The following is a 72,089-nucleotide window of genomic DNA, read 5'->3' on the forward strand; positions in this document are numbered from 1 at the left end:
CCAGTTCTCTCAATAAATCTTTATGAGCCATGGTTTCCAATCCATCCCTCCCCCATCCCTACCATTTATCCACCTGTAGACACACACCAGTTTGTCAAGGTCCTTCCTAAACTATGAACTGAATGCAATACTACAAGTATAGTTGGGCCAGATCAGTGTATAGTGAAATGATCATTTCTATCATTCTGGACATTTTACCTTTTCAATAAATCTTAAGATCATACTAGGAATTTTTTAAAAACTTGCATGTAATACTATGAAGTGCATAGTCCACTAAAACCTTCAGTTCTCTTTCACATGAAATGTTGTCTAGTTTATATCCTAATGGGGAAGATAAAAAATACAAAGAAGTTTAAAAGCGGAGGTAAGGGTGGAAGGAAGGTACTAGGAGCACGAAGTCCAGAGGAGTGCAGTCTAGTGGGAAATGAAGAGATGGTTGACGAGGCAGCTAGGTGGTGCAGTGGATAGAGCACCAGCCCTGGATTCAGGAGGACCTGAGTTCAAATCCGACCTCAGACACTTAACACTTACTAGCTGTGTGACCCTAGGCAAGTCACTTAACCCCAATTGCCTCACCAAAAAAAACAAAAAACAAAAAAAGAGAGAGAGATGGTTGGGCTACCTGAGCACCTGCCTTCAAATGGAAGTTTCAGAAGAAGCCCTTCCAATAGGAGAGAGGGGTCCTAGGGACAGAGGATGCTAGCCTGACACCCATTCAAAGCTGGAGGGTTGAGATTCCAATCAAAGAATTAGTGAGGACATCAAGGGTGTTATAATCAGGGCTCAAGTGGCACCAGGAGAGGCTATGCTGGAGATGGCCAGGGCAGAGATACATGACATACCAATCAATCAATAAGCAAACAACTATTAGGCACTTGTTTGTTTGTTTGTTTTTTGTGGGGCAATGGGGGTTAAGTGACTTGCCCAGGGTCACACAGCTAGTAAATGTCAAGTGTCTGAGACCAGATTTGAACTCAGGTCCTCCTGAATCCAGGGCAGTGCTTTATCCACTGTGCCACCTAGCTGCCCTTATTAGGCACTTTTAATGTGCCTGGCACTGTGCTAAGTGCTAAGCAGGCAATGGGGGAAGCAGATAAAGTAGAAGAAAGCCAGGTAAAGTGAACCATCCCTCAGGGAAAGGTCCAATAACAAGCAAAAGGCAGCAGGAACAAAACCTCAAAGATTATGTGGGGATGGAGAATATACAAGATAGACCCAACACTCAGAGGAGTTTAAGAAACCAAATCAGAGACTCAGGCATAAGGAACAGGCCACTAGGACAAGGGGACAAGCTATAGACTTGGTCACAGGGGCATAAGATGAGACCCTCATTACATTTCCCTGTACCTGGTCCCTGTCCCCAATTCTATCCAGCCATGCTTCCCACCCACCTTTAAGACATTTCTAACAAACTTAGAAAACTCAATTCATATTCTACCTCATCTAAGAAGCTTTCCATTGGTTGTTCCAGCTGGCAATGACCTATTCTTACACATTTCTTAATATTATGGCCATTGATGCATGTGTCACACCACCCTATAGTGAGATAATAAACTCGGTGGAGGGCAGGGACAGAGCTTTAATTAAGCCCTGTAAAATACCCAGTGCCTAGCATGGTGCTCTGAACTTTAAGTACTTGATATATGATTATTGAATTGAATATGTACTATAGAACTAAAGGAAAAGGTCAGAGTAGAACTGGTGAGAGATCTTAGAATGATGGGATTTTATAGAATTGGAAGGGATTTTGGAGATCAATGAGTCTCCTTTTTTTTTCACAGATAAAGAAACAGACCCAGAAGGCGAATCAAGGTTGGTTCCTTGCGAGGTAGCTAGTGTCCAGAGCTAAGACTACAACCCGGTACTTCTTTTTTTTTTAATGTTTCATTAATGCTTTTTGTTTTTATAACTGTCATGCCTCGCTTGTGAAAATGAAGTATAGCAGGGCAGCTAAGTGGTGCAATGGATAAAACACCAGCCCTGGATTCAGGAGGACCTGATTTCAAATCTGGCCTCAGACACTTGACACTTACTAGCTGTGTGACCCTGGGCAAGTCACTTAGCCCTCATTGCCCTGCAAAAACAAAACAAAACAAAAAACAAAAATGAAAGTCCAGTACATTGTCCATATCCACATTTACAATCCACACCAGTTAAAAGGAGATCAGTCTCTTGGAGTCAAGATTGGTCCAATGGCTTCCAATATTGTTTTCCTTTATATTATTGTGGTAATTATGTAAATTGTTCTCCTAATTCTGTTTACTTGCACTACATCTGTTTATAAAAATCTTCCCCTGGGGGCAGCTAGGTGGTGCAGTGGATAAAGCACAGGCCCTGCATTCAGAAGGATCTGAGTTCAAATTTAGCCTTAGACACTTGATACTTACTAGCTGTGTGACCCTGGGTAAGTCACTTAACCCTCATTGCCCTGCCCCCCCCAATTCTTCCCCAGTTTCTCTGGATTGTTCATATTTGTCATTTTTGAAGGAGCAATAATTTCCCAGTAAGACCATCATAAACATTTATTAAGTACCTACTATGTGCCAGATATTGTGTGATGCACTGGTGATATTAAAAAAAAAAAAGGCAAGAGATAGTTCCTGCTCTCAAGGAGCTCACAGTCTAATGGAGAGAAAACTTGCAGCCAACAATGTACAAACATGCTCTCTACAGGATAGATTGGAGAAAATTAACTGAGGGAAAGCTCTAGAATTAAGAAGAATTGGAGAGGGCTTCTTGTAGAATCTGGTCCTTGAAGGAAACCAGGGGCAGCTCGATCTTTCAGTGGATTGAGTGCCAAGCCTAGAGTCAGGAAGACTCCTGTTCCTGAGTTCAAATCTGGCCTCAGATACTTACTAGCCGTGTGACCCTGGGCAAGTCACTTTACTCCATTCGCCTCAGTTTCCTCATCTGTAAAACAAGCTGGAGAAGGGAATGGTAAACCACTCCAGTACCTTTGTCAAGAAAACCCCCAATGGGGTGTAAGGGGCTAAAATCCTAGCTATACTGTCTAAAATATCTAATGAGTGGTCACCAATAAATTATAAGCTTTAGCAAGAGTATTTAAGTGTTTAAGTATTTATTAAAGAACATTAGGATCTAATGAGAAAGGTAAAAATCTAACTATTTCTAAGAGACCCCATCATCTAACCTGCCATGGCAAGGTCAGGAACCAAAAAGACGCAACGTTTCCTTCTTCCTCCCAGAAGCCTCCTGTGAAACTGGGAACATCCCGTACACACACACACACACACACGCGTGCGCACACACACAGCTCCAAGTTAATTGGCTGGTAGCTTTGATAGATAGTACCCATGAGCAAAAGTCACTTCCTGACGCCAAGGAAAAGCCGCATGGCTTGCCCTCAGACGCCTTCTCCTCATGGTGGAGCTCTAGGTGGTGTCACTCCAATCGTTACAGGGGTCATAAAGAGTTGGACAACAATTGAAAGATGGCTCAACAACAACAACAACAACTGAAGGAAACCAGGGAAGCCAGGAGGCAGAGATGATGAGGGAGAAAATTCCAAATACAGGGATCAGCCAGAGGAAATGCCTTGAGTTAGGGGATGATGGAGAATCTTGTACCAGGAACATCATATTCTATTCAATAGCATGATTTCTCTAACCATTCTCCAACTAGTGTATATCCCCCATATTTTTTATTGCCACAAAAGATATTTTTGGATATATGAGACCTTCTCTTCACTTTCCCTTTCCTTATTATATGCAACTATCTGTGGTATTTATTTTATTATACCATATGCTATATAATTCTAGTGTCTTTGATCTCTACTCCTAGATCCACTTGAGTTTCCTTATATCCCATTAGACTATGAGCTACTTGAAGGCAAGGCCTGGTTTTTGTTGTTTTGTCTATTTTGCCTTCCTTTGTATTCCCCATATTTAACAGGATGCTTAGAACACAGGGGGTGCTTGATAACTGCTTTTTGCTGATTTATATTCCCCTTGCTAGGATCTGTCCTGGAGTCTGGGAACAGAGCCAAGGCTACCAGGAGGGGTCAATTTGTGCCAGTTATGAAAGTTAAAAGGACTTGAGGATGGTGTGTCCCACAGATCAAGAAAGGTATTTCTGGATTCAGCATCATCACCACTCTTCATCACCAAGCTGCTCATTTGACTGCAAGGCCCAGTAAGCCACACCAGTAAAAGGCAACTGAGAATCAGGCCCCAGGCCAAGGCTCAGGCTGAAGCCAGAGCCAAAGCCCTTTGAATTCTAAGAAACCCTGAACAAGGACACCTTGCCAAACTAACCTCCTGGTCAGCCAATCTGAAACCAGGCCAAATTGGGCCTGGGCCCAGGCCGGAGAGGCATCCTGTCTCAGCAGAGCAGGCAGCACTAGCCCATGAGTTGTGAGAACAGAAGACAAATGAGAGTTCAACATTTAAGTGATCCCAACTACAACTTATATAAGCAAGAGAAGCAGAATTCCAACAACCGCCAAGGAAGGAAAAGACTAAGAGTGACTTAAAATCTGCTTTAAAAATACATCCAGATGTTTCATCCTATGCCCTGAGAAGATATGACCTTTGACCCCACAGAAGAAGAAAAGACGACTGTCTGGCTAATCGACTGTGCTGATACTTAATACTGTAGTATCCATGACCTCAAACTTCTCAGAAGAGTTCGTATAAAATAGTGAGACTCTAGCCCAAGCAAAGGGAAATTGGAATAGGACTGAAAAATATGGAAGGTTTGGATAATCGTTGTTTTTTGTTTGTTTGTTTTTAGTGAGGCAATTGGGGTTGTGACTTGCCCAGGGTCACACAGCTAGTAAGTGTTAAGTGTCTGAGGCTGGATTTGAACTCAGGTACTCCTGACTCCAGGGCCAGTGCTCTATCCACTTTGCCACCTAGCTGCCCCTGGATAATCGTTGTTAAGGGTGAATGTGATGTGGTTAGCTGAAAAGGTACTGGACTGGAAGTCCAGGAGATGTGGGTTCCAATTCAGGATTTACCACTTACATCCTATGTGACTATGGCCCAAATCTTTTCCTCTGTCTGGGGTTCAGTTTCTCCCTCTATAAATCAAAGGGACTTCCAGCTCTAACCATCTTTGTTCTGAGACTCCTATCAGCTCTAACATTCTCATATCCACACAGGTTAGTTGATTGTCCCAAGGCTCATAGATCTAGAAGTGGAAGTGACCTCAAAGGTGATCTATTCCAGTTCCCTCATTTTAGTGGTGAGGAAACTGGGGTTTGGGGAGATTAAGCTTCTCTAAGATCACACAAAGAGAATCAAAGGTGAGAGTTTTAACGGAGTCCTCTGACTCCAGAACTCTTTTCATTATCCTACACTGCCATCTTTAAGACTGTGTGCTGGGGCAGCACCGGCCCTGGGTTCAGGAGTTCCTGAGTTCAAATCTGGCCTCAGACACTTGACACTTACTAGCTGTGTGACCTTGGGCAAGTCACTTAACCCCCATTGCCCCACAAAAACCAAACAAAAAAACCCCCACAAACAACAAGACTATGTACTGAAGAGGAATTCTCAGAAAAATGAATGTTTGTGTTCACACAGCTAGAGGCTAGGGTAGCACAAAGTGAAAAATCCCTCCTTGACTGCCATGGTTTTATGATAAATTGTTTTATGGGTTGTTAGGTCAAGAAATGTCTCCCTTCCAATTAAGTAAATCTTTTTGCAAAAGTGCAACCCTGATGGCTGGGACTCTTCCCCATGAGAAATCACATCAATCCTACCACTCACCCATCTACAGATTCTGTGTCCTACAGACTTTCCTTTTTTTTTTTTTTTTTTTTTGCAGGGCAATGGGGGTTAAGTGACTTGCCCAGGGTCACACATCTAGTAAGTGTCAAGTTCCTGAGGCTGGATTTGAACTCAGGTCCTCCTGAATCCATGACCAGTGTTTTTTTCACTGTGCCACCTAGTTGCCCCCACCTACAGACTTTCCTTAACCAGCTATACCCACTTTTCCTATTTCCTCATACCGATAGGCCTTCATTTTAAGACTGTTCCCTACCCAGGCAAGGCAATAGAATAAGAATCAAGGAGTTTCAAGATTGGAGGTGATTTCTACGGTCCTCTCATCCAGCCCATGCCTGAAAAGTAACCTCTGCAAGAAGCCTACAAAGGATCCATCCACCAGTTGCTTGACGTCCTCTTATGAGAGAGAACAACTACTTGCCTCCCAATATCAACCGTTCCACTTTGGGATAGTGCCGAATCTCAAGAAATGTTCCCTTAAATCAAAGCTGAATTTGTTTTCTTTGCAACTTTGACCCATCACTGTCTCCTGAAACCGAACAGAACAAGACTCAACCTTCTTTCAGGTAAGTCTTTCCAGTGCTTAGAAAGAGCTCTTACATCCCTGCCTTGTGGCCTCTTAGGCAAACAGCCTCTGCCCAATGATTAGCCACACTTAGGCTCATTATTCATGGACTCAAAGCTTTTAGAGGGACCTCAGAGACCACTGCATCCAACCATCCAACCCCCTTCATTTTATAGATAAGCTAAGTAAGGCCTAGGGAGATGAAGTGATCTGCCCAGGGCCACATAGCTAGTAATCACAAAAGGCAGAGTTTGATTCCAGGTCCTCTGAGACAGTGTTCATTCCACTGTACCATGCAAACCTGTGTGGCTCACCAGTGCCTAGCATTACCAAAATCTAAGGGAAAAAAACTACTAAAGAAAAAAATAAAACCCCATGACCCCAATGTAATAATGCTGAGGCATTATTACTGGCACCACCAGTCCCCATGCCATTAGGCCTCTTCTTTAGATGATAGCATGGTGTACTATGAAGGTAGCAAAATTCACACCCTGATACTCCAAGTAGTGTCTACATTACAGTGATGGCCCACTCTGGAAAAAAAAATAACAAAAGGAGTCTGATGTGTAGCACCTCCCAAGCCTGTGGGGGTCCCTGGTTAAGAAAATAAGTGGTAGAATCTGATTTGCACCATTATACACAAGGTAGTAGTGGTATGCCACCACAAATATTTTGTTTTTTTGGCGGGGCAATGGGGGTTAAGTGACTTGCCCAGGGTCACACAGCTAGTAATTGTCAAGTGTTTGAGGCCGGATTTGAACTCAGGTACTCCTGAATCCAGGGCCGGTGCTTATCCACTGCGCCACCTAGCCGCCCCCCACCACAAATATTTTAATACACTTAGGCAACTAGGTGTTGAAGTGCTTGAAGTCAGGAAGACAGGAGTTCAAATTCTTAGGTACTTACTAGCTGTAGTAGTGAAAAGGGAGAAGAATGGAAAACAAATGAGAATTGAACATTTAAGTGAATTGAACTACAACTTATGTAAGCAAGAAAAGCAGAATTCTGACAGTTGCCAAGGAAGGAAAAGACTAACTTAAACTTTGCTTTAAAAATACATCCAGATGTTTCATCCTACGCCCTGAGAAGATATGACTTTTGACCCCACGGAAAAAGAAAAGACTGGCTAATCCACTGTGCTGATGCTTAATACTGTGATATTCATAGGCTCAGACTTCTCTGAAGAGTTCATATAAAATAGTGAGATTCTGGTCCAAGAAAATGGAAACTGGAATGAGTGAAAAAACTTGGAAGGTTTGGTTAGTCTTTTTTAAGGGGGAAGCAATGTGATCACTTTACCTCTGCCTCAGTTTTCTTATCTGTAAAATGGGGATAATAATAACACCCTCTCCCAGGGTTATTGTGAGGATCAAATGAGATAATATTTGTTAAGTGCTTAGCATAGTGCCCGGCACATAGCTATTGTTGTTGTTGTTGTTATTTGTCCTTCATTCTAGAAGAGGACCATGATATCAGGGCAATGTCATGACTCACAGGAATTGGATTTCATTGAGGGAGGGCTGTGCAAAGTTACCAACCTCACCCTCTCCTCCAGAGTCATCTAGGTCCAGTGACAAGATATACATCAGGACAACTGGAGATGGCCCTGGATATTTTTGAGGCAACTGGGGTTAAGTGACTTGCCCAGGGTAACACAGCTAATAAGTGTCTGAGATGAGATTTGAACTCAGGTCCTCCCAACTCCAGGGACGATGCTTTCTCCACTGTGCCACCTAGCTGCCCCACATGGCACATAGTAGGTGCTATATAAATAAATGCTAGTTATCATCAGTATTATTATTAAATACAGAAAGTCCACCAAAGTAAAATTGTTTTGTATTATATTTCCTAATAATGTTATCCAATTACGTGTTTATTAATTTAAAAATAAAAACACAAGCTCAGTATAGGGTCTGTCATAAATCCCAACCAGCAACAGGTTTCTGTGACAAAAACCAGTCAAACCAATGGTAGACTAGAAATCCTGCAAGTCCCATAGTTTTAAATAACCTGACCTTCAAACCTCCTGACCCTGTGCTTCCTTGACTTCTGAGACTTGGTTGCTTAATTGTAGAATAGTAAAGTTTTTAGAGCTAGAAGGGCCTTTAGATATTGCAGAATTTCAGAGTGAGAAGGGATTTCAAAGGCCATCTAATCAAATCCATATCCGAATAAGACTGTCTCCTACTACACTACTATTCAGGAAGCTTTTTCTTTTCTTTTAAAATTTTTTTTTTTTTGGTGAGGCATTTGGAGTTAAGTGACTTGCCCAGGGTCACACAGCTAGTAAGTGTCAAGTGTCTGAGGCCAGATTTGAACTTAGGTCCTCCTGAATCCAGGGCCGGTCCTTTATCCACTGCACCACCTAGCTGCCCTAGGAAGCTTTTTCTTAAAGACTTCAAATGTGGACTCCTGAGGCAGCCCATTTCTCTTTGGGATAGGTAATTGTTAGGAAAAATTTCCCTTGTATAAAGTTTATATTGGCTTTTTTTTTGCAGTATCAACCTATTATTCCCGGTTCTGTCCTATGGTATGGAACAAAAACAAGTCTGATCCCTCTTCTGATGGACAGCCTTTGAAATACTTGAGAAATATTAGATATTCTCTTTTCTGGGATAGCCCCTCACACTCACACACACACTCACACACACACACACACACACACTCACACACACACACATTCATTTTCAACTAACATGTAAACAACGGCAATGTGGTATAGAGGAAAGAATGCTAGGCTAAGAATCAGGAAGGCTTGGGTTCAGATCCTACCTCAGACACTCATTAGCTGTATGTCATTAGACCAGTAACAACTTCTATGTCTCAGGTAATGGCTTAGGACTTAGCTACAAAATAATAGTAGGTGGAAAGAGGTTTCCAAGTCCCACACATTGCCAAAACCACAGATCTTTCAAGATTGGAAGACATTGTACTGTGGCTGTTGAGAATGCAAAGGACAAAATTCTGCTGGGGTTTGGGGTGGGGGAGATATTCATATAATATGAATTCATCATTCTGATGGTCTTCCCTCTGAAAATTCTCTAGATCATCAATGTATTTTACTCAAATGTGGTACCCAGAATAGAAAACAATATTTCAGGTGTGATTTATTCAGAGAAGAGGACAGGAGCACTATGGCATCCTTATTCCTGGATGCTGTGGGTCTTAACGTAGCCAAAATTGTATTAACTTTCTTGGCTGCCAGAGTCAAACCCCTTCATCTTACAAGTGAGGAAACTAAGATTGAGAGAAAGGAAAAGAGAAACTCAAGGACTCACAGTGTTAGTGGCAAAGATGAGACCAACATCTCTCCCTGCCTTCCAGCATCTATTCTTTGGCATTTTGCCCATCATCTCACTTGAACTGTTCTAAGTAGTATAGTCTGGTGAAAAGAACACCGAACTCAGAGTCATCAAATCATAACCTCTTATATGGAGAGTTGGAAGAGAGCTCAGAGATGATCTCGTCCAACCTTACCATAAAAAAGTCCACAGCCCACGTCCCCAGCACAGTCACGTGGTCTAACATCAGAAACACATAGGATCTGAGAGGTTCAAAGGACATTAAAGATGATGCATTGCCGTCTTCTCTGCCACAGTACCCCAGGGACCAAGAGATCTTTCCATCTGACTTACAACTGAAAACTGTATTTGCTGTTTTTCCCATTAGAAAGGGAACTTTGAGACCAAAGACGTTCTTACCTTTCTGTTTGTATCTCCAGTGCTTGGCAAAGAACTTTGCACACGGTAAGCACTTAATAAATATTTTCTTATATTCATTCAATCATTCATTTGTAACCAAATCATAAATTTTCTAGATGGCGCAGTGGATAGAGCACTGGCCCTGGATTCAGGAGTACCTGAGTTCAAATCCGGCCTCAGACATTTAATACTTACTAGCTGTGTGACCCTGGGCAAGTCACTTAACCCCAATTGCCCCCCCCACACACAAAAAAGAGATAGACATAACTGAAACAACTAAACAATAACAAAAATCGGCTCTAAGAACAAAGTCCTTCAGCAGAAAGAGAAGGTATAATCTAAATTATAATCCAGAATAGTAAACTGTCAACTCTCATGAGGTAATCCAATCCAAGAGAGTCAGAAAGACTTCATAGTGGCAGTTAACAGCTAGTGTTAATAGAGAGTATTTCAGGGGCAGCTAGGTGGCGCAGTGGATGGAGCACCGGCCCTGGATTCAGGAGTACCTGAGTTCAAATCCAGCTTCATACACTTGACACTTACTGGCTGTGTGACCCTGGTCAAGTCACTTAACCCCCATTGCCCCGCAAAAAAAAAAAAAAGAGAGAGAGAGTATTTCAGAGAAATACACTACAAAGAATCAGCAAGATGGCAGCTTGTGATATTCTGGAAAGGATACTATATTTGGAGTCAGGTTCAACTCCTGATTTGTCACTGACTGACTATATGACCATAGGCCAATCACTTCTCTTCTATTGGCCTCAGTTTCCTCATTTGTAAAATGAGAAAATTGACCTCAGAGATCCCTATCAGTTCTAAATCTATGATTGTGGCATTTCCCCAACCAAGAAACTGTTCTTTTGTGGTAGCAGTATATTAATCACCACTTTCTTCTCACTCTGTTGCATCAGCATTGCTGTAAGCCCACGTAATTCAGTCCCAGGCTCTTCTTCCCCTCTTCCAGTAGAGGTGGAGGTCTCAGATCCATGTATATAAGGCAACAGCCTGTAAACTTAGCTTTATCACTGAGCACTTGGCTAGTTGATTCCACTAATAAAAATAATAATATCACATGATTATATAGTGCTTTTTTTTTTTTGGTGAGGCAATTGGGGTTAAGTGACTTGCCCAGGGCCACACAGCTAGTAAATGTCAACTGTCTAAGACTGGATTTGAACTCAGGTCCTCCTGACTCCAGGGCCGGTGCTCTATCCACGGTGCCACCTAGCTGCCCACTATATAGTGCTTTTAACATTGGAAAAGAGCTTTACATAAATTATCTCATTTCATATTCACAACTATAATATGAAGTAGATGCTATTGTCATTCCAATTTCATAGAAGCAGCTAGGTATATAATAATAATAATAATAATAATGATAATAGCTTACAATGTGCCAAGCATTGGGATAAGGACTTTACGATATTTACATATCTTATTTATGTTCACAACAAATATGAGAGATGGATACTATCTTTATATACATTTTAAATGACTCGCCCAAAGTTACATAGCTATTAAATGTCTGAGGCTAGATTTGAACTTAGGTCTTCTTAATTCCAGGCCTAGAGCTCTATCCACCACATCACCTAATTATTTAAATAGGGCACTGGACCTGTAGTTAGAAAGACACGATGTCAAATCCAACCTGAGACATTTAATAGCTATGTGGCCCTGGGTAAGTAATTTAATTTCTTTCTGCCTTGGTTTCCTCGTCTGTAAAATGGGGATAATAACAGAACCTATTTTCTTTGGTTGTTATAAAGATGAGAATATTTATAAAATTCTTTGCAAACCATGAAGCATCATATAAATGCCATCATCATCATCAGATAAGGAGATTGAGCCTCAGAAAGTTTTCTTGGGGTCACATGGTAAGAGTCTGAAGCAGGATGCACATCTAAAGCCAACATTATATCCACTCTACCCTGCTGACCCACTCAAGGTCAATACAAGTTGACCTTTCAACCTTAGTAGTTCTCCATACCAGCCATAATAAACCCCACTCACTACCTTGGAAAAAACAGTGAGACAACTGTCCCAGGCCAGTGACTGAAGGTTGTGATGCTGGACAAAGAAGATGAATTCACCAAGGGCAATGATACAGAGTGGACAACAGATAGCTTTAAGAATAGAGTAGGTTGGCCACAAAAGTCTTATAAGAGTATTAACCAGAAAATCCTAGAACCCTAGAGCTGGGAAGTTTATTAAGAGTCCATCACTGACTGTAGGGCTCCTACTACCTCTAAGCCAGACATACCCAAGAGAATAAGGTTCAGGAGATGCTGTCCAGGATGAGGCGCCATTGTTGTTGTTGCTAAGTTGTGTCTGACTCTTCGTGACCCCATTTGGAGTTTTCTTAGCAAAGATACTGGAGTGGTTTGGCCATTTCCTTTTCCAGCTCATTTTATAGATGAGGAAACTGAGGCAAATAAGGTACAGTGATTTACCCAGGGTCACAGAGCTAGTATGTGTCTGAGGCTGGATTTGAACTCATGAAAATGAGTTCTAAATCTAGAGCTGGCGCTTTATCTATTGTGCCTGCCCCCCCCCCTCCCCGTGACCTTGTGATAAAGTCTTACCACTTCCCCACCCTTTGGTGTAGTCCAGGCTTTAATACCTCAAGCATCTTACAGAAAAACGCAAAGCACCAGAATTTCCCCCAAGAACTCATATAATATAGGGAACACAAAGATATCTAAGGAAAGCTGCTCTGGCAAACCAAGCTTTTCAAAATTGATCTTATCTGCTCCTAAGGTCTTACATGTCCCTCTTCCTCTCTCCTAAAACACATAGCCTACCACCCCATTATAATGGACCAGCCTAGATACAAACCTAATGCTTTAGGGATCTCCCTATTGTTACAGGGCAGGGCTGTTGTGAGGCTCAAAGTGGATAATGGATGTAAAGCACTTTGCCAACCTTAAAGCTCTATATAAATGCCAGTTATTATTATTATAATTAGCCTGCAGTCACCAGTCCTCCAGGCTGGTGATGACTTCATTCTCTGAATCTTCTACTGTACTCCTACTGATCTAAAAAATGTTTATAGAGCAATACAAGAGCATGCTCATAAGTCTTTAACAACTGGGCTGGGGGGTGGGGGGGAGAAAAGGGGGAGTGTATGCAACATGCATTTTTAAGTCAAATCTACATTATTACTGGCTCTAGCAGAGTAGATGGAGTTCCAAGCCTAGAGTCTGAAAGACCTCAGTTCAAACACAGTCTCAGACACTTAAAAGCTGCGTAATCCTTGGAGAGTCACTTAAACCTCAGTTTCCCCATCTATAAAATGGGATTGTAATAGCACCAACCTCCTAGGTTGTTGTGAGGATCAAATGAGATAATAATTGTAAAGCACTTGGCACAGTGTCTGGTCCTATAGACATGTTAGCTCTTATTAAAGTAAAAAGAGGTTCATTCTTTCATTAAAGATATTGGCAAGTAGTTCCAAAGGACTCATGGTGGGAAATGCTCTCCAAATCCAGAAAAAAAAAGAACTGTGGAATATGGATGCAGATTGAACCATACTATTTCTTTTGGTTTTGGTGCTGTTTTTTCTTTTTTTGAGGTTTTTTTCCTTTTTGCTCTGATTCTTCTCTTATAACATGACTAATGCAGAAATATGTTTAATGTGATTGTACATATATAACCTATATTAGATTGCTTGCTGTCTTGAGGAGGGGGGGAAGGGAGAAAAATTTGAAACTAGAAATCTTATAAAAACAAATGTTGAAAACTAAAAATAAAAGACATTGGTATCTGCTTCCATCTTCTACCCAACAGATCAACTGACCTGCCCTCCTCATATGGAAGGAAGGAAGTTTAGGGGTCATCTTGTTCAACTCTGGTTCCTCTGGTTTTCAATGTTTTGTCCCCTTTAAGACTCAAGGGTAGGCTCTGGGCCAGCAATGCCACTACTTGGCATATGCTACCAAGAGGTCAAAAGCAGAGGGGAAGGTCTCATAGATACAAAAATATTTATAGTAGCACTTTTTGTGTATGTGGTCACAAAGAACTGGGAATAAAGTGAGCATCCATCGATTGAGAAATAACTGAGCAAATTGTGGTATGTGAGCAAAATGGAATATTATTACACCACTAGAGATGATGAATATGAAGAATTCAGGGAAATTTTGGAGAACTTGTTTGAAATGATGCAAAGCAAACACAGGGAGAACAATGCCCATAATAATATAAAAGGAAATAATATTGACAGATGACAGTCCTATGAACCATGGCAACAGATCCCTAAAGTCAACAGATAGTCGGTAAAACATGTCACTTCTCCCTCAGTAGAGAGATAGTGGTTTATTGGCATACATTTTCAGTCATGGACAAAATATTGATTTGTTTTCACTTAATTGTACTTTGTTGTGAACTATGATTCTATTATGGGGTAGAGAAGTCATTGCTAGGTAATACAGATGCGTACACCTCCCAGCCAAGTGAACCACAGGAACACAGGCAGACAGCTCAATTCCCACATTCCTACTTTGGGAAAAACAACCACCACCACCAAAAAATTAAGATGAATAATGATAAAAAAAATCCAATGAGCAACCATCATAAATGACTTCTACCACTAGACTACACAAAAGTCATCCGTAAGTCCACATAAAATAAGAAAAGATACTCACTAGAAAAGTCAGTGCCCTCCCAGGCAAATAAGCTACTGGCTTCCCAGAGCACCAGTGACTGGTCAGAGATTCATGTAGTCTGCAAGGCTCTGTACCTAGAGGCAAGGAACAGCAGAAGGTTCCCCAGAGAAGGCCCCAGGGTGTTTAGAAGCCCATATTGTGGACCCTGGAAGCAACCAAGAGAGGTATTGACCAATGTAACATGTCTAAAATCACACAAGTCCTCAGACAGGGACACCATAGTCCCTTGAACTTTGAGGTACTTTGTACTCTATCCTGAGATGTCATAAAGGGCCAGAAATATTAATTGTTCTGAACCTCAAGATTTGTGGGAAAGGGCCAAATCCCAGGAAATAGAGGTCAGCACAGGCAGCCAGGTAACCCAAGTCAATATCAAGCAGAGCTAACTACTCAATCCCCCAAATGCAGTAGAGGTTGTGGTCTGACCCTGGCAAAAGTTCCAATTTAGAAACTAAGGCTGGAGAGATGACTAAACTGAAGAAACACCAACCACTATAAATAACTGTTGTAGAACAAAAGCTACTAAAAAAATTCAGTCTAGATGGAGAGGGCATTTCGCTAACAAGTGTAAGCAGAGACAAAGAAAAAAAATGGATTTTCTACAAGGACTATATGAATTCCTGAAAAGAAAAATGAGAAAAATGAAAATAAAAAATAAAAAAAAGAGAAAATGAAAATAAAATGAAAGCTCTGGAGGAAAGAAGGAGAATGGATAGGAGAAAAAAGACTAAATAGCTCAGAATAGGAAGTGATAAACTTTACCCAAGTAATGTGTTCCCTGAAAATTAAAACAGACCAAAAAATGAGTCATTTCATGAGACCACAAGAAATATTAGAATAATATCAGAGGATTAAAAAATAGAAGAAAATAAAAAGGATCTGCCATCAAAAACAACTGACCTGGAAAATAGGTCAAGGAGAGAGAATTTAAGAATCATTGGTCTCCCTGAAAACATGATTTTTTTTTTAAAAAGAGGGTATACTATTGTTCAATAAATCATAAATGAAAACTACTCAAGTCCATTAGAACCAGAGGACATAGTAAAGATAAAATCCACCAGTCACCTTTCTTGAACTCCAAAAGGAAAAGTCCCAGGAATGTTATAATCAAAACCCAGCACTTCCATGGCAAAGAAAAAATACTACAAGTAGCTAGAAAGAACATGGAGGAAGGGATGAGGGATTGGGGATCAAGTGAATTTCACTTTGAACCAGAAAAAGGAAAATTGAACACATATACACTTACATACAGACACATTCACACCTACTCTCCTAGAATTAGTTATAGAAATACACCTAAGTGAACAGGTGAACAGGGAAATAAAGGTGTTTGGGGAAGGCGTGAAATGGGATTAACAGGGATGATAAAATGAAGAAGGGAATAGTCACAAGCAAAACAAACTTCCTAACCCTGAAAGGTACATAGTTGGTGCTGTGGATAGAGCACCAGACCTGGAGTCAGGAAGACCTGAGTTCAAATCCAACCTCAAACATTTACTAGTTGTATGACCCTGGGCAAATCATTTAATCTTTTTGCCTCAGTTTCCTCACCTGTAAAATGAACTGGAGAAGGAAATGGCAAATCACTCCAGTATCTTTGCCAAGAAAACCCCAAATGGGGTCACGAAGAGTCAGACACTACTGAAATGACTTAACAGCAACAATCCTGAAAGGGGGAATAAAAGGAATTAAAAAGAAGAAAAAGGAAAAGATCTGTAACCTAAGGGACCCCATAAATGACTGAAAAAGACTTGTGATATATGTATTGTATCATAAGAGATGATTATCTGAAAATAGTTTTGGACAATCCTAGAAAGCATGAACTGATGTAGAGTGAAAGGAGCAGAATTAGTGGAATGATATCTGCAATGACAATATCATTGTAAGGAAAAATCATTTTAGAAGATGTAAAAACTCTAGTCAAAGCAGTGACAAACCAGAGGATCTGTGATGAAGCATGTTGCCTACTTCCTGACAAAGAGGGTGGACTCAATCTGCAAAGGGAGACAAACACTGTTGGACATGGCCACAGTATAAATTTGTTTTTGTTTTATCTGCTTGTTTGTTACAAGGCTTTTTTTCCTGTTTTATTTGTGGGTAAAGTTGTGGGAGAGGGGTTAGTAAGGGAGAGAAAAAAAAGAGAGAATGACCATTAAAATATCTAGAAACACTCACAGAGAATAACAGAAAGAAGGAAGAAGGGACAAGCAGAACAGTTTTGAAATTTAACAAGTTAAAAAATATATAAATATATTTGTATATATTTAAAAGTTAGTGGTATGAAAAAAGACTCAGGGTTTCATATTTGATCTCATCTATGCATCCTACTTTGTTATCGAAATATTCATTGTGGGGGCATTGGGGTTAAGTCCAGAGTTTTAAAAATTAAGTTAAAAAACAATACCCATGTAGAAAGAGCATCAATAAGAGCATCAGTAATAAATAAATAAGCATAAATAAATAAATGAACAAACAAATAAATAAATGAAGAGCATCAATAATAAATCAATTAATTTTTGAAACCTCAAGGGAAGATGCATCAGAAAGAAGCTAGGGATGGCCATCTCTTCTCAGTCAGTAGTATTTCTCTATTATGATTAAGCTTTGGGTACTGCTTTAAACTCTTGGCTTTCTATCCTAACTTTCTCATTCCCTGTCCCGTCCAGTTTTATTTGGCTCACTTGCTTTCTCATCTAGAATAATAGAATATTAGGTTTCCCAAAAGTCAGTGCAGTTTTCTTTTATTAAAAGTTTAGGAACACCCTGTATTCGAGCTGGAAGGGACTTCATTCCTTCGACAGACTTCATCTTGTTCAATCCATTCATTTTATAGATTAGGAAATCAAGGCCCAAAACAACACAGGGATATAGATTTGGACCTGGAAGGGACTTCAGAGTCCATTGAGTTCATTTTTTCATTTTACAGTTGAGGAAACTGAGGCCAAGAGAAGCTAAATGACTTGCCCCAGGTCACCTAGCTGGTATCTGATGGCAGATTTGCACCCCAGGGGAAGGAATTCAGCAAGGTCACTCAACTGCTTCATGAAGTCAGCAAGCATTTATTAAGTGCCTATGATGTTCCAGGCACTGTGCCTAAGTACTGGGGATGCAAAAAGAAAAAAAAAAAGCCACAACAAGGGTTAGTTAGTGACAGTTAGAATTATAACCAAGGTCTCCTAACTCCCAGTTCTATACCACAGCAGCCTCCTCCAAGCCACAAACAGTACAGCAACAATCCAATGCAATAAAATAATTTAGACAATTCTTTGGGTGGAATGCCAAGTTTGAGGAACAGAAAGGAAGCCAATTTGGCTGGAACATAGAGTGCATGACGGGGAGGAATGTGAAGTAAGTCTGGAAAGGTAAGCCAGTGTCTAACTGTGAAGGACTTTAAATGCCAAAATGAAGCGTCTGTGTTTTACTCTAGAGGCAATAGGGAGCGATTGAAGATTTTCAAGCTGGGAAGTAACTGGTCAGACCTGTGCCCCAGGGAGATGATTTTGGCAGTTATATAGAGCTGCCAAAGCAACATAGAATGAATGGGAGAGGGGCAAGACTGGAGGCAAGGAAAACAATTAGGATGCAAAGGCTATAGGCTGTAGGAGTAAAAATTAGCAAGTACTCAGTGTTGGCTAGAATAGTCAGGGTAGGTTTCCAGGAGGAGGTAAGACTTGAGCGGGCCCTTGAAGAAAGATTCTTAGAGAAAGAAGAAAAGGGCGAAAGAAACAAAGAAGCTTAGAGTTGGTAAGAACCTCAGAGAAGGAATTTGGTATAGTAATTAGGGCACTAGAATTGTAGTGAAGAAGACTTTGGTTCAAATCTCACTTCAGCACTATCTATGTGGCTTTGGACAAGTCACTTCACTTCTATATACCTCAGTTTCCCCTTCTGTAAAATGGGAATAATAATAATAATAATACTTAACCACACACAGATGTTGTGAAGATCAAATGAGATAACATATGTAAAGCACTCTGTCAACCCTAAAGCTATAAAAGTTAACTATCTGGTTAAGTTTTTTCAAGTGTGAAATGAGATGGTTGTACTTTGACCTTTAAGGTCTCTTCCAGCTTTAAATCTACAATCCTATGATCTTATCCTCCCGCCCCATTAATGACAACAATTAATGTCAACAAGGACAACAACAACAATGACAACCACAACGATGGTGATGATGATGACGACTACCATTTATACAGCACTGTGAGCACATTTCATAAAGCTCTTACTTATGTTACTTCATTTGATCTTCAACCCAACCCTGTGAAGTAGGTGCTATTATTATCCCTCTTTTACAGATAAGGAAATTGAAGCACAAAGAGGATAATTGACTTGTCTTAGGCCATGTAGTCAATGTCTGATAAAGAACTTAAACCTTGGTCTTCCTGACTACAAGTCCAGTGTTCTATTCACTGCTACAAAATCCCCCCATGAATAACTGTACAATTTCCTTTTTAGAACCTCCAGTGATAGGGAACTCATCACTCCCTAAGACAGACCATTCCATTGTTGAACAACTCAGATCTTTAGCAAGTTCTTACTCTCAACCTAAATTTGCCCTTCTCTAACTTTCTTCTTTAGAAGAGATGAATACTTCCTTTCTCACCAGGCTATACTCAGGACTTCTCTACCATACCTACCATGACTCCTTCTCTGTTTCTGTTTATATATTGTCTTCCTCCATTAGAATGTAATCTCCTTGAGGGCAAAGACTGTCTTTCTTTTTGCTTGGATATTCTCAGCTCTTAGCACAGTCCCTGGCACATAGTAAGCCCTTAATAAATGCTTATTGACTGAATGAATGAATGAATGAATGAATGAATGAATAGGTTTGGGATCTATGGGGAATAGAGAGGACTAATTCAATCATGAGATGAATTATGCTACTTTTTCTGTATCATCATTTTCACCTAGAAACTAGAAAGTTGTATGGCCCTTTCATGGTTAACACACTTTCTGTTTCCACTTGCTTGGCCTAGGTGTATTGTAAATGTCTTGACTCACCTTTATAGAGCCATTTATGTGTATAGAGTAGTTCTCCAGAACAACCTTATGAGGTAGAGAGTAGAATGTGATACAAGGCTAGAGTGCTGATCTTGGAGTCAGCTGGATAACAAATCTGACCTCTGATACTCACTAGCTGTGTGACCACAGATAAATAACTTAACCTCTATGAGTTTCAGTTTCCTTCTCTGTGAAACAGGCACAATAATACCATTCCTAGTTCCCTTCACCCAAAATGTCACCAACAGAGATTGTTAACTTCTAAGCAGGTGAATTTGAGTATCTAAATGCCCCACCATGAACAAGAAACTTTTCTTGGAATCAATCTGACATCCAGCAATCTTAGAGTGGAAATAATCTCAGTGGAAAATCTGTCTGTGGTTAGTGAAGTGGTTAGTGGTTAGTGAAGGGAGGAAGTGGTTAATGCTACAGCTACTAAGTTTCCCCCGTGCCTCACTCCCTCTATACCTATTCTTTGTTAACTCTAGTCCTAACCTTCAGGGTTCTTCCAGGCCAGCCCCCCTGCTCTGGCTTAATTTTCCTCCTTTCCCAATATAGACCTTAGATTTAACTAGTTCAATTTTATACTGTCCTCTATTCTTGAATACCTTGTCCTCATGTCCTGTTCTCACTCACATCTCCCTAAACCGCAGCCCTAGATTATTTCTATCATCGGCCTCTTTCACTTCTGCCCACATGTTGCTGGATGATCTTGGAGAAAGTCAAATAACCGTGATGAATCAGGTTACCTACAAATGTATGCTATCTAATCTCAGCCTGACTTTCACTGCCAACAGGCAATCCTTTAACCCACTACTAAGTGACAGAGGATATATTCTTCATAATTGTCATGCCAAGCCTTTTGTTCTCTCCTCAAGCCCCCCTAACTTATGCCTCCCTCTTTCTTCCTTTTTAGCAGAAAACTTCTCATTCTTCTTGGAAAATAGAAGCCAAGGGGCAGCTAGGTGGCACAGTAGATAAAACACTGGCCCTGGATTCAGGAGGATCTGAGTTCAAATCCAGCCTCAGACACTTGACACTTACTAGCTGTGTGACCCTTGGCAAGTCACTTAACCCTCATTGCCCCACCAAAAAAACCAAAGAAAACAGAAGCCAAAAAATTGAGTCTGAGCATGTTCCAAAGGGCAATAGATGGACACATGGTAAGTTTGAGCAGGAGGTATCATATTACACATGAGAAATTATAAAGAAATGGTACAAAGGATATCATCAAAGAAATGTTTGGTCACAAAATAAGATGAGCCAGTTATATTGCAAGAGAAAGGATCTAACTGATGTGCTCCATTGATATCTTCTGGATGCCAAGAAAATACAAGGAAGAACACCAGGACATTCGATGGTCCCCATTCACCAAACTTATTGGAGAACATGGAGAACATGGATGAGAGATACACAAGTTGGACAGGAATAGATGGCTGCAATATGCAGTTTTGGACAGAATCCCCACATCAACACACTCATAGATCCATTGGAGGTATTCCTACTTTGCAAAATTGTTGTAAAGAGCAACCAAGATGGTATGTTAAAAGGGCTATATACTCTCTTATATAAATATAAGTTATAGGCAGTTAGGTAGGGAAATGAGAAGGATACTGGATCTGGAGTTAGAAACACATGAGTTCAAATTCAGCCTCAAACCCTTACTGATTGTGCGAACCTGAGCAAGTCACTTACCTGCTCTCTGCCTCAGTTTCCTCATCTGAAAATGTGGATAATAATAGCATCTACTTCCTAGGGTTGTTTGTGGGGATCAAATGAGATGGTATTTGTAAAGTGCCTTGTAAATGCTAGCTATCATTATTATTTCCATAGGCTATATGATCACTTGTCAATGCCATTGAGGGAATTCATGCTTTAGATAGGGTTTAAACTAGATGATCTCTAAGTTCTGTCTTTCTATGATTACTCTTTGAGTCTTTCTTGGTTTTCTTCCCATTTACCCATTTATTAGGTGCTCTGATCTTGCCTCTTCAGATTGTTTACTTAAGTTTCTTTAGTAGGGGGTCTTAAGTAGAAACCTATAACTCAGACCTAGCCCATTATGAACAAAGACCCCCAAAGAAATCTAGCTAGAACTCTAAAGTCCTGAGCATAGAAAGAATCATGAGCCCATAAAAGTGAAGCACATAAAATAAAGCTTCTGGAAAGCTATTGTCGTTCATGTGTTTCTTCCAAATGCTTGTCGGGCCTCTATGATGTCATCAGTATAATTACTCTAAACACATGATCATAGCTCATTTGCTTCCTCTTGTATGTAACGTTTGACTATTCTCCATTAATCAACAAGCATTTATTAAGTGCCTATTTTGTTCTGGGCACTGTGCTCAGCACTGGGGAGAGTCTCAAGGAATTTACATTCTATCTGGGAGACAATTAGGTTTAGAAGTATATACAGAATAAATATAAAGAGAATATATACAAAATCAACACAAAGGAATTAGGGAGGTAGGACACTAGCAGTTAAGAAGATCAGGAAAGACTTTGTGTTCAAGGTAATATTTGAGCCGAGCTGTGACATGAGGAAAAGAGGAATTTTTTATGAAGCAGGGTTGAAGAGGGAATGCATTCCAGTAATGGAGAAAAACCGGTATGAAGTTGTGGAGACAGGAGATGGAGGACTCGACAAATGTAACAGGAACAGAGAGAAGGACAGTTTGGGGTCAGGCCTAAAAGGACCTCAACAGTTAAATAAAGAATTTCCTATTTGATCCTAGAGACAAATGAGAAAACACTGGAATTTGTTGAATAAGGTGTGACATGAACAGATCTGTGTTTAAGGAAAATCATTGTGTTCTCTATGAAACGTATCTAACAGCTGTGAGGACCAACTTTTAATTGGGGAGTGTTAGCTAAGCAGCTCGCCACAATATTGGGGCAAGGAAGGAGACCAGCAGCCTCCCTCAAAATAGAACAGGATTTATTTTAACAAGAACAAACTTAAAAAAACCAAAACACAAACAGAATCAGTAGGATCAAGGGAAAGGAAATAAAATGGGGAAAGGGAAATTATACAACCTGAAAAAATACCACCACCCAGGAATCAGCTAAGAATACATAGCAGAGCTCCTGTTGCCTTCCAGCTTCCAGCTAGCATGGCGAATTCTCCTCCCCAATCCCAGAAAACCCCACACAGCCCCCAGCCAATTGGATGGCCACTCTGATAATCACATGACTGCCCTCACTAGGCTTCCGATCATTATATTTTTGCCAGGCCCATGTAGGTGTCGCGAGTGGTGATGACGTGAGATGCCAGCGCCATGGCAACAGCTACAACCAGTGGGTGGAGCACCATGCGGTTTGTGGAGCCCCAGGCCAGTACGCACCAAGGCATAAAAACCTCAAATAACAATTAATTCTTTACACAGTACAATAACTAGAGCAGATTGACCAAGTCTTTACACCAGGGTGTCCAATATCTGGGAGGAAGAAAGCATGCAGCTTCCTCTCCTTGGTAGTTCTTCACTGGCCCTGCATCAAAACTTCCCATATCTACAACACAACTGCTTCCATTCCACCCCCTATTCATCATAACACCATCTCACCTTCCTCCTGGGTTTAAATGGCCAGTCTGATGTCCCTTAGGCACATTCTTGTGCCTCTGAGTTGAGGAAGACCATCAGAATTGTACCTTCCCTCTCCACTTCATCTTCTCTTTGTGGCTTCCCAACTCCCCCGTCACCTTTTTCTAGGGGTTGGAGAAAATGGGACCCATTCCTCCTCCATTGTGAGAATAAACCCTGCCCCTGGACCTCAGTGCAAGTAAAAGCTGACTCCATGCACCTTTGCCAACCAAAGTAGGATTCCAAAGTCTTCCTACACCCCGATGTCTCACCTGAGTCTCACCTGCTCCATTGATTGCCCATAGGAACCTGAGCCAGTGACTTGGATGGAACTGCTCATTGCATAATTCTTCTCCCTCCATAATTCATTCATTCAATAAATATTTATTACTAACTGTGGCAGAGAGCACTGGGCTTGGAATCAGGAAGACTCACCTTCCTGAGTTTCAAATCTGGCCTCAGACATTTACTAGCTATGTGACCCTGGGCAAGTCATGTTGGCAGCTGAGTGGATTAGAGTAGGGAGAGACCTGAGGTAGGGAGACCCATTATAAATAAGGCTATTGTGGGGCAGCTTAGGAGGCACAGTGGATAAAACACCGGCCCTGGATTCGGGAGGACCTGAGTTCAAATTCGACCTCAGACACTTGACACTTACTAGCTGTGTGATGCTGGGCAAGTCACTTAACCCCCATTGTCCCACCAAAAAATAAATAAATGAATGAACAAACAAACAAATAGGTAGATAGATAAATAAACAGATAAATGAATAAATAAATGAATAAATAAACAAGTGAGGCTATTGTCGTAGTCAAACAGATGAAATAATATTTGTAAAGTGCTTAATACTGTGCCTGGCACATAGCAGGCACTCTATAAATACTTCTTCCCATCCCTTACCCTAGTTCAGGTGAGGTGAGGTGAGGGATGTTGAAGACCTGAGCTAGGATTGTGGCTGTGTGCTTGGAGAGAAGGGGACATAGCTGAGAGATATTGTGTACATAATAAAAATGACGAGATTTGGCAAGGGATATGTGGGCTGGGAGAGGGTGAGGAATCAAGGTGACTTTGAGGTTGGAAACCCAGATATTGTGTAAAAAGGCCTTGGAAGATGAAAAACTTAGATTAAAACTGGGTCTTGACCTCCTAGAGTTTACAATCTAATAGACTCTAAAAACATCCCCTTCTATTGTCAGGGATTGTTAAGCAAACTGGACCATTTTCCATCCAAAGAATTTTGTTCTACCCCGCCTCCCACCCAACCCCCTCCACTCCTAATCTGATCTATACAATGCTGTGGGTTTTTTTTCTGCATTTAAATGCTCAGGCTCTGGACTAAATCCTAGGTCACTGGCTTCTGACCTTAATTTTGGTCGGGGTTTGTTTTGTTTGCTTTTTGTCCCAAATGAGGCAGGAAAATGCATGCTTCACAAACACCCAGTGTTGATTCCGATGCCCTTTAAATGCCACCTCTGCAATATGAGGGCATTCAGCTAACACATGCTCTCTTTGGTGGGTTTGTCCTCTGCAGATGGGAGGCATCCTGGGTTGGCAACTACCACTTTGGCTGCTTCTCCCGTTGTTATGGAGTTGCTGTTGCCATGGTGATGTGGAGGCTTTGGGGCGGGATTATCAAACATTTTTCTAGTTCCGCAGCATGTACAGAAAGTGATGGGAAGATTGTCTGGAAGGGAAAGGAGAGGAAGGAATTAAGAAAGAATTCAGAGTACCATGGGAGCCCAAGCCCTTCCTTTTCTACCAGAGGCTTAGCTAGGGCAAGAGACAGATCTTTAGTGAGGAAAAGACAGAGACAAAAGCTACAAAGACAAAATAGAATCTTGGCAACAAGGTATAACAGAAAGTAATCTGTACCCGGAGGCAGTTGACACGGCTCCCCACATCCACATCCACATTTAATAATCTGTCTGTCCATGGAAAAATCACTTTGCTCTCTGAACCACAGTCTGTCTACAAAATGGTTATTATAAACATTGTACTACTCACCTCACAGGGCTGGAGTAACAAAGTGCTCTATTAACTTGAAATGGGAGAAATGGGAGTTATTATTGTTGGGAAAAGAGGCACAGACCAAGGGGTTGGGAGGTTCAGAGGAAAGAGAGGTCACAGGCTAAAGCAATCAAGGAAGACTTCCCGGAAGAGGTGGAATTTTAGCTGAGTGGTGGGATAATAATAGCTCAGAATTCTATTAAGAATTCAAAATCTACTGTATGCTTCCATCACAACACTGTAAGGTAAAAAGTATAAGAGAAGGAAATTTCAGCTGAGAGATACTAAGAGACTTGCCCAAGGTCACAGAGTTCTATGTTTCAGAGCTAGGACTCCAATAGAGTTTTTCTGTCTCCCATTCCAGAACTCTTGATTTATCTTCCTTTTGACTCCAAGTCTTTCTCCTCTATTGGGCTGTGGAAATTCTCACTATGATACTGAGTAAATCAGTTACTCGCTCTCAGGCTCAGTTTTCTCATCTGTTAAATGGTATAATAATAGTACCTGTTTCACAGGGTTGTTGTGTGGATCAAAGGAGCCAGTATATCTGTATGAGATATATTTGTACTACATACATACATATATCTCTATATCCATATGATATGAGATATAGCTGTATGAGCCAATATATCTAGATGAGATAATAATACACAATTGTTTTTCACTTGTAACTAATAAAGTTCCTCTGCTTTACTGCTGGTACAATATCCCATGCTTAACCATGCCATTGCCTATGAAAACATTTTAAATATACATGTTAGGTAGTATTGCCCAGGTTGTCCCAAAAGTCTTAGTGCAGTTAGAACCTGTAATGTATGTCAGTAATTTTATTGCTCAAATTAATATTAATTAAATTAAAGTTAGTTGCTATTAATAGCTTGTACTACTAAAGCTTATAACTGCACTGACTTTTGGGGATATTCTGTATGATCTGAAGACCATAACTAGTCATGTAGGCTTAGATGCCTTTAGCATTTTTGGCTACTATATGGCATTGCTGGCTCAATTATAACTCCTGTTCTTAGCATTTGGGGGGGGGGGGCAATGAAGGTTAAGTGACTTGCCCAAGATCACACAGCTAGTAAGTGTCAATGTGTGAGGCCGAATTTGAACTCAGGTCCTCCTTAATCCAGGGCCAGTGCACCACCTAGCTGCCCCATCACTCCTGTTTTTAAAGCAATTGAATGTTTACCAATTACTTTCCCCACTTTCCTCAAAGCCCTTTGGTATTGTAGGTACTTTCAGTTTTACAAATAAAGAAACTAAGGTTCACATAGAGTAATTTGTCCGAAGTTACACAGCTAATAAATGTCAGATGAAACAGATGCTTTGGAGCATGCCCACATGATGTATCAGGGAGGTACCTTGCTTCTGGGAGAAGATAACCCTACTGTGTGGGTGGGAGTCGCCACTTTCAGTTGGCCATATAACTGGGGCAGCCTGCATCTTTAAAAACTCCAAGATGGAGATGCTCACTTTCCTGCCCTGCTCCAGAGAGGGTGAGGATTCACCCACAGCTTGAGCCCCATGAACTGAACCAGTAAAGGGAAGAGTCGTACCTTTCCTCCCCATCTCCCTTTAGGTACTGTCATCCTGAGACACAGGCCTATGGTTTCTATTTGCTCTTCTCCGTTTCATGTGCAGGAGGTGGAATCTTCATTGGATCCAGAACCAAACCATGTTGACCTTGGATCCAGGATTCCATGCCAGACATGCAGCCAGCCCCAACAGAGAAGCCAGGATGCATGGGACCTGAGCCCAAACTAGGGATTTGGACTTAGAGCTTGGAACTGGGCTATACAGAAATGAGCTAAACTATCAACCTAATTTCCCCTTCTGTCTCTAGAGACTAAGATAGTATAAGGGGGAATTATGCTCCTGGGTATTGGGAAGTATGTTTGTATATTTGTTATTGAATCTTCATAAATATTTCTTTGTAAAAGCTTTTCTGACTGTTAGTGGTTAATTAGAACCAGGATACAAGAGGCCCATTCCTACAATTTGGGTGAACACCATCAGTGGGGGCTAGAGCCAATGGAAGAAAACCTAGACACTGCCCAAACCCCTTAAGAGAACCAGAGGAGGGCAGCTAGGTGGCACAGTGGATAGAGCACCAGCCCTGGAGTCAGGAGTACCTGAGTTCAAACCTGGCCTCAGACACTTAACACTTACTAGCTGTGTGACCCTGGGCAAGTCACTTAACCCCAATTGCCTCACTTAAAAAAAAAGAGAGAGAACCAGAGAACCCTGGAAGAGAGGTGAAGTGTAGTGTCCCAGGTAACGAAGGCCAGGGTAATCATTGTTACATAGAGATAGGGTCCAAAACAATCTTTGGTCATAAAGAACAAGATACCCATTGTCTTGTTGCCTCAGACTACACTTTCACAGAAAAAAAATGCTTTGAGTCAAAACTTACCTGTGCATTTCAGCCATCTTAATGACCAGCCAGTACCCTGAAAATCTATATTGAATGTGTAGGCCCCATTGTGGTATAAGCCTTTATACTCAATCAGTGATAAATGACAACCTGTGTAGAATCCCAATTCAGTAAACAAACCAACTCACAAACTATGGACAGGGCAGGATTGGAGAAACCCAAACTGACAAGGTATAGCCTCTGCCCTCATGGAGTTTACCATCTAGTAGGAGAATAAAACAGCTACACAAGGTAGAACAAATTAATCAGAGGTCTTATTAGGCCAGGCAATTATCCAGCCCTAGCCACCTTTGGCAGGAAAAACAGAGGATGTGGTCAGATTCCCAGCTGCTGGACTTTGGCCAGGGAAGCCATATGGAATAGAGATTAAATTTGTTCCACTTGGCCCCAGAAGGCAGAACTAGGAAAAATGGGTGGAAGTTACAGGGAGGTAGATTTCAGATGGACAAAAAGAAGAACTTAAGAACAATTAGAATCAGTGGGTAAATGTTTATTAAGTGCCTACTGTGTGGTAGGCACTCAGCTAAGCCCTAGGGATACAAAGAAAGGCAAAAGTCAGTCCCGGTTCTCAAGGAGCTCACTGTTTAATGGGAAAGACTAGATGAAAACAATTCTGTGATAACTAGCTATATACAGGATAAAATAGAGATTGAAAAAACAAAAGAGGGGCAGTATTAGCATTAAGGGGGATCAGGAAAGGCTTCTCATAGAAGATGAGATTTTCTTTTTTTTTTATTTGTAATAAAGTATTTTATTTTTTTCCCGTTACATGTAAAGATAGTTTTCGACTTTTGTTTATACAAGCTTTCCAATTTCAGATTTTTCTCCGTCCCTCCCCTCCCTCTGCTCCCCCCTAGACAGCAGATAATCTGATATAGGTTATATATATATATATATGCATAATAACATTAAACATATTTCTGCATTAGTCATGTTATAAGAGAAAAATCAGAGCAATGATGAAAAACCTCAAAATAGAAAAACAACAGCATCAAAGACAAAAGAAATAGTATGATTCATTCAGCATCTATACTCCACAGTTCTTTTTTTTTTCTTGGATTTGGAGAACCTCTTCTATCATGAGTTCACTGGAACTCTTCTGTACCATTGCATTGGTGAGAAGAATATAGTCCATCACAGTAGATCAACACACAATGCTGATGATACTGTGTACAATGTTCTTTTGGTTCTGCTCATCTCACTCATCATCAGCTCATGCAAGACCCTCCAGGTTTCTCTGAACTCCTCCTGCTCATTGTTTCTTACAGCACAATAGTATTCCATTACATTCATATACCACAACTTGTCCAGCCATTCCCCAATGGATGGGCATCCCCTCAACTTCCAATTCTTTGCCACCACATAAAGAGCAGCTATAAATATTTTTGTACATGTGGGTCCCTCTCCCCTTTCCATGATCTCTTTGGGAAAAAGACCCAAAAGTGGTATTGCTGGGTCAAAGGGTATGGACAGCTTTATCGCCCTTTGGGCATAATTCCAAATTGCTCTCCAGAATGGTTGGATAAGTTCACAGCTCCACCAACAATGCATTAGTGTTCCAATTTTTCCACAGCTTCTCCAACATTTATTATCTTCCTTTTTTGTCATTTTAGCCAATCTAATATTTGTCAGGTTGTTTTAATTTGCATCTCTCTAATCATTAGAGATTTAGAGCATTTTTTCATATGGGAATAGATAGCTTTGGTTTCTTCATCAGAAAACTGCCTATTCATATCCTTTGGCCATTTCTCAATTGGAGAATGACTTGGATTCTTATAAATTTGATTTAGTTCCCTATATATTTTAGAAATGAGGCCTTTATCAGAAGTACTGGCCACAAAAATTGTTTCCCAGCTTTCTGCCTCCCTTCTAATTTTGGATGCATTGCTTCTGTTCGTACAAAATTTTTTAAATTTAATGTAATCAAAATCATCCATTTTGCATTTTATAATATTCTCTATTTCTTGTTTGTTTGTAAACTGTTTTCCTTTCCAAAGATCTGAAAGGTAGACTATTTCTTTCTCTCCTAATTTACCTATGGTATCACCTCTTATGTCTAAATCATGTATCCATTTTTTTTTTGGTGAGGCAATTGGGATCAAGTGACTTGCCGAGGGTCACACAGCTAGTAAGTGTTAAGTGTCTGAGGCCAGATTTGAACTCAGGTACTCCTGACTTCAGGGCCGGTGCTCTATCCACTATGCCACCTAGCTGCCCCCATGTATCCATTTTGACCTTATTTTAGTATAAGGTGTCAGATGTTGGTCTATGCCTAATTTCTGCCATACTAGAAGATGAGATTTTCAATGGGACTTATAGGAAGCCAGGGGTACCAGGAGGTGGAGATGAGGAAGAAACACATTCTAGGCATGGGGGACAGTCCAGAGTCTGAAGATGGGATGTCTTGTGCGAAGAACAACAAACAGGCCAGTGTCAATGGATCACAGAGTACATAGGGGAAGAAGTGTGTGTGTGGGGGGGGGGGTGTAAGTTGTAAGAAGATTGGAAAGGTGCAAAGGGACCAGGTCATGAAGGACATTAAATGCCAGAGGATTTTATATTTCATTCTGGAGGTGATGGGAGCCCCTGAATTTTATTGAATTAAAGCCATCCAGAGCTGCCAAGGAAGCTAGTGAGCTCCTTATCACTGGGCTAAGTGATGGAGCAGGTCTCCATTGTTTACTTCAGTGCCTGCTATACAGAAGATGCTTGATAGATGCTTGCTAATTGATGATTCCAGCTTGAGTATAGATGAAAAATTGTCAAGTATGTCATAGATAATGTATTCCATTCTTCACATACAACTTGGTCAGAATGACCTGGGAACCCTTTCCAATTCTGAAATAAACGTGTGAATGAGTGAATGAATGAATGAAAAAGCATTTACATTTCACTGTATGCCAAGCACTGTTCTAAGTGATGGAGACAAAAATGTTAAAAATCAAAATATTCCCTACCCTCAAGGAATTTATATTCTAATAGGGGAGGGGACTGCTGGGAACAACACATCTATGGGGCTGATGTCCAGGGAAGAATGTCTGGCTTGGGAAATCACAGGGACTGAGGAACTTCCTTATCAGATGGATACCAGAAGGAACTTGCACCTTAGGCCATCCACCAAGAGAACTTTCCTTATCAGCTCAGGCCAAAATCTGTTCTATTTTGACAAAGCACTTAGGATCTTAAGTGTACCATACTACAGTTGCTTTACAAAAACAAAGTGAGCCTGGCTCCCCAAGGCCATCCATTGTCTGCAAAGGCATCTCAGAGTCCCTGGATACAGGCTTCCCTCCTGGTGTTGGAGCTTCATTCTGTCAGATCTGAGGAGGTCCAGAGGAGCAGCTGGATAGCCCCTAAATTAGGTAGGGGTTATTAACCATTTTGAAAGTCCCTCTGGCAGTCTAATAAAGCCTAAGGACTTCTTAGAATAATGTTTTTCAGTTGTTTTTTTGGTTTGGTTTTGGTTTGATTTTTGGTTTTTTGCAGTGCAATGAGGGTTAAGTGACTTGCCCAGGGTCACACAGCTAGTAACTGTCAAGTGTCTGAGGTCACATTTGAACTCAGGTCCTCCTGAATCCAGGGCCAGTGCTTTATCCACTGTGCCACCTAGCTGCCCCCAGAGTAATGTTTTTAAATGTACACAATACATAGGATTACAAAGGAAATCAATTCTATTGAAATAAAGATGTAATTTTTTTCTCGTTCAAATTCACAGACCCCTTGAAATCTTGTTCAGGACCCCTATCCCAGATATTTCTCAGAGAGGCCTATTCCCTCCAGATGGCCACCCATCTGAGGGCTCTCAACTACTCCCCAGATCATACACCTTGGGGAAATTCTTCAATTCATGCCAGCTGTTCTTTAAGTTAATTCCTGTCTTACCATAATCCATCAATTATCATGATCCTCCCCTCCTCCTACCCCCTGAACTGGACTGTCTTTTGCCTTTCTTTGTATCCCCAGCATTTAGCAGAATGCTTGGCATGTAGTCTGTGATTAATAAATGCTTATTGACTGAGTGAGCAAGAAGTCACCAATCTAGCTCACTATTTTTTGTTGTTGTTGTGGGGCAATGAGGGTTAAGTGACTTGCCCAAGGTCACGTAGCCAGTAAGTGTCAAGTGTCAGGCGGGATTTGAATTCAGATCCTCCTGAATCCAGGGCCAGTGCTTTATCCACTGTGCCACCTAGCTGCCCCAAGAAGTCACCAATCAATTAGAATCGTTAGAGAGGTTTCTGGAGCTGTCCTCGATCTGTATGAAATAAATGTCAACCTTATATAGTATGGAAATTCACAATCTTAGCCTCCAGTCTCATTAATGCAGTTGTTAAGCTGGGGTCCCTTTTCCACCTCCTCATCCTTGGAACTATCACTTCCAGGCTAGAGGGCAATGAACCACTGCGCACCAGCAGCAAGTAGAGGCAGCTGCATTCTGCTTATGGTCAGCCTGCATCTGCCTGCATAAGCCACTGACTGTTTTGCTGCCCTGCTTATTTATTTATTCATTTATTCATTCATTCATTTGTTTATTTATTCATTCATTCATCCATCCATTCTATTCATTCATTCATTCAGCCCTTTGCAAGGTAGGGCAGACTTTCTTTTCTTTTCTTTTTTTGACCCTCGAGGCCATTTTGTTAGATCCTGAGAATTTTGGCTAATTGTCTCAGTGGAGCCAGGTCACACAGCAGCTAGTGAGTGTCTGAGGAAGATCCAAACTCAGTGAAACCCTGAGACCCTAATCAGATGGTTGTTTTCCTTAGGTGAGGCCCCGAAGAAGCAGGTGGAGGCAGCGTACATTGAGGAGCAAAGAGGTTCCATAAGGTCAAAGAAAGGTACCCTGTTATCAGATACCAGAAGGGCCCTGCACCTTAGGCTGTCCACCAGGGAGATTTCCTTATCAGCTCAAGCCAGTTATACAGGTGTGCTATCTCATCAGATCACAGACCGACTAAATTCCTGGCCTACCAAAGATGGTCCAGAGAGTACAGTGGCAGGTAAGGCAGATAGGAAGAAAATGGCCAAAGGGGAATGTGAAGCAAGGCTGAGACTGGATAGATGTAGTGGGTCATGTGACACATTCACCAATGAGGACAGTGAAGGTCCCAAGGCAGTGAATAATTCTATTTTTTGTGATTCTGTTGTCCACACTATCATCAGTATTACCAACAACATATATTATTAATAAATATTGAATTTTCATGGGATGAATGAGCAAGCAACAAATATTTATTGACTGCCCTTTAGTTGTACTTGGCTACACGGCAGAGGTTCTTAACTTGTGGAAGAAAGGAACAAGGTAGGAAGGAAGGAAGAAAGAAAAGAAGGAAGTAAGCATTTATGTTCCAGACACTGTGCTAACAAAAAATTCATTTGGGGGCAGCTAGGTGGCACAGTGGATAGAGCACCGGCCCTGGAGTCAGGAGTACCTGAGTTCAAATCAGACACTTAACACTTACTAGCTGTGTGACCCTGGGCAAGTCACTTAACCCCAATTGCCTCACTAAAAAAAAAATTTTTTTTTAAAGACTTAATACAAAAAATTCATTTGATCACAAGATCCCTTGGAGGTAAGTGCTATATTATTATTATTATTATTCCTATTTTACAGTTGCAGAAACTGGCAGAAGTTAAGTGACTTACCTGGGATCACACAGCTAGTAAGTATCTGAGACTAGATTTAAACTCAGATCTTCCTGAGTCCAGGTTCTGCCCTCTACCCACTGTGCTACCCAGCTTATGAACTTTTTTTTTCAATATTTTGAGAACTATATTACAATATAATTGGTTTCCTCAGTATGGGGTACTATGTTATGTATATACTTACTAGATGTGTGACCCCAGCAAGTAACTTAGCTTCTGTTTGCCTCAGTTTCCTCATCTGTAAAATGAGGGTTGTGATAGCCTACCTCCTGGGTTGTTGTAAAGATCAAATGAGACAATGTTTGTAGAGTGCTTAGCACAGTACCTGGAACATAATAGGTACTATATAAATGCTAGCTGTTGTTGTTGCTACAGAGGAACAAGTCTTGAGGCTAAGGTGTTCTGGGAAGGCTTCCTAAAGGAGGTGGAATTTGAAGAGGGAAGAACTTGAAGAGGGGGTAGTCTTTCAACAGGAGGAGACAGTTGTCTGGGGACAGGTATTTTAGACAGAGGTATGTATATTCATGTCTGGGGCTTGAGTCAAACTCATGTAGTTGAGTAGAGTGAGGTAAGATAAGAAACATACAGTTTCTTTAATGTCCCTGGAAATCATACTGTGATTTCTATCCTTGTGATCATTTCTAGCATTTCTTTCCTTGTAGTAGTTTCTGGATCTCTACCCTTACCCTCACCCACACTGCATAGCAGCTCCAGCTCCAAATCATTATAAAACCCTATAAAAATATGGCATCTGAGTGCATAGCCATTATTTCAAGGACACCCAGTAAATAGCAATTGATGTTAATGAAGGTTGATAACAGCAACAAGGAAATACGTGATAGAAGGTACACTGTAGTAGGACTAGAAAAGATAATTATTATCAATTATTTATTAATTAATTTTAAATTTATTTTAATTGATTTTCAATTTAATTTAATAGTTAATAAATTAATAATTAAGAACATGCTTATTATTAATAAATTCTTCTTCATTTATTCATTCCTCTGAAGTTTTCCTCTGTTGTCTCATTGTAGAGTTGGGGGGGGGGGGTGGAGCCTGGGCTCTTAAGAGCTAAGTTAGTCTAGTTAAAAACTCTAGCAGATACCACCAAGATGAAAAGGTTTCTGCAAGCATCCTGCAACCTAGGTCAGCCTGGGTCTTATGACCTCTATCTACTAGGGTACTAAGACCTCTAGCAGACAAATGTTTCAGGTAGCATTTCTTAAACTTTTTAATCTCAGGACCCTTTCACATTCTAAAAAATTATTGAGGACCTCCCCCAAAAGAGCTTTGTTTATGTGGGTTTTATCTATTGATACCATTTTAGAAAGTAAAACATCTTAGTATTATTATGAAAATAGTTTTTACCTCATTGACCCCTGAAAATGTCTCAGGGACACCCAGGGGTCCCCAGACCACACCTGGAGACACATTGGCTTCGAGGAATAAGGAAGGATTCAGAGAAATGCAGTTATTGCCAAAGCATCATCATAACATGGGATTTCCCCTAGCTCCACTGTTAAACAAGCCACCAAGATAGGAAGTGCTCCAATTTTGACCAGTTGTAGTGATTTCTGTACCCTAACATTTGTTTAGGTACAAGGACTCCTGAGATATTCTGTCCTTGTCCCTAACATATCTGCAAACCTGAACCCTACAAGATCATTTTGTTCTAGAGATGAATGAAACTGATTGGAACATAGACTCTAGGGGAGTTCATAGCTCAGAAACGAAAATACCAGTTAATTTAAAATGCTGACTATTCAGGAAAATAAAATTTCCAGCAATAATTCTAAACTTCCAACATGCAAATTATTTGTGTAAAAAACCCCACAATGCATGACAATCAATATCTGTCTTGGGCCAATGGTAACTGCTCAGAGAATAGAATAACAAATACATGGACTTCTTGATTACTGGCTGTTGTTGTTGTTGCTTGTCCTTCATTCTCAAAAAGGCCCATGACATCAGGGTGATGTCATGGCTTGCAGTGAATTTGTATTTAAGAGAGAGAGCTATGCAAAGTCGCCAACCTCACTCTCCTCCAGAGCCATCTGGGCCTAGTGGCAAGATATACATCAGGACAACTGGAGATGGTCCTGGATGTTTGAGGCAAATGGGGTTAAGTGAAATGTGAAAATGTAGAGACATCTCCACTCCAAATGTTCATGTGGACTATTTGTGTCCAACCTGTGGTAAAGCTTTCTGAGTGAATATTGGTCTGATCAACCACAGTACCTTGACTCCAACACAGTGATGGTATTTTGGTCCTCTTTGAGAACAAAGAACAAACAATTGAAAACTTAGACAGCATCAGATGACAAGCAGCAAGTTATCAATTATTCAACTATTGAACACTTATCAGGTGCCAGGAATTGTACTAGGTACCAGGGATACAACTACAAAACCAAAATGGCTCCTGCCCTCAAGATGTTTATATTCTATCCAGGAGAAACAAAGTATATATAAATATATATATAAAGAAATTTTAGGGGAGGCACTAGCAGTATTCAGATAGGAATCAGGAAACTCATGATATGGGAGGTGGCACTGCAGCAGAACTCTGAAAGAAGCTGGAATTCTGAGAGGTGGCAGGTGAATGGATGAATGAATTTCACTCTTTCTTTACTAAGCACTTACTACAAGCAAAGCACTGACATAAGCACTAGGGATACAGAGAGAAAGCCAGCCATTTTCCAGGAGCTCACAGTCTGGTGGAGGAGATAACACATGGAAGGTTTCAGCTGCAAGTCACATGGAAAAGTCCCATGGTCCTTAGACTGCATTGGCAAAGCAAATGATAATGCCTCCTCTTTAACGTCATTTCAACTGATAAAATCATATCTCTGACATTAAACCATTTGACAGTTCCAAGTACTTTGGTAGCAAGGACTTCCTTTTCTGGGTCTTCAATAGATAGAACTGTGCTTGGCTGGCTCGCCTTTCCCGTATATGGCAGTTGGTTGACAGTTGGTGGGGATGGCTGGACCCTTCTTCATAGGAGTTAACTTTCCCAAATGATGGTGGTGAGGACTGGGCTGGAAGCAGGACTGGTGGTTTTCCAGGCATGGGAAACAGCCTGTTCAAAGGCAGAGGGATGGGAGATAGAATGTTGCATATGAGTTTGGCTGGAATGTCGATTGTGTAAAGGGGGATAATGTGTATTAATCCTGGAAAGCTAGGCTGGATCCAGATTGTGAAAGGCTGGAGAGGAGTTAATGCTTTATCTCAGAGGCAATAGGGAGCCATGAGAGCTTTTTGATTAGGGGAGTGGCATGATCAGGCTTAAAGCTTTAGTTATATTGCTTTGGCTGCTGTGTCTAGGATGGATTTGAGAGGGGAGAGGTTGAAGCAGGCAGCCCAATTAGAGCTTTTAGAAGGTTGCTATAGGCAACCTGAGATTTATAGAGAAGCTGTTGCCCTCATCAGGGATACTGGGAACAGCTGCTGCCTTCTTGCCACACAGATCAACTTCCCTGCCTTGATGATGGTGAGACTAGCTAGAAAATGAGTCTAATAAACTGGGATTTTTGGCTGTTGTCTGAGGACCAGCCTAGCCAAGTGCAGAGAGGGTTAGACACCTGGTAATGATTTGGGAGGGGGGGGGCGGAATGGAGACAGAAACCCTTGAAACTGAAACTGCTTCTTAAGGTAAAGTAGTGTTGTAAACTGAGTCATGGAACACCACCTCCTTATAAAATCACAGATCCTTGGAAATATTGAAGTATCAGGTTTGCTCTCATCTGCCCCTCTCATCTGTTCTTTGTTAGTCCAGAGAGACTTTTTTTCTTTTTTCTTTTCCTGTAGGACTTGGGAGACAGCTGAGCTTCCGTGACCCCAGCCGTCTCAGTTAACAGACTAAACTGATATATCTTAGCTAGTGACTACTTAATGCTGAGTGAGCACGTTTGTCCGTTAGCAAATCAGCAACTAATGATACCCCCTGAGAATTCTAAACGTGATGCCTGAAATAAGAGTAGCAGTTTCCATAAACCCTTCTGGGTCTTTATTTATGTGTAAACAGGTTATTTGAATGTCAATTTAACTTGTGAACAATAGGGGAAAGGGAAGTAGACTTGGAGCAAGATTTGTTGTTGTTATTCAGTCATTTCAGTCATGTCTGATGCTTCCTGACCTCCTTTGGGGTTTTCTTGGCAAAGATACTGGAGCAGAGCCAGAAGACTTGAGTTTGAATTCTTCTGCTGCTGCCCACTTTCTGCTCCATCTCCTTGGATAAGTCTCTTCACCTTAATCTTCTTTCCCTGTAAAATGAGGAAGTTGAACTAAATGTTCTCTAAGGTCTTTTACCAGTTCTAAGTCCTACCATCCTTTGAAAAGTGTATCAAGAAAAACAAAAAAAGCATATCAAAGATTATTCTATTGAACAAGCTTGGAGTTTCCCACACTGGTGCCGTGTGGTAGTCCAGTGCTGGGGGGGACTTGGAGTTATGATATGACGTGACAAGCCCTGAATGGGTAAGGGTGGGGATGGGAAGCAGGGCTGAGTATTTCACCAGCTAAAAGAAGAAACTACTTCCAGTTGGACTTCTGCTTGACTTTCCTGTGTAGCATATCATGCACTCTAGACTCGAGGGTCCCTGTAGAGAGGGCAAGAGGATGGGCTGTCTTCTTTCCCCCATCTCAGGCCTACATGAAACAAGGACCCAACTAGGCAAGTTCACACTTGGGCCCATGGATGCCTTTTCCACTTTATGTTTTCTTTTCTCAGTAAATGACTTAAATGTCATCCTCAAGATAGACATATCCAAGCTTGGAGGTGACCATGGTTTTAAGAGGTCCAAAGGTCCTAGGTCCCATTAGGAAGAACTAGTGGCAGCTATACAAAGAGACAAGCAAAAGGAGAAGCTTCTGAATTAGAGAGGACAGTTTTTGGTTAGAGGGTTGCCCAAGACTGGCTGATTTACCAACAGTCGCAAGACTGTTTCTGTCTGTTCAGACAGTTTGTAGCTGAGGTGAAAAGTTAAACACCCAATAGCCATTCCTGCAAACTCTTTTATGTGTCAGCCTCTTAGCATATTGAAACAATAGTTAAGTTACTACGTTCTGTTTAAGTCCTATTATTGAGTTACTGTTTAAGTCATTCTATTAAATGAGTACGATGTGTCTTTTATGTTTAATATATAGGAATAAATTAGTTACCCCATATTTTATGTGTTGAATAGCCTACAATTGTCCCTGGATCACCAGAGTAGGGAACTTAGTGAGCCCAAGAAGTGAGAAAATTGAGCCTAACTCTTTTGGTTAGAGGCAGACTCCCCCAGGATTGACTGAACCTGGTCCAAACTGCATACTTAGTTAGAAAACAGTACAGAATATAGAGTGGGCTCAGTAATCCAGTCCCTGTGGGCCCAGAAGCAGTTCGAGGTTAGAAAAGCATTCCTCAACAGATTTTTTTCCATTAGGACATAAAAGTATTTTATTTCCCACACTTAGATTCACTGTGTAAAGTCCATTCTATGACTTGAAGTTTAGTTTTTGCTACAAAAGTTATCCTGTTCAAGAGATCTCAGTTTCCTTATATGTAAAATGGGGTGGTTAGGCTACTTCTTAAGTTCTAGTTATAAAACATTGTGATTTTATAAAATGATACTTTGATCAGTTTAACAATGTTTACTGGACACTTGGGATATGCAGACCTTTGTACTGGGCATTGTTAAAAGTTACAAAACCTAGTGCAGACTATGCCTACATGTCAGTAACACAATATAGCCATGGCTGACCACGGCAGAATACTTACCTACATTAGGATACAGAAAATAATCCTACCCAAATATGATCAAAGAAACACCCACCTACTCACTGTACAATTGCAAGCTCAGATGATGTTCTAGGACCCAGCAAATACAAAGGACAAATGACTGGAGGAAATTTGCCTTGGTCAGGTCCTTCAGGAACCCCGTTTTATGGAAAGTGTTGAGGCCAACCATGATCACCCGTCTTCATTCCTCCCCACATTCCACTCCCCACTCTGGATTTCTTTTTCCACTATGTCTCTGTCTAAGTGCCTTATTTCTAACCGTTCTGTTCAGCTCGTGGTTTTCAGCTTCCTTTTATGTGTTATCTTCCTCCAAAGGAATGTAAGCTCTTAGAAGGCAAGGACTGTCTTTTGTCTTCCTGGTGTTTATGTAAATAGCACATTGCCTTGCATAGAGCAAATGATTAAATACTTATTGCCTTGACTTGAAAAATAGTAGTAATGGAGACAGTGCAATTGGAGTGTGTTCTTACCACCAGGGCAAACCTCCAAACCCTAAGACAGCCATTAATAGTTTGTTAGCCTATCCTATTAAGAAGACCCTGAATAGTGATTTAAATCTGGCCTCTTGTCTCAGATTCTTGAAATGGAAATCCAACATAATTCGGCATACATGAAGCATGAATAGGACCATGTGACCAGAACAATGCTCTGTCTGTAACATTCCTAAATTCTGAACCTTCCTAACTTACTGTGTGAGCTTATGTGCATCCATTAAAGTCTATAAGGACTGGTCCAAGGAGGTGGGTCCTATTTGTATGTTTCCAGGAGAATGGCAGACCCTGTATAGATACATTAAGCTAAACTATGCTGTTTTCTGAGTTGGAGGTAAAGAGTTGAGGAATTAACTTGCAGAAGTGAGTTTACTAGGGAATGATGAGAACTCATCTCAGTCTAAAAGGGTTTTTCACTGAGAACTTGTTCTTTTTAAATATTTTGATAACTATATTTTAATATAATTAGTTTACTTTGTAATCCTATATATTTTAGGCATTTAAAAACATCATTCTGTATTCTAAGCCCATAAACTTCATACTTACACAGTTCATACTTTCAGCATACAGATTTCAAACTGCCAAATGGATCAATGATGCAAAAGGGTTTAAGAACCCCTGGGTCAATTAAATTCTTATTGGGATGTGACTTTGAGTCCCCTCATTTCTACCTCTTTAGTATCTCTAACTTCCTTCAAGACCCAACTCAAGTTCTTCTACAGGAGGGTTCCCTTGGTTCCAACCTCAGCTACATTTGATGTTACCCTTTTTCAGATTACTTTCTGTCTATAGATTGGATGTACCTACTGATTTATGTGTTGTCTCCCCATTGAGATGTTCATTCCTTGAGGGTCAGGACTGGATACAATTCTTGTTTTAAGAAAATTTAAACCCTTTATAAAGGATGAAGTGCTCTGGAGGACTTGCTCAGTTTCATTTCCTCTTTTGTGGGTACATAGTGCTTGGATTCTTGGCTAATCTGTCTTCTCTGTCTCTCTCTGTCTTTCTCTCATACACACATTCTCTCTTTGTCTTTCTCTGTTTTTCTCTCTCCTCCTAGCTCTCTCTGTGTCTCTCTTTTACTCACTAAATCACAGTCTTTTTGTTCCTCTGTGTCTCTCTCTTTCTGTCTCTGTCTCTCTGTCTCTCTCTGTCTCTATCTCTATGTCTGGGCCCTCTCTTTTTCTTGTTATGGAAATCATTGATGGCACTTCTTATACCCAACCCATCACTAATGGTAACATGTACATGCAGCTGATTTACATCCAACTTGAATCATTCCCAATGTGTCATTTTCATTGTGTATAAGTACCAATAACATATGCTTTAGCACAGATAAGGGGAAATACAGGAAACTTAGAGATAATCCCTCAGAGTTGTACAGATTATATATAATAATAGGGATAGGGAATGGACTTGTGATTTCATTATTATAGGGATTCCCTTCTATTAAGGAGGGTCATCACCTCCTCAGCAGAGATTGACTTGGGGAAACTGAGTTTAAATGACTTGCCTAGGGTCACACAGCCAGCATGAGTTAACATATATTAAGTACAAACCTTAAAGCACTATATGCATATGTATATATGTGTGTGTGTGTGTGTGCATGCATATATGTGCTATTATTATGTGCCAGAAGTAGGATTTGAACCTGGGTCTTCCTGTCTCTGAAGCTGGATCTCTACCACATTATGCCACATTGTCTCTATACAATGCTGTTGTTGTTGTTGTTGTTTAGTTGTTTTTCAGGCATGTCTGACTCTTTGTGACCAGGATTTTCTTGGCAAAGATACTGGAGTGGTTTGCTATTTCCTTCTCCAGCTCATTTGACAGATGAGGAAACTGAGGCAAACAGGGTTAAGTACCTTGCCCAGGGTGACACATCATGAAGATGAGTCTTCCTGGTTCCAAGCCCAGTGCTCTATCCACTGTGCCACCTAGCTATTACTATATTTACTATTACTAGCTAGTATTTATATAGAAATTATATGAGCACTTTTTCTATATTAATGTTATTTGATTGTTTTAATGATCCTGTTATATAGGGAGCATTATAGATATGATTATAGCAGCATTGTGGAAAGTGCTAATTCTTGAAGTTATAAAGACCTCCTCTGCTGCTTACTATTTATGGGACCATCAGTGTCACTTAAACATCCTGAGCTTCAAGTCGCTCATTTGTAAAATGTGGATAATTATATTTTTAGTATCTAATTCATAAGGTTGTTGTAAGGTTCAAGTGAGATTATATTGTAAAGTGCTCTGTAAACTTCGTCAGTATTGTTATCCCCACATTTAAAGCTGAGGCTCAGAGAATTTTTATTTTATTTTTATTTTTTGCGGGGCAATCAGGATTAAGTGACTTGCCTGGGGTCATACAGCTAGTAAGTGTCAAGTGTCTGAGACTGGATTTGAACTCAGTTCCTCCTGAATCCAGGGCCAGTGCTTTATCCACTGCACCACCTAGCTGCCCCTCAGAGAATTTAACTATGTAGCCCCACCCAGGTCACATGGGTAAGCATCAGAGACAGGATTGAAACCCATTTCCATCTGGACTCTAAGATCTCTTCTTTTTGCAGCATACAGAAACAGCTGAGTTCAAATCCAACCTTGGACACTTACTAGCTGTGTGACCCTGGGCAACTTAGTCTCAGTTTCCTCATCTGTCAAATGAGCTGGAGAAGGAAGTGGCAAAGCCCTCTAGTATCCTTACTAAGAAAACCCCAAATGGGGACATGAAGAGTTGGATACTACTGGAATGACTGAACCACAAAATAACTGCTGTATGCATAAGCATAACCAAGTGCTTTATACTACATCTGAGAAGACAAAAGGGCTATCAAAGTCAAGGAAGGCTTTCTGGAAAAAGTAAATCTAGGTTTCTCTTTGCAGCATAGGAGGGGCATCACTAACCATAAAGTAAAGTGGAAGGAATCCTGAGTTGGACAAAAAACATCAAGGGCTAAAGGTAAGATGGCAAATTGTTTTGCCTTGTAGGAATGCTATACAGCTGCAAAGTCTCAAAGGGAACAATTAGGAATTGTCATTTTATTTGAGTGCCATTTGGAAACCATTATGGTTTCCAACTGGGAGTAATAAGATCAGAATCATCATAGAACTATAGGGTTTAAAGCTGGAAGAGACCTTAAAGATGCTTAAAGGAGATTATTTTTAATTCTGTCTTGGAAGAGAAAGCAATGTGATGGTAGGGCTGCAAGTGGGAATGTTTGTGCCTGGGACAATCAATCAACGAACATTTATTAAGCTGGTATTATGTACCAGTTGCTGTGCAGAGTGGTGGGATTACAAAGACAAAAGTGAAACAGTATCTGCCCTCAGGGGACTTACATTCTAATTGGAGAGACAACATACATATATATAAACCTATACAGGATACTTAGAAAGCAAGCACAATGTAATTTTGAGAGGGAGGGCACTAGCACCTGATGGGACACAAGAAAGGCTTCCTGTGGCAGGAGGTGTTTGAGGTGAGTTGTGAAGAAACTCACAGGGATTTTAAGAAGTCGAAATGAGGAGGGAGAGCTTTGAGGGTGGGAGAACAGCCAGTACAAAGACAGTGAGAGAGGAGATAGAGCATTATTTGTACAAAACAGCAAGTATGCTAGTCTAGGTGGATCCGAGGGAGTGAAGAGCAGTTGTTGTTCCTGTTCAGTCATTTCAGTCATATCTTACCTTTTGTGACCCTATTTGGGCAAAGATACTGGAGCGGTTTGCCATTTCCTTCTCTGGCTCATTTGACAGATGAGGAAACTGAGTCAAACAGGGTTAAGTGACTTTCCCACACAAGGCTAGTGTCTAAGGCTGGATTTGAACTTAGGTCTTCCTGACTTCAGGCGTGATACTCTATCCACTGTGCCACCTACCCAGCATTCATGTGTAGAAAACACACGGGCTAAGGAGTACCACCTAACTCTTAGCCCCAGGAGTTCTTTTCTTTCTTCACTGAGTCCTTATCAAGTTCACTTCTGAGCATGCCATTAGCTGTGCACAAGTCACTCCACTGCTCAACTGGAGTTTCTCCTACAGGGGCCCAGCACCTCTAATAGAAATCTCTGCTCCCCCCCCCCCAGCCCCATGACTTTGCTCTTTATCCCTGGGGACCTCTGTTCCCACTGTAGACACTGTGGTATCCTCCAACTCTTAATGGACTCCTCAACTGCCATTCTGCCCTGACCTCTGGGGCAAGCTCTGATGGCTTTGATGGATTTCCCAGCCTCTCTGGTTGCCTGGCACTCATTCACCTAAAATTAGGAAAAAAACAAACACAAAAGAAACAGAGGTGACATATGCTCATGGATGCACAGCTACAGGGTGGAGGATAGGGCAGCTGCCCTTCCCCCACGGGGCAGCTCACAGCAGTCCTCACTTGAAAGCTGCCAGGGAAAAGAGTGAGAGATCATTCACTTGGACCTTGTGCATGCACACTTAGTTCCAGCTCAGCCTCTCCTGAGTCATCAGTCCTTCCAGCTCCTCAGGGAGCCAGAAGCCTTTTTATCTTCATGTTGTGCTAATGTTGATTCATCATGGCCAAAACCAGCTTCCCAAATGCCACATGTTAGATTGGCAGCAAGCAGAGAAGATTGCAAATGTTCTTTATAATCTGTCAGGAAGGGCAAATCTGAGCACATTCTAAAGTAGGGAGTCTTAAACAGGGGTCTGCGAACTGGTTGGTTGTTTTAAAAGATTTTTATAACTACATTTCAATATAATTGATTTCCCTTGTAAATCCAAGTATTTTATTTTATGCCTTCAAAAACGGTTTTCTAAGAAGGGGTTCATCGGCCTCAGCAGATTGCCAAAATGATCTTAACAAGATTGAGAAATCTTCCTCTAAGGACTTGTCCTCATCAGACAATCCTTCTCTTACAATTGGCATCATATTGATTTCTATTGTAATATATAACAATAATGATATGTAGTAATATAAGGTCCTTGAGGTTAGGAACTGTCTTTTTTTAATCGTTGAATCTCTAACACTTCATATAGTACCTTGCACTATATATATATGTATATGTGTATATGTATATACATATATGTATATATGTTTGTCCTTCATTATCGAAGAGGACCATGACATTGTGGTGATGTCATGACTTGTAGTGAATTGGATTTAAGTGAGGGAGGGCTGTGCAAGGTCACCAACCTCACTCTCTCCTCCAGAGCCATCTAGGTCCAGTGGCAAGATATACATCAGGTATAGTGAAGTGAGCAGAACCAGGAGAACTTCACGCACAGCGATAGCAATATTGGTTGTTTTTTTGTTTGTTTGTTTGTTTGCAGGGCAATGAGGGTTAAGTCACTTGCCCAGGGTCACACAGCTAGTGTCATGTATCTAAGGCCAGATTTTAACTCAGGTCCTTCTGAATCCAGGGGCAGTGCTTTATCCACTGTACCACCTAGCTGCCCCGGCAATATTGTTTGATGAAGAACTGTGAATGACAATTCTCAGCAATACAATGATCCAAGACAATCCCAAAGGACTAATGATGAAGCATACTATCCACCTCCAAAGAAAGAACTGATATTAATTGAACACAGACTGAAGCATGCTATTTTTCACTTTCTTCCATTTTTTCTTTATTCAAATTTTCTTATACAAAATGACTAATATGATAATGTTTTACATAATTGCACATGTATAACCTATATCTGATTGCTTACTGCTTCAGGGAGGAGGGAGAGGAGGGAGGGAAGGAGGAATAGAATTTGGAACTCAAAACTTTAAATAAAAATGTTTATTATTATTTTTAAAAAGACAAACATCAGGACAACTGGAGATAGCTCTGGATGTTTAAGGCCATTGGGGTTAAGTGAATTACCCAGGGTCACAAAGCTAGTAAGTGTCTGGGGTGAGATTTAAACTCAGGTGCTCCTAATTCCAGGGCCAGTGCTCTCTATCCACTGCACCACCTAGCTGCCCCACCTTAAACTTAGTAAGTTTCTTGGCCAAGACAAGGAAGGGTCTCAAGGATTCTTTGGATCTCTGTGTGATCAGTGCCACCTAAGGCAGTTAGGTGGCATTATGGATAGAGTGTGGGATTTGGAGTCAGGAAGACCTGAGTTTGCATCCTCCTTCAAAAACTTATTAGGTATGGGACAGCTAGGTAGTACAGTGGCTAGAGCACCAGTCCTGAATTCAGGAGGACCTGAGTTAAAATCTGGCCTCAGACACTTAATTACTAGCTTGTGACCCTGGGCAAGTCACTTAACCCCAATTGCCTCACCCCCCCCCCAAAAAAAAACCACAACAAAACTTCCTGGGCAAGTCATTTAATCTCTCTGTGCCTCAATTTCCTCATTCATCAAATGGGAACAATAATAACACCTAAGTCACAGTGCTATTGTGAGAATAAAATAAATTAACATATGTAAGCCTTGTAAATATTAAAGTTTGCTATTGCTATTATTATTATCCGTATTTGTCTACCCAGTGCTAGATGGTAGCAAAGCTTCCAGAATCTTCCTTATTTATTGGTGACATAACTCACCATTTTTCATTCCCCTTCTTGTTTCTCTCTTCCCCTTCGCTAGTCACCAGCTTGATTCATTCAAGAAGTATTTAATAGGGTGTCTACTTCGTGGCAGGTGTTGTGTTGGCTGCAGTGGCATATAGAGAAAAAAAAGAAACAGGTCCTGTCCTCAAGGGGATTGTATTCTTAAGGAGAGGGTAATTAATACACATATAGGTAAAAGTAAAATATGAAAAAAGTAAACATAAAGTAATTTCAGAGGGCAGGGCACTAGCATGAGTAGAATTCAGGAAAGGCTTCATGTAGCAAATAACAGTTGGGTTGAACTTTAAAGAACATTTTCAGAAACTTAAATCATAGGGGAGAGCATCTAGCTAGGGGGCAAAGGTACAAAGATGGGAAATGGAATATTATGTATGAGGAACAGAGAGTAGAGCAGTTTGGCTAGGATAGATAATGTGTGAAGGGAAGTATTATGTTTAAAAAAAAACCTGGAAAGGAAAGCTTGAAACTTATTGTGAAGGGCTTTAATTTCCAAACAGAGGAAATTGTATTTTATCTTAGAGGCAATAGGGAGTTATTGAAGGTTTTTGAGCAGAGGAGTCACATGGTTGGATTTTTGTTTTGGAAATATCAATTTAACAGTTGTGTATAGGATGAATTAAAGAGAGTAGAAACTTGAGGCAAAAAAGCCCAGGTAGGAGGCTAATCCAGTCATCCAAGTGAGAGATGATGATGGGCCAAATTAATATGGTGGTTATATGAGAGGAGAGAAAGAGACAGGTAGGTGTAAGGGGTTCGAAGAATATGAAAAGAGGCAGTAGAGACAACAAAAACAGATGGCTTTTCCTAAGAGTTTGTGAAATCACCGGTCAATCAATAATCAACTGATCAATCAAGCCAGTGCTCTTTCTGCTAGCCTGACTCTGGTGAGGAGGATTCATTGCCACCAGCAAATGAGAGGAATACTATTAGTGATGCTTGGGGGCAATTTGATGTATTATCCCTGGGGTCTGGTGGTGTGAGCTTGAGTCTTGACTCTCTTCCTAATGAGCTATTTGATCTTGGACAAGTCCCTTAACCTTTGTTTCCATTTTCTGATTTTCTATATCAGAGTGCATCCTTGTAGGATTTAGGAGTGGAAGATACTTTAGAAATTATTTCATCTGACCTCATTGTTTTACAGATGGGCACACCAAAGCTCAGAGAGGTTGAGACAACAGAAGATCACAGTAAGGCAAGAGTCAGTGGATTTGAACCCAGATCCTCGAACTTCAAATCCAGTGCTTTTCCCACATTGCCTCTCAGGTCTCATTTGTCAAATGAAGGGTGGCTTTAGATTAGGTAATCTCTAAAGTCCCTTCCAGATCTGATATCCTGAGATTTTATAAGCCGCCAATGGTCCTCTCCTCTCTGCCCCCTCCCTTCTCCATGGTGCTACAGGGCATTTCAGTTATAGGGCAAAGTAACATGCCAGTGGGGCAGCTAGGTGGCACAGTGGATAGAGCACTGGGCTGCAAATCAGGAAGATTCATCTTCTTAAATTCAAATCTGGTCTCAGATACTTAATAGCTGTGACCTGAGCAAGGCACTTAGCCCTGTTTGCCTCAATTTGTAAAATGTAAATGATCTGGAGAAGGAAATAGCAAACCATTCCAGTATCTTTGCCAAGAAAACCCCAAATGGGGTCATGAAGAATCAGATATAACTGAAACCACACAACAACAATGTGCCAATGGTCAGTTGTTGGCGGGGGGGGGGGGGGCATCCAGTGTTCACTGTACATAAAAGGACTTGAAAGTGGAACTCCTCAACGTAGAGATCATTTAGTCTGATGCCCTCAGATTACAAATGAGAAAGCAGCAGCTCAGTGATGTATCCAAACTCATAGCTCATCAGTAGCAGAGTATAGGATTTGAACCCAAGGGAATTCAATCAATAGGCACAAATGGCTAATAGTAACAGAGCCAAGGCTGCAATCCAGGACCTTTGATTCCTCCTGTTCAGATATTTTCCCCCTATGCCAAGCTGCCTCCTAGAACTCTTAGTGGAGAGACACTGAAGCTGACTGCTAGTGGTCTCAGGATAGCAGAACCCAGAAAGGTCATTGTGTTATTTGTTCAAACGGAGCAAAATAAACTGTGGTTCCCAGGCCTAGCTTGGTATACTTTTGATCTGGTCAGTGTGATTCCTCTCAGAGAACAGACGACACATTCAAGAGGAAAGGATGTTTGTGCATGAAAGCTGTCAGCTGAGCTAGGCTTGGGAGAGTTGAGGAGTGTCCCGAGACAAAGCAGGGTTATGGTCACCATTTATTGCTTTAATTTTCCTCTTCCATGAACGGGCTCTCTCCTACACATTCCTTCCATATCTTCCCCTTTCTACTCCCAAAGGTCAAAACAGTATTTTGTGGACAGGGCAGCCTAGCCCAGTGGATAGAGTGCTAAACTTTCAGTCAAAAAGTTTGACTGAAGTTAAGTTTGAAGTGGTAGTTTGATGGAAGTAGAAGGAATTAATGCAGCGGAGTTCCCATTCACAATTCCTCCAAAGAGATCTATAAAATGTACCAAATCCTAAAGGAGAAATTCAGTAAAAAGACATAATGATTCCTTTGTTCAGCCCAGGTAGGCATGGAGAGACAGAGAGGACAGGGTTTATGGTTGGGGCAGGAGTAAGTCCAGCTTGGAGCACTCTAGCGCCCTAGGGAAAGACTATACACGAGCACAAAAGTAGGTCTCGATCCCATACTGAGGTATCCCCAGACCCACACAGAAGCATTACAAAGGGGACAGATTCTAACTGGCAGCTTTGTTACCAACTACTTAATCCTGGGTCACAGATCCAGGGCAGAGCAGGAAGGACCTGTGAGCCAGGTATCAATGAGGTTGCCTTTCCTGGGTAGAGAGACCCTGGGCTGTGTACCAAGAAAGAAGTTCAGAAGCCAGCCACAGTGATATGACTTAGAGCAGGGTCTCACTTCCAGCATCTAGTCTAGCCTATAAAGAAATAACCAAGGCAAGAAACCCAGACCAAAGAAAACCCCATAATTCTGCCACTTTGAACCCAGAGAGCTTTCTAGATAGCTGTTATTGGCTCTTGCACAGGTCCAATCCTAGGTCAATAACCTGCAGAGTTCAGACCAGGGTGGAGCAGGAAACTTTGTCATGGATCAGACCCCTTTGGGATCACTGAAAACTTGCAAGTCCCTAGCCTGTCCCCAAGTTTCTAGGATAACATAATAATCAATACGCCAAGAAGGAAGACCTGGGTTTGAATTCTACATGCTATACTTAGTAGTTGTGTGACCCTAGGCAAATACTTAATCTTTTTGAGCTCCATTTCCCTCATCTGTAAAATGAGCGTGATAATATCCATAATTCCTATCTCACTAGAGTTTCTATCAGGTTCAAATTCAGTAAGGTATGTAAAGTGCTTTGTCAACTTCAAAAAGCTATATAAATATTAGCACTTACTGTGGTCAGAGCGGGGCAAGGGATAAGGAAGCTAAGGAGGGGAATTAGGAATTAGTTGAAGGGAACTCTAGGAGAGCCTCTGATTTGGCAGTGTGTTAGTAAATGTTTAACAACTGGCCCTCCATTTAAAAATGCATACAAGGGCAGCTAGGTGGCGCAGTGGATAAAAGCACTGGCCTTGGATTCAGGAGGACCTGAGTTCAAATCCAGCATCAGACACTTGACACTTACTAGCTGTGTGACCCTGGGCAAGTCACTTAACCCTCATTGCCCCGAAAAAACAAAAACAAAAATTCATACAAAACACTCAAGTTTAATTGGTGTTATTAACATTTCCTTCATCACTTTCTCAAGTCTAAAAATCAACAAAACAATAAATCAAGCCCTGATTTGGAGTGTTTGATGATTTCTAAGGTGTAAATGATCACACTGAAAATTTCCAGCACACCCTCACACCTCTAATTCTAAGCCCCTCTCCCTCCCCCACTTTATGGTAAATCAGCACCGAACTCCCAGGGTTATTATGAGGATCAATCGAGATAGCATATCTAAAGCACTACGCTAACCTTAAGGCTTTATATAAATACTAGCTACCATTATTACTGTTGTTGGTATTATGCATAAACCTCTGGGCCCAGGACCCCTGAGGCAGTCATGGAGTTAATGCAATGACTTTGTGAATCAGCAAACCTATCTTCTGCAGATGGAATCAATATTATGCTTCCCACGTATATGTATTACTATTTTTAAATATGTGTGTATGCATTTGTGATGCTCGAGATTAAAAAAACAGATTCTTTTTAAAGCATTATTCAATTCACAGCTATTTTTTGTCAGCATGCATTTTCTCAATCAATGGAAACTAATAACAATACTACTATTATGGGGAGGGTCCTTAAAATATTTGAAACTAAAAAGGGGATTGTTCTACTCAAAAAAAATAGGAAACTGTGGGTGCGGATACATAGCATTGTATGGTATAGTAGAAAAAGCACTGGATCAGAAGACAGAAGACCTGGGTTTGAATCTCAGGTCTACCATTCATTAGTTGTGTGATCCTGGGTAAGTCAATATCTCTGAGTCTCATCTCCCATATCTATAAAATGGGGATAATATTAGCAACTCACAGGGTTGTTATAAAGTAGGTATTCTGTAACACACTACATAAATATGAGCTGTTATGACTATTGCTATTGCACAGATACTGCTGAAAAAGCATTGAAGGTTAGTGAGGAGAACTTTAAAAGGAAAGAAGTCCTTCTGGCCATAGAGGTAAATTGGAGACTTCTGAGAGTGGTGGTTTACCCAGAAAGTTGGAAAACCTTTTTAATGTTTAGTTTAGGAGAAAGAGATGTGCCTAAAGAGACAAAACCTTTTTCCTCTTTGTGTCTCAGTTTCCTCATCTGCAAGTTGAGGGGGCTAGAGTATATGGGCTCTGAAGTTTCTTCCAGCTTTGTCACCTCATGACCCTTCACTGGACAAAGTCACTTATACTCTTCACAGGGGCAAGGTGAGTGGTACTAAGTTCTGATGGGGAGAGGGGCAGCCAAGATGCTGGAGCAGAGGCAAGAACTCACCTGAATTCTACCAAATTCCCCTCTAAACAACTTTAAAATGACACCTCAAATTGAATTCTGGAGCAGCAGAGCCGACAAATGTCAGGGTGAAATAATTATCTAGCGTAGGACAACTTAGCAGGTTGGAAGGAAAGGTCTGACAAACTGGGGTAGTGGTCTGGCACAGAATATAGCACAGGCCATGTGACAATGCCAATAGCAAGCCTTGAAGGCAGCAGCATCTAGATGACTCTGTAGGAGAAAGTGAAGTTAGTGACTTTGCATGACCCTCCCTCACTTAAATCCAATTCACTGCAAGTCATGACATCACTGATGTCATAGTCTTCTTCAAGAATTAAGGACAAACAACAACAACAACAACAACAAGTTGTCTACTAAATATTTAAAGAACAATTCTAACACTACATAAACTATTTGGGAAAATAGGTAAAGAAGAAGTCCTTTTATGACACAAATATAGAACTAATACCTAAATCAAGAAGAGCAAAAACAAAGAAAGAAGACTATAGACCAATTTCCCTAATGAATATTGATGCAGAAATTGTAAATGAAATATTTGCAAGGAGATTATAACAATATAGCACAGATTATATTCTATATGAGCAGGTGGGATTTATACCAGGAATACAGGCTGGTCCATATTAGGAAAACTACTAGCACAATTGACCTTATCAATAACAAAAACAACAAAATCATATGATTATCTGAATAGATGAAGAAAAAGGTTTTGATAAAATACAACACTCATTCCTAGTAAAAATGCAAGTAAGCATAGGAATAAATGAAGCTTTCCTTAAAATGATAAGTAGTATCTATCTGAAACCATCAGCAAGCATTATCTCTAATGGGGATAAGCTAGAAGCCTTCCCAATAAGATAAGGGGTGAAACAAGGATACCCATTATCACTACTGCTATTCAATATTGTACTAGAAATGCTAGCTGTAGCAATAAAGGAAGGAAAAGAAATTGGAGGAATTAGAAGAGGCAATGAGGAAACACAACTATTACTCTTCAGATGTTATGATGGTATGCTTGTAGAATGCTAGAGAATCAACTAAAAACTAGTTGAAATAATTAACAGCTTCAGCAAAGTTGCAGGATATAAAATAAACCCACATAAATCATCAGCATTTCTATATATTACTTACAAAATCCAGCAAGAAGGGATAGAAAGAAATTCCATCTTAAATAATTATAGACAATATAAAATACTTGGGAATCTACTTGCCAAGACAAAACCAGGAACTATATGAACACAATTACAAAATACTTTTCACACAAATACAGTCAGATCTAAACAACTGGAAAAATATTAATTGTCCATGGATAGGCTGAACCAATATAATAAGATGACAATTTTGCCTAAATTAATTTACTTATTCAGGCCATACCTCAAACTATCAAAAATTATTTTGTAGAGCTAGAAAAAATCATTTAAAAATTCATCTAGAAGAACAAAAGGTCAAGAATATCAAGGGAATCAATGGGAAAAAATGTGAAGGAAGGTAGCCTAGCAGTATTGGATCTCAAACTGTATTACAAAGCAATAATCATCAAAACAATTTGGTAGTGGTTAAGAAATAGAGCGATGGATCAGTGGAACAGATTAGGTACACAATACACAGTAGGTAATAACCATAGTAATCTAGTGTTTGATAAATATAAATATCCCAGCTTCGGGACAAGAACTCACTATTTGACAAAAGCTGCTGAGAGAACTGGAAAGAAATCTGGCAAAAACTAGGTATAGATCAACATTTCACATTGTATATCATGATAAAGTAAAAAATGGTCCTTGAATTAGACATAGAGGGTAACAGCATAAGCAAATTAGGGGATGATGGAAAATTTTAACAGTCAGATCTATGGATAAGAGAAGAATTTATGATCAAACAAGAGATAGAATTACAGGATATAAAAATGGATAATTTTGACTATATTAAATTTAAAAGGTTTTGTACAAAGAAATCCAATGCAGCCAAGGTTAGAAGAAAAGCAAGAAACTTGGGGAAATTTTTTTTTACATCAAGTTTCTCTGATAAAGGCCTCATTTCTTAAATAGATGGAAAACTGAGTCAAATTTATAACAATACAAGTCATTCCCCAATTGATACTATGGTGCAACTAGGTAGTCCAGTGGATTTCTATCTCTATGCTGGCCCTGAAATTAGGAAGACTCATCTTCGTAAGTTCAAATCTAGCTGCAGACACTTACTAGCTGTGTGATCCTATGCAAGTCACTTAACCCTGTTTCCCTCAGTTCCTCCAGCAGAAAACCCCAAATCAGGTCACAGAGTTGGATATGACTGAAATGAGTGAATAACAATAAAGGATATGAGCAGGTGGTTTTTAGAAGAAGAAATCAAAGCTATCCATTTGTTGTTCAGTTGTTTTCAGTCATGTCCAACTCTTCATGACCCCATTTTGGGGTTTTCTTGGCAAGGATAGTCATTTCTTTCTCCAGTTCATTTTACAGATGAGGAACTATCTATAGTCATATGAAAAAATCACTTATTGATTAGAGAAATGCAAATTAAATCAACTCTGAGGTACTACCTCAAACCTATCAGATTGGCTAATATGACAGAAAAGGAAAATGGCAAATGTTGGAGGGAATGTTGCAAAAATTGGGACTCTAATGCATTATTAGTGGGGTTATAAACTGATCCAACTATTCTAGAGAGCAATTTGGAACTATACCTAAAGGGCTATAAAACTGTGCATACCCTTTGACCCAGAAATACCACAATTTAGGTCCATATCCCAAAGAGATCAAAGAAAAAGCAAAAGGACTTAATTGTACAAAAATATTTGTAGTGGTTCTTTTTGTGGTGGCAAAGAATTGGAAATTAAGGGGATGCCTATCAATTAGGGAATGGCTAAAGAAGTTATGGTATATTATTATGATGAATATTATTTTGCTATAAGAAATGATGAGCAGAATAATTTCAGAAAAACCTGAGAGGACTTATATGAACTGATACAGATTAAAGCAAGTAGATTTCAGAAAAACCTGGGAAGACATATAAACTGTTGCAAAGTGAAGTAAGCAGAACCAGGAGAACATTGACCACAGCAACAGAAATATTGTATGATGTTCAATTTTGAAGGATTTAGCTATTCTGATTAATGTGATGATCCCAGGACAATTCTGAAGGACTTATGATGAAAAATGCTATCTGCCTCCAGAGAAATAACTGAAGGAGCCTGAATATAGATTGAAGCCTACTTGGGTTTTTTGGGGGAGGGCTGTGTTTTCCTTTGCAACATAGCTAATATGGAAATGTTTTGCATGACTTCATAGATATAATCTATATCAAATTGCTTGCCTTCTCAAGAAGGGTAAGGCAGCAGTAAGGAAAAGAATTTGGAACTCAAAATTTTAAAAAACAAATGCTAAATTTTTTTTACATGTAATTGAGAAGAAAGTAAAATAAGAGGGGAAAAACAGTTTGTGGAACAAAAATTATAAGCTTATGAACCAAGTTCAATTCACTATGCATTTATTGAATACCTAATGATATTAGCGCTTCTCCTAAGTAAGTCAGGCCTCCCCCAGAAGCAATGCCTTCCAAGAACTGGAGTTACTTAGATTTAAGTTATATGATTACATGTCAAGGATGTTCTAGAGGTGATTTTGGATTAGGTACAAGTTGGATTAGGTGACATCTGAGATTCCTTACAACTCTGAGATTCCATTATGCCATGAATATTAATAATATTCATATCTTAGTTATATGTTATTCCTTTGCATGAAACTCTGTGCTAGCATGTTGCAATGAATATACCCCCCAAAGTGAGATAAAATAGTTCTTTCCTACTGAATATACACAGTAGTTATCACTGCTTGCTGGACATCTCCACTTGAATGATCCATTGGAATCTCAAACTCAACCTGTCTAAAGCAGAATTCTACCTTTGTTCCTAAAACCACTCCTCTGCCTAATGTCAGTATTTCTTTCAAAGGCACTTACATCCTTCTAGTCACCCAAGTTTGTCATCTCAAAGTCATCTTCAACTCTTGTATCCTGCCTAAGGCACTTATTAGCTATGTGACTCTGATCACTTAACCTCTCTCAGATTCAGTTTCTTCATCTGCAAAATGGAGACAATAATGGTAACAATAACAGCAACCACAATAATAATAATATTTTAAAGTTTGCAATAGTTTGTCCATTATATATATATATATATATATATATATATATATATATATATATATATATATATATATATATATATATATATATATATATATATATAACAATCTGCCTTAGGTCTCCATGATTTGGCATAGGTTAGAGATGCATGGAGTACCTGTTCACCCTCTCCTCATCTTTGCCTCTTAGAATCCCTACTTACCTTCAAAGCTCATTTCAATTGCCATCTCCTCACGAGACCTCTCCTGTCCCCTTTTCCTAAGTACTAGTTCCAATCTCCCCAAATTACTTTGTAGAGGGAAGAGAATGGAATAAGCATTTATTAAGTGCCTACTTTAATACCAGGCATTGTGCTAAATTCTTTGCAAATATTACTTCATTTGATAATAGTTGTAATGAATTTGTATGGATTTATAACCATATATATAATGTGTCCAGGTTGCTTCCCACAATAAAATGAAAATTTCTCGATGGCAAGGACTATTTATTTCCTTTCTGCCTTTTTGTCCTTTTATACATAGTAGACACTTAAAAATGCTTGCTGAATTGAATTGAATCCTAGCCTTTTGTCCCTAAGACTAGCTCTTTTGGTACTATACTATAACATCCATCCACCTGAAGCAGTAAAATAAAGGAGAGGGTCATAAAAGCTGAGATTGACTTGATCTCAGAACCCAGAAAGCCATTTGGGCTTTGGTATCAGGAAGATTAGGAGGACTGGTGTCTCAAGTTGGAATTAAGGGATCAGTGAAATCTTATAAAAGGCCAAAATCAAGGTTCCCTGAAATGATTCTGAAAAAGTTGGAATGCTAAAGTAAGATGATATAGACCAGTGAGGCACAAGACCCTATCACACTTCATATCTCACAGGATTGTTATTATTAGGATCAAATGAGATAATTCAAGTAGATTGCATTGTTGTATAAAAGCCATGAAGAGCCAGAAAAGAAAGTTCTTGCCCCTGAAGTTCTTGGAGTTGGCGTATGGTTCGAAATCAGAAATCGATATGATTTTATCAGTGGAAATTACATTAAAGAAGAGGCATTAATATCTGATTTACATTTACCTTTTACCTGATGCTGTATGCTGTCTTCCTGATCTCTGGTCTCTTCTGGGAAGGGGAGTGGTAGCTTCTACTCAATGATGAAGATACTCACACCAAGTCATATCTTACACATCCCAGTGATTCTGAACCCCTGTAGGACATCACCCAAACCCCATTTCACATCCCTGCCACCCCATTATTCCCATCCCCCTCAACTTTCCCACCCCAAAGTCTTGACCAAATCCTACTTACTCCTTCCACTGTACCATCTAGAATGTGTCTTCTAACAGGCAACAAATTTTCCTTCATCTTAAATTTTTTCTTCTCCCATTACTTCCATCTTCTAGCTATCACTCAGATCTGGATCCCCTTGATGACACGACCCCCCTGGCCACCGTTTCCAGTATTGGTTACACCTCTATTCATTCTCTTTGGATCACTGGTTAAAGTTTGAATATTCCTTGCTTCCCATTGCCGCTTCCAGATTCTTCCCCTACTGCTGTTTCTCAGTCCTCCTTTGAGGTCCATATAATCCACATCTTCTACCTAATCAAAATCCTGATGGCTGTTGTCTACAGAACTCCAGGTCATTTCCCTACCTTCTTCAGTGAGTTCAGTACCTGGCTCACAATTTCTTCTCTTCAACTCTTGACATCTTACTAGGGAACTTCAACATACATTTGGACTTTACCTCAAAAACCCTAATTGTTCAGTTCCCCACCCTACTTACTTCCTGTGGCTTGCTTCTCACCTCAGCCACATGCAAAGATGGTCATACTCTTGATCCTGATATCATCCACAAAGGCACTACCTCCGTGTTCAAGAATTCTAAAATCTCCTTGTCTCACCACAATCTATTGACTCTCCACCTCTCCACATTTACTATCAATAAGAACTTAAATTAGTCACACAACCTCTCTTAGCCTCAGTCTCTTCATTAATAAAATGGGAAGTAAACACTATCTTACCTGCCTCACAAGGTTAATGTCTAGAACTTTATAGACCTCAAAACAGTCCAAAAAAGTAGATTGTACACAGAAGCATCACTAGACATTCTGATATTTGGGGTAAACTGTATGAAATGTGTCTTCCAGACAACTTTGTAATTTCTGTTATAAACATAATACAAGAAGTATTGAAGATAAATTCATTTAGGGGCAGCCAGGAGGTATAGTGGACAAAGTGCTGTGTCCAGAGTTAGAAGATCTGAGTTCAAATCCAGCCCTAGATACTTACTGGCCATGTAGCCCTGAGCAAGACATGTAATCTCTGCCTCAATTTTGTCAACTATAAAATGGGGATAACAATACCACCTACTTTGCAGGATTGTTGTGGGGGTCAAATGAGATAAAATTTTTTAAGTGCATAGCACAGTGCCTGGCACATAGTTGACACTTACCCTTAGCCACAATGCCCACTTGAGTGGAAGGGGATACCATCTGAGACATTGACCTGTGAAGGGAAGATTGAGACTCTTGAGGCATTGTCTCCTACAGGGGAGTCCATGAGATACTGACAGGCTGCTTGTTGGGAGGGTGCTGCCTGGCAGGGACCAGCTCATCCGATGTGCTGTCAGCAGAGGGAAGGGGGGATGTGGAAGGAAATGAGCCATCTGGTAGTTTCCTAGTTTAACTAATTATTCTTGCTAACTAGGGGCAAAGCTCAGTTGTTTCTACAGCTACTGAAGGAGCGAAGATGGTGTCAAAATGTAAATGTAGCTAATTTAAGATGTGTGCAGTCTTTTAAAAAATCATTATTTAATTGATAATTAATAATGATTTATAGTTTCCAAAGCACTTTATATATGCTATCGAGGTTGATTGGGGAAGTGTTTGATCAATTTGATGGCTTCCCCCTACGTGACCAGACTGGCATTTCCCTGATGCAGCTTCTTTCTTTCCACCCACAATCTGGGGAGACTTTACATAAAAGAAAACAAAGCTACTCCTGGGACCTCATTGGCGTCAGTTTCTTTGATGCAGCTTCCTGGTCATCTAGGGACATGAAAAGTCCCAGCCATACAAAGTCTCTGCTTCTCAGACTTGGTGGGTGCCTAAGACCATACAAGTTGCTATACTCTGATGATGTAGTGATCAGACATGTTACTATGTAGAGCCAAGAAGCACCAGAATTCAGTTAATCTAAAGGCCACCGTGGTCCTAGTTGTATACCCTGGTTGTGTGAAGACAGCAAAGTAAACTTCCTTTTGTTAAATAATCATTAACATACAAGTGCCTCATTTGGTCCCCAAAATTGAACCAAAACTAAGAGTGCTGGCATTATAGCCACACCTCTAGTACTCAACCAGCTTGATGAGATTACGAGACCCTGTCTTTTGTGTGGAGGTATCTGGCGTCATCTCCCATGCCCACTGGTGCCTTGCTTAGAGCACATAGGGAACGCTTCTGACTTGTCAACAGTGACTGGAACTGCCTCCTAGGCAGTCTTGGTATTGGCTGTCTAAGACACAGGAAAATGGGGGCAGCTAGGTGGTGCAGTGGATAGAGCACCAGCCCTGGAGTCAGGAGTACCTGAGTTCAAATCCGGCCTCAAACACTTAACACTTACTAGCTGTGTGACCCTGGGCAAGTCACTTAACCCCCAATTGCCTCATTAAAAACAAACAAACAAACAAAACAAACAAACAAAAAAACAAGACAAATAAGACACAGGAAAATGGACTCTTGTTACCTTCCTTTGTGGTCTTTAAAAGTGAACTAACAGGGGGCGCAGTGGATAAAGCACCAGCCCTGGATTCAGGAGTACCTGAGTTCAAATCTGGCCTCAGACCCTTGACACTTACTAGCTGTGTGACCCTGGGCAAGTCACTTAACCCCCATTGCCCTGTAAACAACAACAACAAAAAAACAAACAAAAAAAGTGAACTAACAGATTAGCTCTTTCTCTCCCTTCCCTTTCTCCCCTCTTTTCTCCTCTTTTTCTTTTTCTCTCCCCTCTCCTCTCTTTTCCTCTTTCCCTCTATCTTTTTTTCGTCACTTACTCTGAGCAAACGTCAATTTGCAGCAGAACAGACCTGCATTCTGTGAAGTTGTAGGGGTGGAGAGGGTGAAAATCTGTGCCCCTGGGAAGTTTCCTCCTCCTAAGAACAGGTGACAGTGACTTACAAGAGAAGTACCTGGTACAGATAGACATACTTGCTTATGCCCTGAGAAAGAATATCCCACCTCCTATGCAAGAGAAGGCGAGTGAAGAATTTTGGATTCTCCAGGCAGCATGATCCCAGAATCTAGCTTCCTGGCAAGAAAAGAAAGATTTCCTGTATAGCTTTTGGGAGTTGCCTCATGGATAACTCAGTCCAACAATGACCAAATTCAAAACTTAGGGAGTTTAGACCATCTAGAGCAAAGTTTCTTAAACTGTGGTTCATGACTCTTTATGGGGTTGCATAACTGAATTCGAGGGTTACAAAATTTGGCAATAGTAAAAGGTTATGTATAGGGGCAGCTAGGTGGTGCAGTGGATAGAGCACCGGCCCCGGATTCAGGAGGACCTGAGTTCAAATCCAGCCTCAGACACTTAACACTTACTAGCTGTGTGACCCTGGGCAAGTCACTTAACCCGAATTGCCTCACCAAACACACACACACACACAAAGGTTATGTATACCTATTTTATATACCTATATACCCAGGGTCACATAAAAATTTCTAGGGCAAAAAGGGGTTATGAGTGGAAAAAAATGTAAGGCCTGATCTAGAGAGAGAAAAAGATTTCCTGATGTAACATTCTCCATGAAGAAAAAGAGTATCATCTGCCTCATTTCTGTGCATTATCCTATGGGAGAGCAAAGACAGTGAGTTACTTAAACAGTAGTGGTCCAGTGGGAAAGGCATTGATTGATTGATTGATTAGCAGCCTCCAAAGCATGCTTAACTTGCAGGGGAAATCTGAAGCACAGATGGGTGCTATAAGTTGCAGGAGAGACTGTATAGGACTCTCTGGGAAAGAGGAACTGATAGAAAATTCAAGTTTAGTTCCCTTTACAGGAGAATAGGGATGAGGGTGGGAAGGTTGGAAGGAATAGGTCGTGAGTTACCTGAGTTCTCTATTTTTTCTGTATCTATTAAAGGATTTCCTAGGGTCCTTTGCAACTTCTATATTTTCTGTGAGATGAAATAAAGGAAGTCTTATTTCCAATATGAACTTAGTACTTTGAGTGGGAATTAGAGAGAGTTACACACATTTGATGGACCATGAATAACATTCAAGAGATTTTCTTGGAGTAAAACCAGAAGGGAAACAAAGACAGAGAAAAACCTTCTTGGGATCAGAACCCAGGATTGAATCTGGACCATATGAGCCCAGTCTTTAGAGAATCCTGGGTCATGGGATACACATAGATGTTCTCATTTGAGTTTCAAAAAACGACCTTGTGAGGTAGATAACTCAAGTAGGATTATCATCTCCATTTTATTTTTTAAAAATAATAAACATTTTTATTTGAAGTTTTGAGTTCCCAATTTTATTTCTCTTTCCCTCCTTCCCCTGTCCCCCTCCCTGAAGTGGTAAGCAATCAGATACAGGTTATACATGTGCAAATATGTAAAACATTACCATATTAGTCATTTTGTATAAGAAAACTTGAATAAAAGAAAAAATGAAAGAAAGTGAAAAATAGCATGTTTCAGTCTGTGTTCAATCAATATCAGTTCTTTCTTTTGAGGTGGGTAGTATGCTTCATTAGTCCTTTGGGATTGTCTTACATCATTGTATTACTGAAAGTAGTTAAGTCATTCACTGAACAATATTGCTGTCACTATGCACAGTGTTCTCCTGGTTCTGCTCACTTCACTATACATCAATTCATGTAAGTCTTTCCAGGACTTTCTGAAATCATCCTGCTTGTTATTTCTTATAGCACAATATTCCATCACAATCATATACCACAGCTTGTTAAGCCATTTCCCCAATTGATGGGCATACCTTTGATCTCCAATTCTTAACCACCACAAAAAGCTGCCATACATATTTTTGTACAAATAGGTATTTTTCTCTTTTGGGGGTATCATCTCCTTTTTAATGAAGATGAAATAGAAGTTTAAGGAAGTTGACAGTCTTGCCCAGAGTCACACAGTAAGGATCACAGGTTAGATTTAAAGTCAACCCTTCTCAATATAGATCCAGCACTCTATCTGAGGCATCTCACAATTTTGGTTCTCATGAGCAAAGCCACATTATGTCCTCACCCCCAAACACACTGCCCCCAGCCATAGCCCTGGTTGTATGTGCACTTGTATGTACATTAAAACCATTTGGCAGTTTGGTTTCCTTTTTAAGTACTATAGTCCAGGGTTTCTGCTCTTTCCTCTTCTTAGCTTCTCTCATATGATTGTTTTTCTGCAAGCTCTTGTTTATAGCGGTATTTCTGATTTTTGTTTGTTTTCATATGTTTATTAGATTTGTTAGCAGTAGTACATGTATTTTGATATTAGATTAGTCATTTCCGTCTCCAGGAATACAGGCCAATGCTGAACCACCCACGCATGCTTCAGCATGACCTGTCTCTTGTGCCTTCATTCTACTCACTGTTTAATGGCTGCTTAGCATGCTGTAGCCCAGATGAGAGTCTTCCCGGAAGCAAACAATTCTTAACTATTCTCTCTCTGGCATTTCCTTTTCTGAAAATAGGATTATCACCTTCATCAATAACATGCTTTGCTGGTTTATTCATGCTTGCACAATTAATCTGTACTGTAACTAATGCTTTTCCTGCTAATATACTAAATCTTAGATTCCTATTCAACTAGAGCAGAAATTCAGCAGTTTACAGAGATTTATGCAGATCAGCCATGATTCTGCAAACAAAAAGCAGAGGTCAGAAATAAAAAGCAATGATACAAAATGGCAACTTGCATGCAAATAGACAATCAAGTTTAGAAATATTTTCAGGTTCTCTCAGAAGAGGACGAAGGACATGTATGACATCATCAAAGAAATAAGTGGCCAGAAAAGGAGCCGGATTGCTCATGTAGCATGGATAATGGATAATATAGAGATAATTGTGGTGTTGCACAGATGCGCATAGAATATTAAAAGAAAAGTTTCCAACATATTTGGATAGATTCTCTCTGGAGGACTTCAAGGAGACCTGAATTCAAATCCTTTATCAGCCACTTACTAGCTATGTGACCTAGACAAGGCACTTAATCTCTGTCTGTCTCAGTATGCTCATCTACAACATGGAAATAATAATAGTCCTACCTCCCATGGTTATTGTGAGGATAAAATGAGATTATATTCTTTTAGTAGGTGGTACAATGGATAGAATGTTGGACTTGGAGTTAAGAAGTCCTGAGTCCAAAATCTGCCTCAGACACTTAGCTGTGTGACCCTGGGCAAATCACTTCTTTCAGTTCTATTTCTTCACCTGTAAAATGAACACCTTCCTCCTAGGGTAGTTGTGAAGACCAAATGGGTTAATACATGTAAAACATTTTGTCAACTTTAAAGCTCTACATACATGCTGTTATGAAAGCCATTGTGTATCATTATTTATAAAAATACAGGAATAAAGGTGGATAAGAAGTTGTGGGTAGGGTCCCCCATGGAGGGAGTACTTACACAACTTAGAATAATATGGCCCTATGGGTCAGGTGGGATGGGAAGAAGCAAAACTCACCGTGGCCAAGGCCTTGAAGACAGGGAAGCGGTTATAATCAAAAGACCATAGGAGCAGCTAGGTGGCGCAGTGGATAAAGTACTGGCCCTGGATTCAGGAGGATCTGAGTTCAAATTCAGCCTCAGCCACTTGACACTTACTGGCCGTGTGACCCTGGGCAAGTCACTTAACCCCTACTGCCCTGCAAAAAAAAAAAAAAAGACCATAGTTATGGGGAAGCTGATGGGATCAAACATGAGCTCTTTTTTTTTTTTTTTTTTTTAGTGAGGCAATTGGGGTCAAGTGACTTGCCCAAGGTCACACAGCTAGTAAGTGTTAAGTGTCCGAGGCCAGACCTGAACCCAGGCACTCCTGACTCCAGGGTCAGCGCTCCATCCACTGCGCCACCTAGCTGCCCCAAACATGAGCTCTTTAAGAGCAAGGACTGTCTTATTTTTATCTTTAGATACCCAGTGCCTGGCAATAGATGTTTGTTGTCAAACTGAATTTTAAAATGGTTAAAATCCTTGACACTCCTCATATTTTGGCGTCTTTATCTAATACAGCTCTTTCCCCTTCAATCCCTATCCTAAGAACTTGTCTTCCTGTTTGTCTGAGCCTCTGGTATCTCCACATTTTTCAAGCACTCTGGTACTAAATCAACTTGGCTTTCTACCATTTTTCTGCTCCAGGTTGAGATTAACCTCACTCCTCCAACAAATCACTTGTATGCTTCCTTGACAGAAATCATTAATCCATTGAAGTATTGAAGCACAGATTTGGAAACTGAGGCTTGGAGAGATGAAGTCCAGTATTACAAAGCTACTAGACCCAGTTCTATTGCTTTGGGCAGAATTGGGCCCTAAACCTAGGTCTTTTTGTTCAGGCTCATGGGCTTTTTCTTCTATACCATGCTACTTCTGGAAGAAAGCCCTCTGAAAATAGTTCTTGGTTTTACTTATGGACTAGAAAAAGCTATCAGGTCTAGAGAGTGCTCATTCTATGCAAGGCATCATACATAGGAAAAACAGAGTCAATAAAGCAGGTTTCTTAGGAAACTAAATATAACTGACTACTTTTATTTGCATGTGAAGCCTCTATTTATCACATCATTGAAATAAAAGAAATGTGCATTGACATATCCCTTCCAGACAGATTCTGTTTTCTGTGATCTGCCTCCCTCACTGAGAAATGTAAACAGCTTCATTTATTAAAATAGAGGGGACCCCCTCCCCATTTACAGCAGGGGGCTGCTTTTGAGATGTCACAGTAGTACAGATACTGGGTATCGTATCTTTTCCCACTCTTTACTAGACCACAATCTTTTTACAGATGCTTTGTCCCTTGTGATGATTCTAATTTAGTATCTTTTTTATTTCAGTTGTCCACAACAAGCATTCATTTGTCAAGTCTGCTTCTGACAGGATGAATTGCCTTTGTATTTTGCTCATACAGGTCCCTTTATGGCTCAAGGGCTCTGGGATTATCTATGTGAAATGTCAGCTGGTTTTTAATACCCAGGCCTTGGCAATTTGTTTGTCCTAGAAATATAAATGACTATAAGTCATTCTGGGGTTGGGGTGGGGAGGAAGGAATTCATTTTAGGTATTGTTTGCAAAATAATTCAAATGATTTGCTGTCTGTAGTCTGTAACAGACCAAACATCATCCTTTGCTGATATTTATAAACTGTGAGATCAAAAGAGACCTTAGAGATCATCTGGTCTATCCTCCAATATTTTATGGAAGGGGAAATGGAGGCACAGGGAAGGGAGTGACCCGCCTTAAGCCACACATCAAGAGACCAGGGTTCAAATCCCAACCTCTGACTTTTACACATTCCTAGTTCTTAGACTAGTCACTTAATGAGCTTGATCATCATATGCAATATCTGTAAAATGGGAATAGTCATACTTGTATTTCTCTTCACTATGTAGCTTAGTGGTCTTTTCATTGATTTGAATTTGATAGGGTGGGAAACACAAGAGGGTCTTATCAGCACTGTCAGGATCTGCAACTGACTGAGTTCTCAGTTCTTTCCCTGACTCCCAGGTGTATAGGAATTGATTTTATTCATCTCTCTAGTCTTACTTTATATTACTTTCTTCCATATACACTGTCACCTAACTAAAATTGGCCTAAGTCTTGCTGTGTCTCATACACAGTACTTATCAAACCTCCTCGACTTTACACAGGCTCTCCCCTATCCCTGGAATGCACTCACTCCTCACTTCTGCCGTTCACTAAATTCCTAGTTTCCTTCAAAACTCAGGCCAAGTGCCTTTTCCTATATTAGGCCTCTCCTGATCCCTCCCTTCCCAATAGTTATTGGAGGAGAAGAAGGAGTAAGACTTGGAGACAGGACAGTGTGAGCTAAGGTTTAGAGTGCTTTCCCCTCCAAATCGCATTGTATCTATTTTCCCACAGCTAGACTGTAAGCTCCTTGCAGACAGGGGACAGTCTCACTTTTATCTTTATGTCCCCTTTGCCTGCCATAGGCCTAGTACAAAGGAGGCACTTTCTAAGTGTTTACTGATTGGGACCACGGCTAAGCTATTTGAGTTGACTAAAGGACCTCTAAGGTCCGTTTCCCCTCTATATCTGTGATCCTAAGATGATGTGGTAATTACCTTCTGAGGAGAGAACACAATTCACTTGACCCTTACAAAATTGGTCCTATGATTTTCAAACAAGTCTGTGTATGAATAAGTAAATTTTCAGCAATACACATTTTTATGATCCAAGTTTATAGAACATGCTGTGATTAAAAGAACACTGGCTCTTGGAGTCAAAAGACCCGGATTCAAAGTCCAACACCCAAACTTACTATCCCTGGCCCTCTATTGCCTTTGGGATCAAATACAACTTCCCCTGTTTGGCTTTTAATGGCCTTCAGGACCTGGCCCAGCCTAGCTTCCTGTTCTATGTCACTCCCCTTCTAGTACTCTAATCCAGACAGTCGGGTCTTCTCAATGTTGCTTTCATATGGCATACTTACCTTCTCCATCCTCTATGCTATTCCCTGCTTGGGATGTTCTGTGTGTGTGTGTGTCTCTCGCTGTCTCTCTGTCTCTCTCTCTGTCTCCGTCTGTCTGTCTGTCTGTCTGTCTGTCTCTGGCTCTCATTATCTCTACCTCTTAGAATCCCTTTTTGACTTCTCAGCTCAAATATTCCTTTCTAGATGAAGTTTTTCCTGCTCCTCCCAGCCATGGATACTATCCCTCATAAAAATAAGGATCATGGGTCATAGGACCAAAGATTTAGAACTGGAAGGGACCATAGAGGTAACCCTGTAGAACTCCTTCATTTTATAGATGAGGAACTGAGACTCAAAGGAATCTCAAATTTAACAAGCCATAGAGTTGGGATTAGAACCTAAATCCTCTTGACTCCAAATTCAGCACTCAATCTCCTGTACTAATCTGGTGTCCTTTTGTATATGCGTATATGTATATATGTATGAATATATGTATGCATGTATGTGTATGTATATACATGTGTGTATGTATGTATGTAGTCTCACTTCTTCCCTTATTTCCTCTTCCCGTCCTCCCCTCCCAGAATGTAAATATATGAAGGAAATGTCTCATTTTTGTCTTTTTATCTCTAGCAGTTAGCAGAATACCTGACACATGGTAGGCACTTAATCAATGCTTGTTGATTGATTGATTGTTTTCGAGATCATCTCTACTCCAAATCCAGATCTTTTCCCCACTATACCTCACCTTTAAGGTCCCTTCTAGATTTGACATTCTATGACTCTCTAGATCAATGGTGTCAAATGTAAACAGAAATAGATCCCAGCATCTGTATGTTGACTTAGAAAACCAATGACAAATGGACATTATCTTTCTTTTATTTATTTATTTGTTTGTTTGTTTATTTATTTATTTATTTTTAGTGAGGCAATTGGGGTTAAGTGACTTGCCCAGGGTCACACAGCTAGTAAGTGTTAAGTATCTGAGGCCGTATTTGAACTCAGGTACTCCTGACTCCAGGGCTGGTGCTCTTTCCACTGCACCACCTAGCTGCCCCTCCTAAGTACATTTTAATTGGGTTCAGGCCTTGGGCTGGCTGTGAGGGTGATACTTCTGCTCTATATAATAGTGTATATGTAATTATTTGTGGCACAATGGTTACAGTACTGGAAGACCTGAATTCAAATTTATCTTCAAACCAGCCGCTTGATCCTGAACAAGTCATTTAACCTTTGTTGGCCTCAGTTTTCTCATATGTAAAATGGACATACTGGTACCTACCTTACAAAGTGGTTGTAGGCATCAAATAAGATCAAATTTGTAAATGATATATAAATGCTAGCTATCATTAATAGCTATTAGTATTTACTACTAACTGTACTATAAAGGCAGAACAAGTGGTGTGGTCGGTCAGATGGTATCTCCAAAATGCAATATTTTCACAGTAATACTCGATTATATTCTTCAGGGGCCCAAGTTTTGTTTTTTTTGTTTGTTGTTTTTTTTTACTTTAAGCAAGACTTTAAGCTAGTCTTCCATGAGGAAAATATTGTTTTGTGGGAGTGTGACTTTGGGGAAAACTAAACCAAGACACCTTTTTATGACAGTTTCATTTTCTCACATAAAAATTAAATGAGTACTAGCAAAGACTTAGAGCAGGTAGGATCTAGGACAGACCTTGAGGAGCAGAATGAGTTATGGTTGAAGTCTATTCTTTTGTTCCTAGTTTACTACCTGTTGGGTAGTGGAGAACACATAGTGCTGACTCAAGAGAAATTAGATCTAGATTCAACATGACCACTTCCAAGTTATAATTTCAGACCTGCTCTCTTGGACCTCATTTTGGTCTTCTGTAAAATAAGGGTCTCTAAGATCTTTTCCAGCTCTAAATCTGTTATGGTCCTGGGAAATATTGGCCTTGATTATCATTATAGGCAAAATGGCCTCAATCATCAGGCATTTGATGATGGCAATAATCAATAGCACCTTCCATGCTCCAGGCACTTTGGGTGTTGGGAATCTGAAGACAAAAATTAGCAATCTTTGCCCAAAAAAAGAGTTTACATTCTACTGGGAGATACAACATGTTCACTGGGAAGTAAATAGAGGAGATATACAAAGTAATTCCATTAGGATCAGGTGCTTATAATGGGAGAAATCAGGACAGGTTTCTTAAAGGAAGTAGCATTTGAACTGATCCTTGAAGCACATTAGGTGTTCTGAAAGACAGAAGTGTGGGGAGACATGGGGACAGTCTGTGCCAAGGCCCAGATGAAGGAGATGAATGGGCATGTATTGGGGAATAGTGAGTAGGATGGATTGGCCAAATGGAAAGCACATGAGGGGGAGAAATGAATTCTCCATTTTGAAAGATTGGCTGGGGCTTGACTGTGATGGGCTTTCAATGGAAATCAGGGGAGGGTGTATTTCATACTAGAAACAGAAGAGAGCCACTGGAGTTTTTAGAGAGGGGGAATGACGTGGTCAGACCTGTGCTTTAGAAATATTACCTTGACAGCTTTCTGGTGGATGGATTAGAGAGGGCAGAGATGTAGAACAAGGAGCCCAATTGGGAGGTCACTTTGATAGTCCAGTTGAAGGGTGAGATAGACCTAGGGTGGTGGCCATCTGAAAAGAGAGGAGACTGATGGAAGAGACAGTGAGGAGGGAGTGAAGGCCCTGTGGTATAGAAGAAAGGACATGGCACTTGGGAGCCAGGAAACCTGGGTTCTCATTTCAGACCTGCTACGTACTAGCTTTGTTACCTTGAAAAAGTCACCAGCTCTTGGCCTTAGTTTCTTCCTCTACAACAAAGGATTCTTGCACTGCATATGTCCCTTGGGACACTAAAATCTTTTCATTTCTATGAATGTCAGTCCATTCCAGCCTTACCTCAATTACTCTGCTCTACTTACTGTGTACCTCAACCAAATTGTACTTCTTTTTTATTTCCTGTATAGATCCCTTGTTTCCCACCTTATAGCTTTTGCTTAAGCTATTCTCTTTGGCTGGAATGCTCTCTCCCCTTTTTACCCTTTGATTTCCAACCTGTTCTTTGAAATCTAACTCAAATGATACTTCTTCTAGTAAAACTTTCCTGACCCTGCAATCAGGAATGATCTTCATTCTCAAACCTTACATAGCAATTTGCACCATCCTGATGCATTCATTATGTAATATTCTGGATCATAAACATTTCTGTTGACTTACCCCCTTACTAGATTATAGGTTCCATGAAGGCAGGGCTGTCTAATCCAAGGTTTGTATATTTTCCAGTACTGAGAACAGTGTTCTGATCACATATGGGGCATAATAAATATTTGTCAAATGGATGATTAAATGCCTCAGTTTTCCCATCCTAAATTTAGGGTTATGCAAACAGAGACATGATGAATCACAATTGCAGAGTGCTAATACTCCCCCATGGAGGGAGTTAAATGCAAGCATTATCTTTCTTTTTTTCTTTAGCAATTTATTTGTGGCTCAGCGCTTATAAGCTCCTCCCTCAACTGTTGCTAAAGTCTGTTAAATGCCTGTGGGTTGCTACATGCATTAATTATCTGGTGAAGGTTATAAAATACCACTTGCTTTGGCTTAAAGAGCTTTAAAAAAGGGGAGGGGGTGGTTCTCACAATCCTAACAAAATACAGTGGCATCAAACCAGATAAGACGAAAAGAAAAAAAAAACTTACCTCAAGCCAAAACATAAATGAAATCACAGGAGGAGCAGAGCAGTCAGATATTATGACTAACAATAGTATAAAAAGGCAATGTGTCAGGTGGAATAACCGTGAACTCCTCACTTGTTTCAAATTGGGAGAAAATGGACTAAGACAAACTTGAGTTAGAAGCTGAAAAGATCTGGAATGATATTACCTTCTCTAATCTTAATATGGACCATACCTTCTTACCTACTGGTTACTCAAGGCTTTAGAATGGAGAAATCTGATCTAGAAAAGGAAGAGAAAAGAATTTAAAGCTGGAAAGGATTGTAGAGATTATCTAGCTCATACAAATGACAATATAGAGACCCAGAGAGATTAAATGATTTGCTCTAAGGTCACACAATGTATAAATATCTAACAGTCAATCAACAAACATTTGTTAAGCAGCTACTATGTGCCAGGCACTGAGATAAGCACTTGGGGATACAAAAAAAGGGGCAAAAAGTCCTTTCCCTCAAGGAGCTTAAAAATCTCATGGGGGAGACAACATGTACATAAATATATACACATACATGCATACATAAACACATATATTTATGTTCATAAAACAAGCTATATACAGGATCAATAGGAAATTGTCATTCCTCCTTTGTTCCTGAAGAGGACCAGTGACATTAGGAGGGTGATGTTATGACTTGAAAGTGAATGGGGGGGGCAGCTAGGTGGCACGGGGGATAAAGCATTAGACCTGGATTCAGGAGGACCTGATTTCAAATCCAGCCTCAGACACTTGACATTTACTAGCTGTGTTACCCTGGGCAAGTCACTTAACCCTCATTGCCCTGCAAAAAAAAAAAAAAGTGAATTGGATTTAAATGAGGCAGGACTGTGCAAAGTCATCTGCCTCACTCTCTCCTCCAGAGTCATTCTGAGTCCAGTGGCAAGATTTAGATCAGGATGACTCCAGATGTTCCAGGATGCAGTGGGAGACCTAGGCCTTTTTTTTCCTTTATTTATTTTATTGTCCAGTTACATGTAAGGGTACTTTTCAACATTCATTTTCATAAGATTTAGAGTTCCAAATTTTTCGCCCTCCCTCCCTCCCTTTCCTCCCCCCTCCACAAGATTGCAACCAGGTTATATATGTACAATCCACAAGTGTTCTTTTTATCAGTTCTTTCTACAGGGGTGCATAGTAAACTTCCTCATTAGTTCCTTGGGATTGTCTTGGATCATTGCATTGCTGAGAGCAGTTGAGTCATTTACAATTGCTCATTGAACAATACTGCTGTCACTATGCACAATGTCCTCCCAGCTCTGCTCACTTCACCATACATAGATGTTCATTAGTCTTTCCAGGTTTTTCAGGGATCATCCTGTTTGTCATTTACTGTTGCACACTACAATCATATAGCACAGCTTTTCCCATCATTCCTCAATTGATGGACATTCCTTTGATTCTCAATTCTTAGCCTCCACCAAGAGTTGCTATAAATATTTCTTGTACAATTTTTCCCTCTTTTCTCTTTTTCATGATTACTATTGTAAATGGTTTCCCTTTCATCCTATTCCCTTCCCCATGATATTTATTCTATTATCCATCTTCTTTCATCCCATCATTCTTCAAAAGGGATTTGCTTCTGTCTGTCCCCTCCCCCACTCTGCCCTTCCTTCTTTATCCCCTTCCCCTCCTATTTTCCTGCAGGGTGTACATTATTCCCTCCTTGAGCCAATTCTAATGAGATTGAGGTCTTTGAGCCAATTCTGATGAGTGTTAGGCTCATTTACTGCCCAGATTAAATAGATTACTCCGCCCAGTTGGGTGTGTCTGTTAGTCCCTCCTTGAGGCAGCTCTGATGAGTTTAAGGTCTTTGAGCCTTTTCTGATGAGTGTAAAATTCATTTACTGCCCTGCTCCTCTCCCATCTCTTCCCCCACTCCATAAGCCTTTTCCTGTTTCTTTCATGTAGGATTTCACCTCTGCCCTTCCCCCTCCCCCAGTTCATTCCCTTCACTCCTCAATTTAACCCTAAAGATGTCATTACCTAGCTAAGTGACACAGTGGACAAAGCATCACCCCTGGACCCAGGGGGATCCCAGCCAAAACCCAGCCTCAGACACAAGACAGTTGCCTGCTGTATGACCCCAGGTATGTCTCCCAGCTCCAATTTTTTATGGTTCTCTAGGGTCTTGTACTTGAAAGTCACATTTGCCATTCAGTTCAGGTCTTTTCATCACAAATATCTGAAAGTCTTCTTTTTCATTAAAGTCCCATTTTTTCAGCTGAAAGATTATGCTGAGTTTTGCTGGGTAGGTGATTCTTGGTTGTAATCCCATTTCCTTTGCCCTTTGGAATATCATATTCCATGCCCTCCAGTCCTTTAATGTAGAAACTGCTAGATCTTGTGCTATCCTGACTGGGACTCCATAGTACTTGAATTCTTTGTTTTTGGCAGCTTGCAATAT

This window comes from Dromiciops gliroides, chromosome 1 (genome assembly GCF_019393635.1).
Source record: "Dromiciops gliroides isolate mDroGli1 chromosome 1, mDroGli1.pri, whole genome shotgun sequence".
In the NCBI taxonomy this organism is placed as follows: domain Eukaryota; kingdom Metazoa; phylum Chordata; class Mammalia; order Microbiotheria; family Microbiotheriidae; genus Dromiciops; species Dromiciops gliroides.